Source organism: Pantherophis guttatus, chromosome 4 (genome assembly GCF_059756535.1).
Source record: "Pantherophis guttatus breed Tessera chromosome 4, ASM5975653v1, whole genome shotgun sequence".
Taxonomy (NCBI): Eukaryota; Metazoa; Chordata; class Lepidosauria; order Squamata; family Colubridae; genus Pantherophis; species Pantherophis guttatus.
In genome coordinates this window covers 131438989-131511077 of record NC_142066.1, presented here as the reverse complement: position 1 = coordinate 131511077, position 72089 = coordinate 131438989, and the positions used below count along the sequence as shown (strand labels likewise).

Here is a 72089-nt window from a genome sequence, read left to right as displayed (position 1 = left end):
TGTACATCTTTTAGAGTCTCCCCGGATTGAACCAAAATGCATCGCACCACCCGCATCAAAATTACGGAGCTCAACCCCCATCTCATGTGTGTGATTTGCGGAGGGTATTTCATTGATGCTACCACGATCATCGAGTGCCTGCACTCCTGTAAGTCCCGCTTGGTTGCTTCTCATCGGGGAAAGGGACCTGCTGCCAGCCAGCCCTCCCGTCCCTTGGTCCTGGTGAAGCAAGGTTTGCTCCGCAAGACCAAATTCCTTCATTGACCATATGGTCCTTTGTTGCCGAGAAACAGCTAACTTTGTTTAGGGTCTGGGTTAGAAATAACAGCTGAAAACCATGCCTTGATTCTGCTTTGTAACCTTATTTCTGCACAATTCTATATATTTTTTCCCTCTTGCAGTCTGTAAGACTTGTATTGTACATTACTTGGAGACCAGCAAGTATTGTCCCATTTGTGATGTCCAAGTTCACAAAACTAGGCCTCTTTTGAACATAAGGTAGGAAAAACAACAACTAAATACTTTATGTCATAGTTATGTCTTTTCATATATTATATTTCTTTGGGTGCAACTTCCTTGCCGATGTAAATCTAAAAAAAAAAATTAGTTCAGGAAACATAACTGTACTATTTCCATAAGTATCTGTCTTGCATTTCAATTAGTCATTTTTCTTCTTTTTCTACATTAGAAGCCCATCTTTATTCCCTTTATCTTTCTTTTCCTACTTACAATTGCATTTTGTTCTCATTGTCAGTGTGCATATTAATTTCCTATATTTTTTCGCATTGATCTTTATCAAAGTATTGATAAAGAAATGCAAAAGTTAAATTATTTCCAGAAATCTTTATTTAGTTGCATATCATTGGCGCTCTCTATGTTTACATCTTTTTATTAAATGCCTACATTTTTATAATAGTGACCGTCTAATCTGATATCTTTCTACCAAAGCAAAAAATATAGGTAGATTAATAGCATAGATCTAAAAACTTATATAAAACAATTCAAATCTGGTTAAAAGTTTAAAAATTATCAGCCAAGCTGTTTTTGGTTCTGGAAAATTGTAAATATTAACATTAGATTTTATATTCCAGATCTGATAAAACTCTCCAGGACATTGTATATAAGTTAGTACCAGGTCTTTTTAAAAGTAAGTAAGCAATTAGATTGAACAGCCAATTCAGTAATAGAATGTGTAGAGATGAATAATAAAAATATGTTTTTTTCTCAGATGAAATGAAAAGAAGAAGAGATTTTTATGCTGCTCATCCATCTGCTGATGGTAAAAGAAAATAGATTCTGAGTTTATGATTTTATAAAGAATTACCTTTTAAGCAGAAGCTGAGTTTGTAAAATTTATGTACCATTTCAGTGCTCTTGCACAGCAAATAAATGTTTTTATACATTCAAAATTTTAAAATTTATTTACAGAAATAATTTTAGTAGTAACACATACATCTTATGACTGATGTTTTCTTTACTCTTTCTGATTTGGATTTTAAAATGTAACTTACTGTGAACATTTCTGTGCAGTTGCCAATGGCTCCAATGAAGACAGAGGGGAAGTTGCAGATGAAGACAAAAGGATTATAACAGATGATGAAATAATAAGCTTATCCATTGAGTTCTTTGACCAAAATAGGTAAGTTATAAAAGCAGTATCTTATCTTTGTTAGTACATTCATAGATTTTTTTTCTTTACTACTATAGTATATGTCCTTTTTCTAGAGCTGAACGGAAAGGAAGCAAAGAGAAGGAGAAAGCCAAAGAGGAGGTAAGTAGATACTTGGTTCCTTGACACTTTTATTTCTTTTTCAGAAAATAAAACCATATTAGTTTTTATTTCCTTAAGTACTAGAGTCAGTTATTCTGCAGAGTATGAGCATATCTTCTTAATAATTACAATTCAAGGGCATTTAAAAGACTGATAAAAATAAGTTTTATATTAGAAAACATCCTCTTATTTTCCTCCCTTAGTTAGTGTATGCATTTTAAAGAATAAAATTTGTATGAATTAAACTCTAAAAGAAAAATCTGATGAGCATGTATTCTGCTTTTTACTTCATTGATTTTGGATCACCAGTAAACATTTAGTTTTCATGCTGCTAGTTTTAACCATGTTTCCATCTCTTTCTATCTATTATATTGGAATGAACATTAGTATCAGATTTTGAATGTTGTCTCAACCAAATGCCCCTCCCAGGCCAACAGCAAAAGATATTTACGCTGTCCTGCAGCAATGACTGTAATGCATTTAAGGAAGTTTCTCCGGAGCAAAATGGACATACCCAATGCTTTTCAGGTACTTTTGACTAAGGGACAGTGAGGGGAAAGACCTGTCATAAAACAGTTTTAGCTAAAGGCATTATTTAAACTTTAATTCTGTTGGAAAGAATTGCTTTTGGAATTAAACAGCAGCAGATAAAAGACCTACAGGAATGGATTTCAGAGGGCCTCTCTGAATCATTCTATTCTAAGTCTTTGATATAAAGGCAGATATCTTCTCAACTGAGTCAATGTATTTCTGAATTTCAGATAAAATGTGTGATGTTTGATAAAGGTAGTACAGTAGATGCCACGTTGCAGTTGTATAGTCTTTCACACCTCCATGCTATGTTAAATGAAGTGTATTTTCATTTCTTTTCTTAGATTGATGTCATGTATGAAGAAGAGCCTTTGAAGGACTACTACACACTAATGGATATAGCCTACATTTACACTTGGAGAAGGGTAAATATATTGAGAGTCCTTCCAAGTCTTGGTCACCTTGAGCCAGAGGGGCGGGAAACAAAAATAAACTCTCTAACAAGGGTTTCCTTTCTGACTTCCTTCGGCAGAACGGCCCCCTCCCTTTAAAGTACCGTGTGCGACAAACCTGCAAGAGAATGAAAATAGGGGGCCAGCAGCGAGACGGCTTACACAACAGTGGGGACCTGGAAAGTGACTCTGGCAGTGAAAAAGCTGGCAGCCCCATGGGAGGTGCTCCTTCCACATCATCCTGCGTGCTCAGCCCCAGCACTCCAGTGCAATCTCCCCACCCCCAGTTCCCCCACATCTCTAGCACTATGAATGGAACCAGCAGCAGCCCAAGTGGTAACCACCATGCCTCCTTTACCAACAGAACCCGGAAAGCATCCATCAATGGTTGTTCTACGACTTCTTCTGGCTGACTGGCATAAACTCTCCTTTCTGACTCTGAAGACTGGGTGCAGAGGTTATGGCTTATTTTCTGCTCCAGTCTCTGTGTCTCTATCATATCACACCATTAAGCTTTATAGTTGCAAATTCCACGTGTGTCTATGCCTGGTGGTTAATAAGAGAGGAATAAAGATCGGGAATTAAATGGGAGGACAAGAGATGGACCTTTTTTTATATTAAACAACCACCACAGCAAACTGTTTCTTAAGGACTAGCAACATGGAAAAACAAAGGATAACAATCCAAATATCTGAGGAGGGTTTTTTCCGGACTTCCCATTATTGTTCTGTTTCTTAATTTGGAATCTGATAATTGATACCTACCACAAATGAAAGTTTTGTAAATCCAGATTAATTTCCTATATATCTTTTAGATTATGAACTATGGTTCTGCTGTTTTGGGGAAATCTCATTGAAAGCAAGTTTTTTTTTTTTCCTTCTCCACCTCAAAATGCATAAATGCCAGACTGAATATGCATAAAAAGATGCGCATATGTAGCCACACCACTGTGAATAACAATGTATTTGCTTTATTAGCCATTTTGATTTATAGTTTGTATCCACAACTTCTGTGCAGCACCGAAGCCATTGAAAGATCAGAAAACAACAGAAGAAAAAAGTGGTATAGAAGAGAAGGAGGACATTCTATGTTCAGATTTACACCTGTATACCTAAAAGCGGGTATTGCCTTTTATTTTACTGGCTGGCTTAAGAAAAAAGAAATCAAGAAAGAAAACAGGATAAGCTCTTTTTGTAAGGTTTTGATGGCATTATGAATTTGTGGAAGAACGCCATATTAGTGTATGACAAAATAGGAAGCAGTATTGTATGATATATTTATAAAGAAAATATTGTGTTTCTTGCAGTATCAATGAAGGTGGCTAAGTCCCCATTGGCTCAGCCCTGACAGATGCTTTGTGGGACAGGTGTAGGGGGAGCCCTGCTAAAGTAGCCACCAGCTCTTTGCCTTGAAAGCAGGAGAGCAAGTTTCCTTCCCCACTAACTTGGAAGCAATTGACAATATCAAAAGGACTTCTTGGGCCTTGTCTGCTTCCCAGGATTTTTACATTTATCCAATGTAATTAATTGTCTCCAATGCCAAGGAAGTGAGGCATTGAACAAAATGGAGGAACATGGAAACAACTTGATTTTATTCTTGATTTTATTCCTTTTATAGGGGAAAGTATTGGAATATGTGGTTATTTTTTCCCCCCAGAAACAAAAAGCACAGGAATGCATATAAAAAGCCATAAAATATGCAGGAACCTTTTTCATTCATTCTTTCTAAAGAAATCAGTTAATTCAGATGAAGGCTTTTTAACTAAATTTGTTTTAATATATATGTGTATGTGTATGGTACAGTACTAACTTGGTTAAGGATTAACAGGTACAAATGAGTTGCCTGGAAGCCTTTCTGCAAAATAGTTTTCTGAAGGTATCAGGTTTTTTGAGGGGGGTGGGAAAGGAAGGCTTGAAATTGTAAGTCTCTTGAATCTCCAATATCTTCCAGTTTGTGCTTTGCTTTGGTTAAAATGTATGTGTGGTATGTGCGTTCATGTGCCCATTCTTCACTCATCAGTTACATATTTGTGACGGTGTTTATCCTATATGCCTATTGTCTCATGTTTGTACAGGGATATTGTAGCTAAGTATTTTGTTGTCTCCAATCTGCAAAAAGAAAAAGGGAAAAAAAGCACAATTCTATGCTTTGTCTTGCTTACACTCATTAAACCATTACTTTTACATATACCTGCTGATTTCTTGTAATGTAAACATTCAGTTTCCTCTCTCTTCATCTGCCAAAAGAAGTCAAGAACTATGTAGATACAGTACATATGACTTAGAATTTCATAGGATGGTTCTGCTTTATTAAACTCAGTTTATTAAAGACCATATTTATTTTCACAGAAGACCAAATGAAAGTAGCCCATGAGAAGAGGGTGATGCATGTACTGTATTCTCTTCCATGCAAAGAAATAAACCTTGATGATTGAAGTGTGTGTGTACACATATACATACATACAGAAATGGATTGAACAAGGAAAATAGTGCTTTTAAGTCTTTCCCATATAACCCAAATGATATCTACATACAGTCTTATATAGTAAATTACTGAAACAATCCATTTAAATATGTATCTTTGTAGTTTTGACCATATTCCTTTCTGTACCCTTATTAATGAAAAGAATTTTGGTTTGTCACTGCAAGTAAGTCTTTTCCCCTCAGTTATGTATTACTGCTGGAAAATTCTCAGTTATTTTAAAGGGAAAATAATATAAAGATTATATAAATACATAATTGAGACTAAACTATTGGTCTTTACAGTCTTCTTGCTTTTAAGATTAGCACACACAACCAAATGCTGAATCTCAAAATATTAGGACAAAAAATAGATCCAGCTAAAAGTCAAACCTTGCCATAAAAAACCCAGTGGTGGTAATATTTAAAATTTCTCTGTAAAATATAACTACTGCAAACTGCATCCATATTACAAATATTTCTGAAAGTGAATCCCATCTATTTAAGCTAAATGTGTTTCTGTCACATGCATTTAATATTACAGCTTGAATGTGTACTCTTTGCAACAAGTTAAAGCTGCTAATCACGATGTAATTTACACTAATTCAAATGTAAATTACAAGACATCACAGATTAATCATGAGCTGTGGAATAACTTACAACTGGCAGGATTTGATCAAAAAGTCAAGCCATAAACCTTGATTTAAAAAACCACAATGCTCTGGCTGACAGATCACTTTAAAGTCTTCCAAAGAAGAAAATAGGTGCTTTTGTACACATGTAAAATGAGTTTCCCTTATAGCCAAAACCACTGCCAAACTTTGAGATAAAATAAAAATCTTTAGTAGAAAGTTAAGGGCCTAAAAATCAGCAAGGGATCTTGTCAACAGGAAGTTAGTCTTGTCAATTTCCCCAAGTATTCTTTCATCTTAGTTCCCAGTCTGTAAAATGGAAACATCTTAAGAAAGCTGTAAAGATGACATATTTACAGTGGAACTGCCAAGAGAGGGGGGGGGGGACAGAGGGACACATACAGAGAGACAGACAGAGACATGGAGAGAAGAAATTGATATATTTCAAATGTCAGTGGTAAATGAAGCATATTTTGAAATTCTTAGGACTAGGACTCCTTGGCTAGGGAATCCATCACTTTTTAATTAAATCCCATCTGCGTGGGTTGGAATCCTCTTGCATTTCTATGATCAAATAGATTGGAGGAGGGGAAGAGATGGTGATGGCGATGTGGTTCCCCTTTGTCCTCCAGGTTTTGAAACAGACTGATGGGAATAGGTCCCCAAGACATTCCTACTGCCTATGGTTTAATACCCTAAATCAGCAGTCCTTCTCATAGACCTGGATACTTATTTAAATAAACGCTCCATTCCTGGTGGACTTCACTCTCTTCTCCCTAAACGAAAACAATGGTCTGTTTGGAGAGGCACATGAGGCTGATTCTCCCCAGCCTCTACCTTAATCTGTTCAGCCGTCCATTACTCTGGGAAAGTTATGTTATAATCAAACATGCTGAAGGTTGGAGCCGTTTTCTTCCGGCAAAGGCTTTTACCTAGTAAATCGAAATAATTTTCCCCTGAAGTCTGCTTTTATTCCATGGTTTAATTCTTTCCGCCCCTTTCTGTCGCTTGATTTTTTTTTTTTAATCTGGTTTTTCAGTTGGAAGGGGATTTTGGTTCAGTTAAAACATAATTCACCCAGGTACTCTCAAACACCGAGGGAGACCTCTTCTCTCTGATTCCGCTGCCCAGCGCTATTCAGCAAGGATTTATGCGGTCATGTTCGGTTGAAAAAATGCGAGAGAGTGAGAGAGAAAATTGTGAAGGGAAAAAAGGAGTGGAGACAAGAATAGATAAGACGGGAAAGGTAAGGCAAGGCAAGACAAGGAAAGGAAAGGAAAGGAAAGACAAGGAACTAGAAACAATGAAGCAAGAGGACACGTAAAGGAAAACGTTAAAAAAAACCAAGGGAGAACAATGGAAGTGGAAAGAAAGAAAATGACTGCATAGAACATCCTTTACAAACACATAATAAAACTCAAGTTAAATATGTCTATTTTATGTTCTGAGTGCCCTGCCAAACCGAAACTGGGTTAATTGGCTAAAGAATGTTTCAGTTAAAAGACAACCTCTGAATTGGATGGGAATTGTTCTCCTATGAACGTACAGCAAGCATCCTGGGGGCCTGCAGAGAAGACAATCTCTGCCCCGTGAGCTGCAGAAGTCTGGGGTCCTCCTTCTCCGCTCTTTTTTGGAGCCAGAAACCATCGGGGGCATAAACGCCCTCCTGAACAGGGAGAGCAACATGCTTTTAGTTTTGCAGCGACCTACGACATTCTCTTAGCCTGCATCCTCAGGAAACGGCGAGCCCAGACCTTCGTGTTTATCCGAACTCAGCCCACACAGTAAAAGTATAGATCTTTATTCGAATTTGCACAATTAGCTAAGCTGTGGAAACTCATCGTTTAACATGTTCTGGGAATTGGCTTGGCGGGATCGTTGAACAAGCCATCTCCCTCCTCAACCACCGCGCGGTTGATTTGTTCCCTCCTGAATCCTTATGCAAAAGCAGCAATCGTGCTTCAATTAGCTGGGATAGGAACTCAATTCGCTCGCCAAACTTTCCTATCCTGGAAAGCCGCCCCTCTGTGTTAGGTCTGGATTCAGTTCATGCCGGAGAGGCAAGTCCTGCAACCTTCAGCCTCTCTGATGGGTGGGAAGGAAGGAGCAAAAACCAGGGGGAATTGGACAAGCAACTCCTGGGGCTGCGGAGGCGTTTCAAGCTGGCGCTGATCGCTGGCGCCCGGCCGGCCTTTCCTTCTTTTGGCAGAAAAGGCAGCGCTTCCTCGTCGGCGGGACTCCCAGCAGCCGCCCCCTCGACTCGCTTCGCCTGGTCCGCCACAGAAAGTCTGAGGAGCCATCTTGCGCCTGCGCAATGCACCGCCGCCTGCCTGCCTGCCTGCTCTGCCCCTATCCTCCAGCCGTCAAATTAGAAAGTGGTAGGAAGTATTGGGAGCTGTGGGAAGGGCTGGGGTCGGTGAAACAGAAAAGTGGCCGATGCAGGGGGCGGGGGGGGAGGTGACCAGATAGCAGTAGCTGTCACGTTATTTCTAGTTTCTCGGTCGTTGTTTGACTGAATTTTTTGCCTTCCCGAAATTGTGCCTTCTTCTTTCTCTTTAATCCAGATGGAGGAATTTTAAACCACAAGTGAACCCGGATTCTATGGCTCCGACAAAAAGCACCGCAAAAGATATCAAAATCCACAAAGAGAAATAAAACTTCCATTAGTTACAGGTTGATAATTCCTAGGAAGGAACCGCAAAAGATAAAAGTTAACCGTCGTCGAAATTAGTCCCTTCGATCTGATTGCATCTAAACACGGGATAGCAGAATGCCCCAAATCTCCCTTGGAAATTATTTCGGCGGGCGCTGCTGCTTCCCCTTCCGGCCATAAGTCCAGCCAATTTGCAGTGCAACGGGGCTCATCTCACCGCACTTCATTCAGAAAGCTGCGGGCCCTTGTGTTCCTGGGAGCTGAGCCTTCGGGAAGCTGGGTCTCTCCCTCCCTCGCTGAAGCTCCTCAGATTGGGGGGAGGCCATTTATTTTGGGGACCAAAGGAGGCGCCATTCGAATCTAAGAGAAATGTGATTTTACTTGCCCTGAAAATTGACTTTTGTCCTTTATGTCTTTAATCCAGCAATTAGAAGTGCCCTTTTGCACTGCTTTTATTATTGTTTCTCGGTGTCCCCTTTCCAAAGGATGATGATTTCAGGGTCATGTAACTTTAATGCTTTTTAAATCCGTCATTGGTAAATTTGAAAATGAGAAACCTTCTCTTGCCTCGCTAAATTTTAGAGCTGGTCAAAATTTGGATGCGCAATCCTCCAATTACACTTCGGTTGCAACAAATTTAAAGGAAACACAGGTTTTTGTTCTGCGTGTGTTCGATGGATCACTACTTTCAATTATAATTCCCACCCATTGTCTCTTGAGTTAATGGCGTTTAAATGCAGTGGGATTAAAATAATAAATTCTACTACACCGTAGGACATAACCTTCAGAAGTGAGGCACTTTTCATTTGCACTCTTAATCTAGAGAATAAAACTCAACGATGTAATTCTGCAGCTCCAAAACTAAACATGAGGTTTATATATTCTCAAAGGAAAGAGAAGATAAATGGGGGATCCTTGGTTGTCTTTGACCTCTCATTTCAACAAGCTACAAATATTCTTTTCTATAGGGAAGAGAAAGGATACCCCTCTTTCTCCAGCAACTAACCATATTCTAAATCCTTTAGAGACTTATTTTCAAGATGGAATTCTGGAATCCTGATTAGTATGTGAAACGTGGTTTCTTTTTCCAACTATTGATGTTTAGAAGTCTGGGAGAGGAAACTCGCAATATTGCTCCCTCCTTGGAAGGAAAGGATAGGAGCGTGAATGAACATTTCTGTGGCTTTATGGACCGACTCCTTAGAAGTTTACAATCCAGCCAATTGCTAGAAAAATCTCTTCCCCGCATATTTGTATATAAGCCATCCTTATTTCCTTCACACCAAGCCTTCAAAGTGATGGTGTTGGCTGCCGGTTCTGGGACTCAAGACCAGTAGAAAACATCCCCTTAAGCTTGGATAGAATGGCAGGCAGAGATTTATATGGATAATTCTTCGGGCAGATGGGAAACCCTATTGCATTTCCTCTGCATTTCTGCAGTACTTGAGAGCACAGGAATCCAAGGCAAGAGCAAGAAGAATTACACAGCAAGCCTTGAATAAACCTGCAAGGGATTAAAAAAAAAAAAGAGTTGAGGACTGTGTCACAGTCTTCCCAAGTCGCATGAATGCACAGCTAAATACGTCTAAATACGTGGATCCAGGACAATCTAGTGAATAGAAGACAGAGATGTTGACTCAAGTCCTACTCAGGAGGACATTTAAAGGATTGATGTGGAGCCAAGCAGACCCAGAAGCTTAAACTACCTCATAAACAGTTGTGAGAATGATCCAGACAGCAATGATGAATAAACAAATTCAGTTCAAGTTATTCACAGATAGAGTATGATGAGAAGATCTATTCACGGGGTGTTGGTTCAAACATGATTAAAATATAATCTGGACTTGCTGAGTTTGGCTTTGCCAGTCTGGGGAACTCAAGATATTGCCATCTATAAACCAGTTTTATTATTCTGTGCATTGTGAACTTAGGTACCATGAATTGTTCATAATGATTTATAATTTATCTATTGCAGGAACCCAATTATGGTTTATTAAAAATTGGGATTCAAGTAATGCCTTAGTGTGGTCTTTCTTCCATTACCCCATAGAACTGCTTTGAGGATAAGATGTGGTGTGTGGGAGTGAAAAATCATGCACATATCCTGGGGAAAAGTCAGGTTGGGATATAAAGAACTGCAACGAGCTTTAGATATAATTCCTAATGTCGGATTGGAGGGAGGACTTTTTTTTCCTTTTCTTTCCTGTCAAATTCAATAAAAGACCCTTTTAATTCTGCTGGGATGATTCTGCTTTGAAGCTGCAACCAGGCCCAGGTACTAGAGAATTTCCCAGGATAAATTCCTTGGTCAAGCTGAAAAGGAGGAATGGGGTATTCAAATCATTTGATTTTTTTTGAAGAGTAATTCCATTGGATCCAGCAGGTCTTACTTCTGAGCTTAGAAATGGTCAAAACCAGCATCTCTTTCTTTTTCTATAATTTTTATCAAATCATCTTCATGCGTTGGTTATTCTTAACATCTAGAATAAATCCATCTTCTTTATAGATCCCTTTGTTACATTTTTAGCAGTGTTCCTCTAGCACTAGAATAACTCTTTCAAGAAACTTCGTAAAAATGAAACCACGTTTGGTGGCATAAAGCTACATATCACCTTAAGTACACCTAAAGAAAAGTGGTGTACAAGATTTGAAATAAGTCACTCAGCACAGTTATAGGCCACTTATGATTAATATACTGTGGGACGGTGGATAAAGGCTATGTATAGGAGGCTGACTTCAAACATGTAAAATAAAATATAAATGAAACTGAACGTTTCGGGGTTATATTTCCGGATTCTGAATATTGACTAGAGTGTTGTTCAGCTGATTCTTATATCCCCTTAAAGCCCATTTGGATTGACCAGGGCCCTTAAGGAGCTGTAAATCCTTCACTTTACATTCCACAAGTCTTGAGGCACCAGGTAAATAGAGTTCGAGAGGGGGGGAAAGTAAGTGCAAAAGTCGCCTGTTAAAAACGTAATTCTTAAAATGACCAATTGCTTACGATCCATAAATTATTATAAGCACCGACAAAATTATCACAAAGCGTTAATACAGTCGGATTCCTCGTCTCTCTTCACCATCTGCTGATGCAAGAGAGAAAGAAGATGGATATTAAAAAAAAAGATATTGTAAATAAGATTTAAACATCAGTAACAACAAATGGCTGCATATGTCTAGGGAAGTGCCCAAAGGATGGATCGCCTTAAAGACTGCCTTCTCGCAACTTCTGCCTGCCGCTGTTGGTAAACAGAAAACAGAAGGGAGTCCAGATCCACGATGCGATCCTAGCCAAGCATCCCCCCCTCCCCCGGATTCAGATACTAATCCAAATTCTCCATTGCCGCCAGCCAGTGGGAGCTCTTTAGCGGCGGCGGCCAATTTGCTCCCAGAACGAGGCTGCAAAGGGTACAGAAGCAACGGCGGCCGGCGCTTCCTCCCTCGACTTTCTGCCATCTTGGTTGCCATTGTCTCTCCGCCTCTGATGCAGGAGAGCCACCGCTGGGCGCCCCGCCGGGCCCGAGAGGGATACCAGACCGACTGCTCCGCCCTTTCGGGTTCTCGCCGGCTTGGGTGCTGCTATTCGGTTGCCAGGAGCAACAGCAGCTGAGCGGCGGAATGCGGGTCCCGGACTCCTTACCTCCAGTACCAAGGCTTCCCTCTCTCTCTCTCCCTCTCCCTCTCTCTCCCCCCTCTCTCTCCCTCCCTCCCCTCCTCTCTCTCTTACCCCTCACCCATCTCCCGCAAGCCAGAGAGCGAAATCTTGGAGGAGGGGGGGGACCGGTGCGGCCCTAGATATGTGTGAGGTAGAGCAATGGACATACACCCCTTCCTCTTTTCCCCCTCCCCCGACTGCTAAGGCAGGGCGACAGAGCCTGATATTGGTTAATCGACAAACCACAAAGGGGGGGGGGATGCTTGACCAAGTGCGGGCTGGCTTCTGACAGGATTTGTGGGTCGAGATCTACCGCTCGCTCTCCAAGTATCAGGTGCTGGATAACTCCAGCCGTTGCTCTCTACGGTGAGGATCGTCCACCTACTCGGTGGACAATTTGCCATTTCTCCGGTCAGCGGATGACAACCCCCACCCTCGGGATTCCCCCTTCCCTGCCATGCCAAGAGGCCAGCCAGCAGCTTCTATTGGCAACTTCTCTTTCAGCGCCCATGGAAGAAGTAGATCTCCAGGGCTAAGGGCACTTCTGGATGCCAACTTTAAATCTCTTGCTAGTTTTTTTTTTTTTTTTAAGAAAATGAGAAAGAAGGCACTTCATATTCATTTCAAGAAGAGCAGGGCGTCTGAGGGGGAGGGAAACGCTTGTGTGTGTCAAGGAGAGGAGGGTTTTCCTACTTCCACGCCACATGGAGCCTTTCACGGAAGGATAGGATTTGCAGAAAATCCCGTTTTGGGGGATGTCTTCCAACTGCGCTGCAAGATGCAAAGTTAAGTCCGACTGATGAAGAAAGCCTGCGGGACAAAGTCCGCAGGTCAGGAGAGCCCTTCTTAGAGGGAGCGCAGAGCCGAGGCTGGCCAACAAGAGCGCTGCAAGAAAGCGGGCTTCGAAGGGGGACTGAGGGGCTTGCCTTACCGAAGGGGTGTTTACAGTATTAAAAAACTCGCAGCTTTTTGGCATCAATTTCCGCTCAGGAATAAATTCAAGAAGGGCTATCTATATGGTCGGAAGAGTCCACACCGACTTGAAGGCATATAATCAATCAATCAATGGCCTCACTGAAAAGGAAATTAAAGATGGTATCTATGTAACATTTATAAAGACTCGTCTCCACCCCACCCGTGCGTCTCCAGGTTTTAAAAAATATCATCACATTATTTAATATTTATGTTTCTGTTGCCATTGATAACCTGAATATTGCACCATTCCCTGCCTTGCAACGTTAGACTGAAATTCTAAGAGTCAGCTCTAAGAAGTAATGCACAGAGATAGTGGTGGTATTTAGTTTTGAATAAAGATGCTGAGATTTCATTTAAAGTATATTCAGGTTGATGTTCACATCTCCACTGAATGCAGAGGAGACTCCCAATCTATTTTGGAGGACATGTGAATAAGAGGTGCAGCCAAGAAATTTATACCCCGTTGGAGAAGGAGAGCATGCGTATTACTCAGTTAAAAAATAATTAGAATAATCCAGCACAATTCATAATTGAGAACTCATTCAACCCAGTTACATCCCACCATGTTTTTTTCCTATTTCCAGAAAAAAATGAAAAGGAGGCTGGTTGAAGCACTGATGAGGTTCCATTAGTCCTATTATGCCCATACAGCCCAACAATTGAGGCCGTCTGTAATTGCTGCTGCAATACCTCACTTACTACTCTTAGGATAGACCCGAGGGACCCTTTGGCCCCAAAGTTTTACCCAAATGCAGTAATTAGTTTATGTGGAATTTTATTGCTAGAATCCTTGATTCTCTGCTTCTTGAATTAATCAAACTTTGGAAGTGTTGCTGAAAGGAAGGTTGAAAGTCCGGGTGTGCCAACGTCTGGCTACCCAAACGAGTTGATAGCAGGTGGACAAGCAGGTGTGTGTGTGGGTGTGGGTGTGTGAATTCAAGAGGCATCAAGCAGTAGAATTCATGGCCTGGCCCTATCCACTTTTGCAGCTTTGATTCCCTTGGATTTATTTGGCAGAGTTGATTGGGGTGTGTGTATTAATCTGGGCTGGATTCTAATACAAGATTTTAGCATCCAGCAATTCTTCTCAAACTATCCTCCTCTGATCAGGTAAATTATATGCCTGGAAAAAAATTTCAGCCCAGGGGAAATGGACACCTTTGTTTTGTCTTGAACAGGCTTTGAATCCAATATGGTCATATCACTTAAAAATCCACACTGCAGTTTAACTAGTTCAACTAGATTTGCATCTAGGAGCCTGGGAATTCTGAAGCTGAAGTCCATATGAAACAAATACTTAATTATTTTCAGGAGTCCCATCTTGGGTCATTAGTTTAGTCACCTAACTCTGGGACTGGATGACTATAACAGGGTTGAGGATACCTGCTAAACTTTGCTTGCCTGGCAACCTGTAATGCATGGTTTTAGAGGTTGCACAAAGATACAAGCCATAGTTTATCCATACAATGCTGTTTTCACCAACCCATATTCTGAGAACACCCCTATTCTTGTTTGTAAAAAACTTGATGAGCCTTTTCTCCAGGTAGACTGTTGGCCATCCAACAAGCAAAGTTCTTAGGAGTCAGTTCCAGGCTACATTAGCAGGAAACTGGTGCTCTCTTCCAAGAACCCTTTCCCTGTCCCTCTTCCTAGCCATTGCATTGACAGTCTTATCTCCAATAGTAGCTAAATTTAACAGATTTAATATCCTGTCTTTGGATTGTGTTGGAATAAGGAGGGGGGGAACTGCTTTTGTACTAGAATGGCTAAGCATCTTAAGGCTACCTCCCTTATAGGTTGGGGAAGAGATGAAGGGAACATTATGGGGATAGTGACATTAAATTAAAGGCTGTCAGGAGATGCTTGTGCAGTCACAAACTCAATTAGCTGGGTTCACACAATAAGGTGCAAATGGGAAAAACATTGGTGAGAGGTCATTCTCAAATTAAATTGAAACCAGTGTGTTGTAGTAATTAAGGTATTGTACTATGCCAGGGACATGAAAATTTAGTTCACTCTTAGCCATAGGATCAGCTTTGGTGACGTTGAGGCAATTGCTCTCTCTTCTCAACCCTATCTAGTCCACAAAATTGTGGTGGTGACAGGAAAAATAGGGGAGGGGAGTGCAATAGGTTGCCTCATTCTCTTGGGGGAAAAACATTAATGACATTATTTGTTTGATGGATTTAAAGAAATATAAAATGGATGAATAAATTCTGCAGACAAAATAATCTCCAAGGGTATATGCTTAAAAACAAGTGGTATATCAAAGACATGATGATGCAGAAATGTCCAGCAAGATCAGCTCTACCATTTTCAGGTCATGCCAATACTTTTTTAGATTTCAAACACAAAGAAATGGAAATACTTCAGCCATTGGTCAAAGTAAGGAAGATATAAATATAACTTTTTTTAAGCCCGGAGGAACAAATGACATTTGGAAGCATCTCAAGCAGACATCACCCTGATTTGCTGGAGTATAAGATGGAGGAGAAATGTAATAAATTATAGTTTCAGTTTACTGATATATATCTAAATATTTGTCTTGCATGATTTAGTTCTTCTCTTTTTCACCTTTAATAATTTTGTGTATTTTTATGTATTAATTTAGATAATTTAAAAAGCTATAAAAAGGGAGAAACAGCCAAATCATGCATGATTATTACCCATTACCAATACTTTTAGCATTCTGGCGAGGTCAGGTCTCCCTAGTGGGGCAGCAGCCAGATACTTCTTAAACTTAATTGGTTTGGGGGTAATGCTGGATGCTCATATAGGTTCACCCTTACCCTACTTCCTTCCTTCCAAGGCTTCTAAGCCTCATGTGGAAGAGGGTAAGGCTGAAAATAAAATGGGACCCCATTCTTTTAAGTGCTAAAATTAAATTAAAATAGGCTTGAAGCCAATATTCATTTCCTCCGCCTAAGTGATTTTTGTCTCCTTGACTTCTATTGCCAGGATCGGGGTTATGGCTACGTCCCTAAACATCCCATCCCTGCCTAACATTTAAATTTTATTTGGCAAGCAGGTGTTTGCTTTGAATCGGACTTGATATTAGATAGACAGACAGGAGCATTTTTCCTAGTGTTGGAAATGAGATTTGGGTGTCAATGTACTGAAACTTAAAGATATCGGTTCACTCAGTTGAGAGATCTGCGTTTTTCAAACATTTCAGGCCAGACGAGTCTGCTTCAAATGGTCTACTCTAGATTCTAGCTAATTCACTTTCCCTCCCACTTCATTTTAGGACATAGGGCAGCTCTGGGAGTGCAGCACTTCAGCGGTTTATGTAAGGAAGGAAGGAAGGATTGGCAGCAGAGAAACAAGTTCAAGTTCCAGTGAAAAAGAGAAGGGGCGGGGAGGAGAAAAGGTATTTCTGCCTCATCTCACCAGACAGCTGCTCCTGACTGAATTTGCTTGCGGAAAAGTTATGCGAACTTCCAAACTTGAAGGTTCTTTGGCTCCCTCAAAACTGCAGCTGAAGCAAAGAGTAAACAAAGCCCTTCCTGTTTCTAAATTTTTCGGAAAGGTCTCGGGCCAACCCTTGGCAATTGACTGGGGGCTCTTCTCCCTGTGCTGCCAAGCAAAACGCCCCGAAGTCAGTGGGACTTTTTTTCGGAGGAAAACTGGCTTAAGACTGGCCCAGCAAGGCGCCAAGTAAAAGTTGAACTCTCCGGACCCGATTCTACCCACTGCCTTTCGGTACGATGTAGGGACATCATACTCAACCGTATCTCACTAGCGTGTGACCTTGGCAGACGCTGAGATGCTTTGGTTCATCAAAAGAATTTCTGCGTTTCGCAAAGGCTTGTGCGGAGTCTTGGCTAGAATTCAGATACCATATACCAAGACGGACCATGAATCTCTCTGGATCTCTAAATTTAACATGTATGGCTAAATATAGGAAGCCTGACACCCACATATAAGTTTAGTGTAAGTAATCAGCTCGGGGCATCCTAATCTTGTTTTATTAATTAGCTGTCATGAGTTCAGTCCGCTCAAGAGAATAACAAACCTCTGATTACAAATCGAAATAACTGGGTTCACACAAGGTAAACTATAAAACTGCTGCGCAGACTCTGTAAACGGAGTGGGAGAGAAGGAAACTCACAAAATCATTCACTCTAAACCGGCTTCTCCCGCTCATCATCTGCGCCAGGAAACAGAATTTCATATTTAAATGTGGTTTTGATTCAGTATTTTGATCTTCAATTAGCGGTAGCGATTGAATTCGTGTATCTGGCAATGATCGGACTGCTTTCGTCAAAACCGAGGAGAAGCGGTTGATCACGCCAGAAACCGAAAGTAAGCAGGGCGGAAGGCTGCTCGCGGGCCAAGCTTGTGATACTTAGTCCTTCCCTTGCATCTCAAGAACTGCCGAACCGAAGCAGCATCCCAGATTAAAACCAGATTCAGCCACTGACCTAAACGGAGCTCTTGGGGGGAGGGGGGGCTCTGAGACTGCTCAATAGTCCTTCCGAAACTGATGGCTCACCGCCAGGTCCGGAAACGATTTGCCAGTCGGCGTATGTCTTAAACAGCGAACCGAAAACCCAATTAAGACGATGGATTTGGATGTAAATCAGTCCGTCCGGAGTACAGGAGGATTGAATAAGCTCAAAACCTAAGAAAGAAGTCCCTCATTCAGCTCTTTATGCCTTTATTCTGGGAGTGCTAATCCTGGAAGTAGTGGCTTTAATCACTTGCCATTAGGCTAAAATACGACATCAATATATGTTCAATAAGAATCATAGTTTTTTCCTTGTCTCCCCTTCTGACTCCCAGATTTTACTTTTTTGCCTCATGAAGAATTATTAAGAACTGGAAAACTTGCACTAACTTTATAAACTTTTGTAGGCCCAATAAATTTTGCCTTAATATAGATCCTGGAATCCACCCACTACATGACTCCTCTTGGATGATTTTTTTTTTTTTTTACATTTGAAAAGCAATCCCTCTTAAACTCCTGATTTCCTTCTGACATTTTAACGTATGGATTCCAGATAGAACTATTAGTCATGGTTGTGCTGGCCACACTTTTTAATTCTGATGTTTTCCACAAAGAGAATATCTGGAATTGATGTCCTTCAGTTGGAAAATTATTATTCAGTTTTACTCTTATCTTGGTCATTAGCAAACAGTCCAACTTCTGTTTCAAAATGGATAGCATCAGATTCTATGCTCCTCTCCTAGAATTAATCTCTCAAAACTGAAGAGACAGGCTTCAGAATCAAAATACAAACCAGGTCAAGTCAAACCATATTATGGCCTCATTATAGTTAATGACTGTTCCTCATTACATTACATTTTCATTCACCGAATAAAACCTTAGTTAATAGGAAGCTCCATGCTTTGTCTCCCTAGATGTAAATAGCACACTGATGTTAAAAGTTGTACCCCCTAGTCAACATTGATATCCAGTGGTTATCTAGACAAATTCCTGCAGGGTTTTTTTGACAAGATTTCAGAAGTGGTTTGTTATTGACACCTTCTGAGAGAAAGTTACTGGTCCAGCTGGCTTTGTGCCTAGGTGGGATTAGAACTCATGGTCTCTTGGTTTCCAGCCTAATACCTTAGCCAAATTTCTGAGTAAATGAATAAAAATGAAGATACCATCATTACTATAAATATTAAGAAAATACGGAGTGAACATTGAGAAATTCTCTATATGTCTAACAACCATGAATTTGCAAACACTGTTCATTTTATTTATTTAACAGGTATCCAAATCTTGAAAGATTTCATTCTATAAATTAAATATGTCTTCTTTTTATGTAATTAGGCAAGCAAACTACTTCTAAGGAACCCAGTTATGATTAACTCTGAAAAGTAAACTTTAACTGAAAAAAGTAAGCCACCTCCCCAGGCACAGTTTTAGCACTACAGTTTTTAGAACAAAGAATGCAATTAGGCTAGCAAGTGGCATAGCCAATTCGCCTGTGTGAGGATGAGGCTTAAATGTGTTGTGTGTGCGTGTAAAAATGTCCTTGTAAATAGAAACACAATATGTCCAGGAGAAAGCTACGATTCAGCCTTATCTCTGACAGTCTAGTTTTATATATGCAATAATTTTCTGTATGTAATAATACTTTTTGCTGTTACATCAATGAGTATATTTCAGAATTCAGAAAAAGAATAACAGGTTAACTTACTGTCATTGCTTTCTTGTCCACTTACATCAAATTCCATTCATTTCCAAGACAGTTGCCAAAGAGAAAGCACAATGAATTTTTTTTCTGCAGCAGTGGCCATTTTCCCCCCTTGTGAGGCTCATTTTGACCATTTCCTTTGGAGGTGGGGAGTGCCTCACTGCTTGAAAGAGGAACATTTGCCAGGGATCACTGCCCTCTTTGGCTGCCCAAGAATCAGAGTGACCAAGCATCCTAATGCACAACTCTCTTCCTAAGCACTCTTTACAAGTTTAGAACATTTTATTTGCAACTAACAGATCATGGCCTGTATGCAGAAATCACATCCCTTTTAAACTGTTGTTAGAAATGTTTAAAAAGTAAAAATAAGCAGATTTCTTCCATAATTTATACTCAAGCAGGTATAAACTTTTTATTTTTAAAAATCAGAGCTTATAGTTTTAATGTTAGGAGATGTGTGTGTGCATGCAAATGCTTTATAACTTGTTTCTGTAATACTTGTTTCTGTAATACTCAGAGGTCTATCAATACTCAGGTCTATCGAGCATTAAGTCTAATTGACAATAACAAATGTAAATATAACTGAAGAAATTTGTGCCAAAAATTATGTTAGACTAAAATGTGACTGATTAGCCAATGGCTCAGTGTTCCCAAAAAGAACACACCCAAACATTTTACTAAATACCAATTTTTTTTAATTTAATAGATAATGAGTGCCATTATCTTCAAAGAGGCAAACTGAGTTTAGTGTTGCAACTTAACAAATCCTTTCATTTCACTGTATTGAAATTAATGGTTGACTTTTGAGCCTGGGGAGATCTATTATGCATTTTATTAAAACTTCAAAATTTCTCACCAGGAGCCAGATAAACAAAAAACATGCACTGTACATGGAAGAATTCTGGAGTCACAAGATATATCCTGAGAATAAAAACAGACATGTGTTCAGATATCCATGAAGAATCTTCTGCTCCAATAATACCTTATTTTCAGCATTTATTTGGGGAAGTGGGAGAAGAGTTATTTTGCTGATTTTCAAAATAATCATAGAACCTAATCTATTGTGAATCTACCAGAATTCTACTGGTATTCCATTACAAATAAGGACAAAGCTGTATCTGTTTCAGATAAAACTGAGAAGTGAATTATTAAATTAAGTCAAATTTGAATTCATCATTGAAACAATTTTCATTGCTTGATGGATCTCCAATTGATTACAATTATTTTACTTCCATTTGTGATAAGTATAATTGTAATGTGCGTAAAGATGATTATCTGTGTGTATGCAGTTGTGAATTTAGTGTGGGCATGAACTGAAAATCTGCAACTTATTTTAGGGAGAATATTTTGAAAGCCTCTCAAGACAGTTGCATAGATACCTTACTTTCAGCAGATCCATGTTAGGAAAATGTTTCATTCTATCAATAAATAGTATTTATTTCCAAATACATCAGAATTAACAGCCCTTTGATGCCAGTGGTTCATGCAATTTTTCTATATATGTAAAGGAGCTTACCTTCAATTTATGGAGATAATGAAGATAAGAATTATTTGCATCTAACACAGTACTTTGCTACCCCTCTTTAAGAATGCCACCCCAAGGCCTGGAAATATTTTCATTCCTCTCAGGAGGGCAAAACTGTCTAGGGACCCATGGGCTTGCCATACTTCCACCCACCCCTTGCATCTAATGATACACTTGGAAACAAGTAGCTTAAGCAGGAAAAAAAGAGCTGTTTTCCAAACCAGAGAGGATCTGCATTAGATTATTCAAATTCTGGCTTCAGGACAAGAGAAGACCAATTCTATGATTGCAGGGGAACACTAGAGTTTTGAGGGAGTCTGGGTGGTAATGCAAAGTGAATGTGAGGAAGAGGCCTCATGGTAATTACAAAGACCTTGGGTTCTACACATACAGGTAGTTGTCCCCAATGAGCAATCTTAGCATAGAATGAAGTGTAGTTTTAACTGGTCCTCCAGGAGAAATAGAGCATGGCCAACAAATTAGATTGGACCTGCTAGAGCAGTTGAGAAATTCTTGGATTTAAGATTAATTAACTTCTTACAGCTCAGAACACATTAATTTGGAGACTAACTTGGCTGGATCCATTGGAGCCATGCGTACAAGAAACCTCCATTTTAATTGTACAGCAGTTCTCAAATAATGGCATGTGACCTTATTGAAATAATTGATCATTGGGGAGTATGCTGTAGGTATATCTTAATGGGATCTTTGTATTTGTACCTGATGCTCAGTTGTGCGTAGACTGTTCTCAGCTGGAGTTATTACTTAGAATCAGAGATATTACCCAGAAGTAAGAATATTTCCAACTAGATTAACTGAAAAGCAGTTTGCTACTAATACTATGGTGCCTGTTATGAAATGCCCTTCTGTGCAAAAAGAAAAGTTTTTCTATAATATTGGATTACGAGTCCAAACATTCCCCTAAACTGCTTATTCTGTTTTGGTTAAGCCTATTGTATGAATATTTGTTCCACAAATTTTATTTTACAATTTATTGCAATAGTGAGATATTCAATTTTCTTTTCATGCCTTTCATTTCTTCATCTTATGATTTTTTTATTGTTTCTGTGTTCTGCATAACGCTGCTCTCCTGAAAGAAAACACAATAACGTGCAAAATAGCCTGATGGAGATGTGGGTGGGTGCATGCATGCGAAAAGTGAAATTACTCACTAGTACTTTAGTAAGCAAACTACACAGTTCAATATATTAATCCAGTCTGTGCGGGTGTGGGCGCAAATGGACACGCCTTTTGAACTGCAACCGGGGAAAAAAAAGCAATACGCATAAAAAAGAAATCAGAGAGGCTTCGTCCTTTGGCTTAGCGTAAAAATAAATAACTAAAAACACTCTAAGCTCGCGGGCGCTCGGGACTTTAGCAGTGCAGCGCCGTACACAGAGGGAAGCGAAGTTAACCACAAAGCTGCGCATGCGCACTCCCCGTCACAGATAATGCGGCGTGACGTTATACACTAGTCTTGCGGCTGAGGGCCTTTAAATTTGTTACTACCGTGCGTCATTGCTGATTCGCTTAGCCGCAGAAAGGAAAAGGCTTTGGAGGAGACAGCTGCAAAGGTTATTTTGTTCTGCTTGCTTCAAGTTCTCCTGTCTGTGGCTATTTCGAGTCGAGGGCGGCGGGTAGCGGCGCTTTTCTCCGGCCACTGTGCATCGTGCCCAAATTGCGCACTTTTATTGCTACCTCCGAAATCCTAGGCAGGCTTTCCCAGGGAACCCCGCACTGGAATTTCTGCCACGTAGATGCGCACACGAACTGCACGGTGATCTGGGTGATGCTTTGATCTTTCGTGGGGGGGGGGCGGGGGGGTGTTCTTTCCTTCTTTCTCAGACCCTGAGCCTCAGCGATCGCCTGGAGGCCGATCTTCCACGCGACACCACGCCGCCCACCGCCTCTTTCGCTGCCTCCCCAGAAAGTCCCAGCCTCTGGAAAACTTCGCTCGCAGTGCTATAGGCCGCCCCATGTTGTTAAGTGGGCGGTTTTGACTTCTGTCGGCCCACTTGGCAGAAAATTACAGGTTGCTCTGAGACTGTGGCTTGGAAAGTCTGGCCGAGAGCGTATCATTCAGTTGGAATAGGCAGTTCGTCGGCCGCAGGTTCAACGCCGGGAAAAGTCAAGTGCGTTGATTTAGAGCTGTAGTTGAGCTATTGCGCAAACTTGAGTTTTACTCACATGCAAAGCCTTGCCTGACCCTCTGAGTGCTGTTGGGTTGCAGGCCTTATATCTGGTTAACTCTGTATAAGATTGGTACTTTAAAGCAGCATCCTTAATGAGAAAAGAACTTCCCACTTTGTCGTCCTCCTTTTCCTGGGAATATTTCCCCCTTAATCTGGCCCTGGTATATTACAATTCTCCTGTGCCAAAGACGCAACACAATGTTTCTTTTTAAGGAGCAAAAGAAATCAGTACCATTATCAGGAGATCGAGGAGAAAAGTGTTGGTGTTCCAACACTTGGTGTTCCATAAAGAAGGATGGAAAATACGTAGGATATGCACTAATTCATCTGGGCTGGGTTTGCACACTGTACTGAGCCATAAGGTAGTTGATTTGACTTAGTTTATGCATTCAGCCAGCGTGGTTTATGTAACATTAAGAAAACCAAGATGCTCTAGGTATAGGCCATGTGAGCCCAATGAGTATCCCTTTCATTTTTGTACATTCACTGGGGTTAGAAATAAGGGTTGACCCATTATTTTAATTTAAATATATTTAAGAAGGCTTAAATGTACATGTGAAATGCTAACTAGATTTTCACGTGCCTGTCAAAAGGAAAAAGAGGAGACCAGTTTTTTTCCTTTCCTGATGGGCAAAATGGGTCTTACTTCCAACCACAGGATCTCCCAATGTTGGATTTTAATTTAGTGGAAACCTATTAGCCCAGGGACTACTTAAGAGTGAAATATACTGATGATCTACTTGACAAGAGACAGCTCTAAATTTAATTGTTTTAGTTGGGAATGATAAAAGTCCTCAGCTCTGAAGTCCTATAGTGTCTGATGTCAGATTAGAATACCTTGAAGACTTTCAGATATATTGGATTATAAATCCACAATCCAGATGAACTAGATAACAAGAGTCTTATTCAATTCATCCTTATACTGTTTTTATAATTAGAAGGAAGAACTGGCATAGTGAAGTGGTTAAAATGTTTGACTTTTTCCAGAGACACCGAGGATCAAGTCTGCCTTGTCCCAATGGTTCTCACCAATGCATTCAGAGAGTGGTAAAGGGATTTAAACGGGTGGAATCCTTATGTGCATTACATCCAAGATGCAAGTATAACACATAATAATGAACAATCTGAATAAGCAAATGACAAAGTGGAGGAAGTGCATATCTCCATACTTAATCCATCTTCAACTGGAGTATGTCAGCATCATTTGAACATTCTGAGAGGCATCTATTAGTTTGACTGGAATGATGTCTATGAAGCTTGAAGATAACAAGCATTAATATTGGTTTCATGACTGATTCTTAGTTTAGACAGGCTTGTTCCAGCCATGAATTGCTTTCTGCCATGCCTGTTTAAGATGCCTGTGAGACCTTTTCTTTCAGCTGCTTGGCCAAACCCAGTTGTTGCCACAAAGAACCTGTGAAGGTCCTTCTGGAAGTGGCATCATGGACATGTGACCTTTGCTTGTGATAAAAATGCATGGCAAGACATATAGTAACCTTATGTTACAGGAATTAAGTCCCAAACATGGAAAATCACCCTCAATGGGACTTTTTCTGTGGGTTGTTGTTGGCCAATTAAATTCAGCCACAATTTTAGATCTTTCCCTAAAAAAAATACCCTTACTAGTACTACTAGTAATTGGGAGATAATAGAAGGATAGGGGAAATAATGAAAAGCAATTTTTGAACACGTGTTTTAAAAATGTTAATTTGTCCAAGTATTCTGACCTGGTGTCTTGCTTTCCTATACCAGTATAACTGGCATTTGCTAGGAATGGGAATTAAAAAGCACAGACCTGTAGATGAACTCTGAAGATTTTTGGTAGCTTCAGTAAGAGGAATTTAGGATGAGGGGAATTTAGATTACCCTCTTCTATTCTTTCTTGAAAAGTCGGATCCTAACCCTGCTCAACAATTTCCCCAGTCCTCTGAGTCTTGAGTTAAGAACCCACAGATTCTGTTCTGTTAGAGAACAGCTCACTTGATTGGCAGAAATTCTAACCTGGGAAATAAGTTCACATTACAGTGGGACAGTTATGGTCATTGAGCATTTCCTCTCAACACCAGGAATTTTGAAAACTCTGATGAGGTTCTTGGCTGATTCCTGGTTTGTGTATGATAAGGAGCCATGGGAATTTGCAAGATATACACACTGTTGTTAGTGCACAATATAAAAGGAAACTTGTTTTTTTTTTTAGACTAAACCAGAAGAAAAACTAACCTGTGGGATTTCAGCTGTTGACTAAAGCAAAAGGAAAAATTCTTCATTTATTATTATGGTTTATTGGCTTCAAAGGCAATGTGGTGAGAAAGTGTGAGTTTGAGAAATCTCTCTCCCCTTCTAGAGTCTACTGGTAATATTGGAAAAAGAGTCCAAGTGCCTATTTATCTCTATTCAAAATATATTTGTAATTATCTCCATATATACTACAAATATGGGGTGATGTTTGACCTTCCTTCACTAGGAAGAGTGTGTCTCTCTAGGAAGAGAGATGTGTTAGCTTCTGGTAACCAAAATCTGACCAAAAGATGCTATTCAACTTGGTTACAGTATTATTCACTAAACACTAGAAGGGATGCTGAGAATTAAGGATTGGGAGGAGGGAGAAGGGGCATAGAGAATAATTTTTTTTAAAAATCCTGCTACTTTGTAGAATAATAGCTTATCAAAGCTAAGTGCAAGGAGGGTGGGTCATGCTAAACTAGCATGGTATACTGGCAGAAGTGTTGAATAGGACTGGGTGATTTGTGGCCAGTCACTCTCAGCCCGAGTGACTTTTTGGGCAGTTGTGAGAACTTCATTTGAGAAAAAGAGTAATGTTAGCCCTTCCAGCTGTTGGAAGAAAGGGAAGGTATAAACCTAACGAACAAAAGCACATTTGTACTGTATGTAACTTGACAATTAAAAATGTAAGGGTAGTTAAATCTCAGCTGAGCTAAACGCGATTATAGAGTGCAAGCCTAGTGTATTAGCACTCTTGGTGTTGGGAACCGTGGCCGTCTTAGGGAACACAATATAAGCAAAGACCAAATGATGCAAACGGCTGTTTTTGCATCAAATTCTCGCGTGGAAGAATTATTTGCCCAAACGCTCCGCAAGATATTGCTCCTTTAAAACGTCTGCTTTGCGAGAAGTGGAGTCAGTTGGAAGAGAAGAACTACTTAATTGTCGAGACCACAACCAGAGGAATTCTTGGCGCACTTTTGAGTGGAATGGAGCCTTTTAACAGCACAAAGCTTGCCTTCTCCGGGACTTACCCAGAAAAAAGATGGGTTCAAGGATGCCCTCACCCTGTCTTGTCCATGTGGTCGCGATGGGTCGGACACGACTTCGCAACTAACAACAACAACCACCCTGTCTTGAGCCTCGTCTTAAGAAGGGAGCGCGGCTAGCAAGGTGTGCGCGCGGCGCCTCCAACCAGCCTCGGAGGATTCGGGGCGGCCGCTGCCGTTGCATCAAATCTCCATCGCCCCGCGTGCATCTCTCGGACGGGGCCCGGCCCTAAGCGCAGCCGACGGGCAGAACCGGTGCGCGGTGTCGCGATGTCACAATGAGGCGCAGGCCGCAGCCTCTCTCCCGCCCCTTTGATGGCGCCTGCTTCCGTTTGGTTACCAAGGAGAAGGATACACACCGCAGCCCAAACTGAAAAGGCTCCGAGGACGAGGAGAGCGCTGCTAACTGCAGGAGCCTTGTAGAAGTTTGGCCCGGGGGCGCTGCCCACATCTCAGGGGAGAAGAGGTGTAGGGAAAGAGCGCGGCGAAAAGATCCTGAAAACACCGCGAAAGCCGGCACCCCAAACCGTACTTGAGGGAACTCTCAGCAAGAAAGATGAGTCAGAGGCAGGTCCTGCAAGGTATTTAAATACGGAGCATTTGTGGGCTGGAGTCCCTGATTTCACAGCTTGTTGTTTTTTTTTAAGCCGAGTTGAGTTATAGTGCTCTGAAAAGTTTGTGTGTGTGTGTGTGTGCGCCTGTGAGTGTAAGATACTTCAGAGGTGTGCCATTTGTTTCCATGCCAGGTTGTGTCCTGGATGGTTGTCCTGGAAGAGATCAGGGAGACAAAAGCTAAAGTTGATTTTATTCAATTATACTCAGTATTATAACTCTCCAATCATCTTTCATTTCTGAGGAATTGATTCTTTGGGGCCACTCTTCCACTCCTAGCACATTAAAAATTATAATTTGGGAGCAAATTATAGAGGCCTCTAAGAGGCATTTTTCTAGATTTTATGGTACTCACCCAAAGGTTTTAAATAGAATATGTTATATGACATGATATATGATGCGATAATATTCATTTATATATGTGTGAATACATGTTTACATATATTTATTATGTGCCATCATTGACTCCTAGCCACTGTATAGTTAGGCCTTCTCCAGGATTATCTATGTCCATTGATAGCAGTGTTCCAATATTTGAGGGTCTGCCACAAAAGAAAACCTATTTTCCAAAGCACCAGAAGGCAAGACAAGAAACAATGGATGGAAACTAACCTAGGAGAGAAGCAACTTAGTAAGGAGAAACTTCCTATCAGTGAGAACAATTAACCAGTGGAAAAGCTTGCCTTCAGAAGTTGTAGGCTCTTCATCACTGGAGGCTTTTAAGAAGAGACTGGACAGTCTCTTGTCTGAAATGGTAAAGGATTAGATTCCTTCCAACTCTATTATTCAAACCTGGTGCTATAGATCTTCCAACAGTGCATACACATTGCTGCTGTAATTGACCTTTCTACTGGTTATTCTCTTTCCTTCCATCTTTCTTAGTATTATGGACTTCTCAGGAAAAGTAAGTACTGCATAATGGGTCAAGGATATGATTGGAACATGATCATATGGGTCTAAATGAAAACTGATAGAACAAATTGAACCAGAATTTTCATTGATTGATTTGTTTTGCCTTTTGGTTGTCAGTGATGATTTGTTTCTCCAAAACAAGTTTTACGCTGATTCTTTGAAGTACAATATTTCTTCAGTTGATTGTCACAGGGAAAACTATTACCTGCATGGTTTTGTTCTTTGTAGGTTTTGACATATTCTGACATCTGAATATCTTTTCCAAACGCTCCAATGCAATCTTACCAAGTGTACAGTGTTATTTTTTGTTTGCTGATTTCTTTACTGTTTACAAATCCTAAAAGGTAGAAGCTATTAAATAATTAATTGTCAGTTCTAAGTGGCTGTTGTTCTGGTTGCCTCTAATTTGATCTTCATTATATTTAATGTCAGTTTTTACTGTGCTCCTTGACTTCCATTACTGGAGCTTATTATTCAAGCACCTTTTTTACTGTGTTCCTTGACTTCCATTATTGGAGCTTATTATTTTAGAGAACAAATACTTAATTATATAAGGGAAATACTACATCTTGTTTCTTCTTGCCCACCCCCATGCTATCATTTATTTTTCAGTTTTAAGATGTCACTTCCCTTTTTATGCAACATTTAATCTTCTGAAATTTGTCATTCTTTTTCATGCATAGATACATAGGAAGATACATAACATGTCTTTTTTTGTGGGTGTGCTTCCAAAGTTGTTTGTATGGAATAGTGTTGCTGAAATGTACTTACTCTACTTTCTTTCTCATTTGCAGTCTTTGAGCAATATCAAAGAGCCCGAACACAATTTGTCCAGACAGTTGCAGAACTTGCTACTAGGCCCCAAAACATAGAGACACTCCAAAATGCAGGTAAACGAATAGAAACAAGACTATCAAAATGTTTCCCCCCTTTATTTTCATTACAAGTGACTTAGTACTTTTGAATCCTGTATCTTTATATATACATATGATAGCAAAAAGGCTAAAAATAAGAAATATATTTATATATTAAAATTCTCTTGTATATTTGCTTTCTAAAACTACACAAATAAATTGTTAAAGATAATATGGATCAATTTTAGACAATGAAAAAGAGAATAGAAGTGAGCAGCAATTCACTGCCTAGTGCTCAGACTTTCTGACAGAAGTAACTGACAAAGCGCAGAAATATAATCTGGTTAGATTTAATAGTATGTTAAAGGTTGAGCTAATTCTATATTAGCATTTTGATATATCTCTACTGGTAGTTTCTTTAAATGTCAATTACTCAATTGCTATTTTGTATATTTTTAAAATTAGATTAGCAATGTTATATTTTTGGTTGTACTTTACATAATTTCTAGGTATATTTTATCAATGATATATTTAAATGTAAAAAAATTTCAAACTGTGGCAAAATTATTAGCCCCAGAAATGATGCATCAACTTAAAACACCTAACACCATATTTGTTTAGGGATTCTATCAAGTGCACAATATAATTATTAAAAATGGAACTTTCTTTAAAGTTGTAAATTTTTTTTAAAAAGATTAAGTTATTATTTTTAATTATATATGTTAGATGTAAGTCCTATACTTTGTTTTTAAAATTTATGGAAAATCTATGGATTTATTTTAATATTGCTATTCTCAATTTTAATGATGAAGATAAAAAGAATAAGTTCTGGTGAGGATATGCAGGATTAGGTGGTAATCCTGTAAGTATTTACACATGAAAAAAATAATTTTCATTGAATTCAGGAACAATACATTTTATAATAATTTTATAGATAGATAGATAGATAGATAGATAGATAGATAGATAGATAGATAGATAGAATATTTTCAAAAGTACATTTTGTGATATTGGGAAAATGACCTTGGACTTTAATTTCTTTTTCTTATTATTATTTTTGTATCCCTTCTGGTAAATAAGACTTAACAAGTGAAGTTGTGTTGTACCACATATCAGCTCTGCTAAAGAACTATTGAAGAATAATTTCATTTTATCAAGCCTTGTTCCTTAAGAGAATAAACTTAACAAGAGTCTGAATATGGAAATGCTAGGGAGAAGGAAAAAAATATAGCAGGGTGTTCTTTGAAAAAAAAACCTGAGTTAATTTTATCAAGATTGCATACAAGATTGGCCTAATGATTAGTTCTTCAGTATTTTTAGTAATGTTGTATACTGTCACTTTTTTATTTATTTCTAGAAAGAAATCACCCTAATTACAAAGGTACTTTTAATATGGAATTTCATTTCAAGCTTATCCTGAAGCAGCTTGTATGCATTTAATTTTTTAGCCAGAAAAATATAGGCCTAGCAGCAAAAATCTTAGTTATAGAAACAAGACATGGATAACTTAATTTTTTTAACAATATAAGGATGTAAAATATCTAAAGCAGCAACAGTTCTCTTTTATCAGAAAGTGCTCTGGAGTGGGAGAAAATATTTGTTCGTATTAACAGAATTCACTTTAAAATTGCAAGTTTAGAACCAGACTAAATTGCATATGAGTTGCGTTAGAAGCAATTGGATCTTTATAGATAAATTTTCATGTTGACTTCTGTTTGATCTAGTTCTAAGCCTGTTCATGTCTACTCAGATGCAAAACCTTCTGATTTCAATGTGGTAAACTCTTAGGTAAGTGGCAAAGGATTTCAATCATTCTGGATACAACCCAGAGCACTATAAACCTTATTTATAAAATTTAGTACTGTGTATCGGTAAAGACATTGAATTAAGAATATTAATCCTTTTACTGCTTCTATTAAAAAGTATCAATTTTCATTGCCTTATCATATATCTGAGTTGAATCACTACATAGTGATATGTGACATAAATCATATTACTGATTAGTGACATAAATCATAGTACTGATCAGTAATTTTATACATTTTTTTAAAAGAAATTTATATAGAACTGGAATAAAGAATTACAATGGTCCAATTGGTTATTCGGGTCTTCTCCCACGTAAAATTGGAAGTGTCTTGGCGACGTTTCGACGAAGTCTCATTCGTCATCTTCAGGCTGATGTTCTCGGCTTCATGCTTCCAGGAGCAATGTTGCTACATACAAACACCCGCGAAAACCTGAGAAAACATATATATATATATATATATATATATATATATATATATATATATATATATATATATATATATATACACACATACACACACACACACACACACACACACACACACACACACACATGCACACACACATTCTTCATTGTATTGGATTAAGTCACATAGATCCTGTATGTTGAAAGTATGTGAAGAATTCAATAAATCCTTTCAATACTATATGTAGGATTTTTTTTTGTCATGAAACAAACTTCAATAAATTGCAAAAGTTATCATTGTTGATCTCGGGGGATGATGGCCCTCCTTCATTATGTGTAAGTGATAACTTTCATTGTGGCAATTATTTTCTTCTGGGGCCGGAAATCGCATATTTTTTTTAACTTCTCATCCTTATGGCTGGAAGGTTTAAAAACCATTGTAATAATGATTTTCAGCCCCTGATTCAAGATTGAAGAATTGCAGTTTTGGATACTTGAGTACCTGTAGGAGAAGAAGACATAGATCCTGGGGTAGGAGTCTGAAGAGCTTCTGACCAAAATCGTTAGGTGTCTGAAAATGCTCCAAGTCCAACCCTCTTTGAATTCTGTTGACTCTTATCTAGCACCAATATAGTGCTGACTGTTAATTGACTAGATTCCTAGTTTAGGCTTGTGCAATAAATTTTCTTAATTGGAACTGAGTCTTTCTGCCTGACAGTGCTAGCACCACACAAAATAACTTGTTATAAAGGGTTCTAGATTGGCTCAGAGCAAAGCACCAAGACTGATTAGATCAGAACAGAACATAAACTTGAGGTAATGGAAATAATTGATCATGAGCAGCCCTCTGTTGCGGTGCCGTTAAGACGAGACTAGATGGTGGAAAAAGCTGGGGTAGATTGGCATCACTTTATGGAGGGTCTCCTCTAAGTGACCATCGGACTCATGGTGCAGGAATTTAGAGACAGCAGGGTGGCTGGCTAAAGTATAGGTAGTTCTTGTATAATTACCACAATTGGGGCTAGCAACATGGTCATTAAGGGAAATGGTCACTTACTGAAATCGTGACTATGTTTATGATCTTATTTCAGCTTTCCTTTGCTTTACAGGCCTGTGAAGATCATAAATATACAGATTAGTTTCAACATTTTCCACCACCAATGGTCATTAAATAAGGCAGTTGTTAAATGAGTACTATCTTTATAGGGATGAGCTAGGCAAGCCAACCATAAAGCTGTTAAAATAATTCAGCACCAAAGCAAAGAAAAGAAAGAACTGAAGCCAACTTTGTATGGGATTTCAGGGTAGCAGCTTTTTCAAATAGAGGCTATTTATGTGAAGGGAATATTAACTTATCAGTCTTTCAGGAGGCTGATTGATTGAGATCTTTGTGGCAGTAAATAAATATTGCTCCTGAACTGTCATAAAACAAACACAGAAATGTTTTAGCTGACTAGCTAGAGCGTATGCAGTCTTGTGGATACAGAGGTAGAAAATGCATGAAATTCCCCAGTCCCACTCACATGCTCATGACAGAAACTAGTGTTTGATTTTCCATCTAGGAGAGAGATACATTATGCCACCAATTCCCACCTTGACATTACCACAGGTTACATTCTATGTGGGAGCAGCACTGCCAGTCTCCTTGCTGAGGTGAATTTAAGATTGCGGCTTTGCTTTTTCAATAAGTATGCTTACCCGCCATCTCAAAAGTAGGCAGAAAGCTGTTCCTCACAGCCAAATTTATTTAAGAAAATTTATCTGGCCCCTCTGTCACTGTCAGTGACTTTGGGCAGCTTACAAAAATAAAAAACCCAATATACTAACAATAAAAAAAAATATGCCCCCCCCCAATCCCACCTTAATATTCTTTCCTTCCATTTTAAGAATGCAGCTGCAGGATTCTGAATTCATATTTAAGCTCTCTATATAGGTGGTGGAAAGGTGGGGGCAAGGGAAGCTTTTTCATAGATGAAAGCATTTCTGAAATTTTAACAGGGAATTTGTCCATCACATTTTTTATTTCTGCCTGGCTATGATTTATGTACTAAGTCTGTTGTTGCATTTATTGTTTTTTAACCTTTGACTCATAAGAATGTCTGTATTTTGTGTGATAGTTCAACTCTGGTGGCTTACTCTCAGTATGTATGATTATGGACAGCTGGTGGCCAGACTTTGGATAAAATGCTTTTGGAACAGGTTAAGAATTCCTTGTGAACTGCTCAACATTGTTTTGCTAGTATGAGTCAGAGATTTCAGAAGTTTCCAACTGTAGAAACCCCAGTATCGGAGGGATACTGTACATTAAATCGTGATAGCATAAGATCACTGAAGATTGATCCTGATGGCTATAGTTGGGATGGAGAGGCTTACTCTCTTTTTAATTCACCTCACTCCAGATATTTATTATTTTTGCTCTTTCCTGCTTCTTCATTTCAACTCAAACTAATTGTGATCTTTAGGCCCAATATTAGTTTTTTTCTCAAACTTGGAGCAGAGCTGTGACAAAACTCCCCCAAAAAGATATATATTGGGTTTTCACATTAGGCTATTAGTCATTTTATTTATTTTTGATAGTTTGTTGTTGACTCACATGGCTTTTCCTGAGTGTGAGCCCAGGCAGTTGTAGCATATTCTTATACTATGGTTATGTAAGTTATACTGAGTGTACTCTGTGATCAAGGTTGGTTTTTTTTAACTCTAGATGACCCTAAACCTAGATTTTGAACTATCAAATAGTAGAGTAATTTGGTAAGTTTTGCTCTTGCTATAACATTGTTTTCAAATGCAGTATTGTACTGTCTGCCATAGGAAGAAATAGCAGAGTTACTTACCTGGTAGAAAATAAAATTAGACCACCAAGGGCAAAATTGGGATGGGAGAAGTTCAGGATCAGAAGGAAGAAGTAATTTTTCATCTTTTTTTTTATTCTGTAAAATTCAGAGAATAACTTAAGGATCAAAATCACTAACTTCAGAGTTTTTATAATTGCAATTTAAAAGGATTGCTAAAGCACTACTAGTAGCAGCTCTAATCTTTAGGAATAAAATAATAATAATAATAAAAGCCCCAATATGTCCTTTGTATGTAGACTTTTATACTTTGCACTACTCCTTGAAAATAATGAAAATGGGACTTCCGGTGGCTCCGCAAACGCCGATGGACGCTCCTTTAGGAGCTCCAGCCCCGTGATTCCGTTAGCTGCTAGAACAGCGAAAATCAGCTGTCTAGCGGCTTGAAACTCTCCCCCTGGGGAAAAGGGGGAGAGAAGAGCAGAGGGGTTTGGGTAGAGCTCCCCTAGACCCCCAGGTTTTTTCTTTTTAAGCTTGGGGTTTGCAGGGTGAGAGCTCCCTGAAAGCTCTTCAGTGCTCCGGATCCGGGACGAGTCTGCTTTATGCAGAATGAGGCATCGCGTTCACGCCAGCACCAGCAACTCAATTTTAAGAAAAAAAAAATTGGACTTGAAAGCTGGCAGAGCAAATACAGGAGAAATGAAAATTGCAAGTACTAAACTTTAACTCCAAAATCTATCACTTCCCTCTGAATTTCTATGGTAGAAAGGGAAAGTAAGATGGCGTGTGACTCTAACGGGGTGTGGAGAAGTGAAACTTAGATACAAAGTATTATGTGGTATTAAAAGCCCCTGTTTAAAAGAAGAGGATTTTATTTTAAAAGGAGAAGGATTTAAAAATTATATCTAAGAAAAAGGAAAAAAAATGGCTGGCTTTTTTGAAAGTAATGAAGGCTCACAAATGCTGACTCTGGATCTTTTGGAAGAAGTTTTGGAATCATTTGCCTCTGCATTCATGGAAAGAATTGAAGGGATTCTTAAGAAGGATTTTACTCAAATCCCAAACAAAGATATAAGTGAAGAGGAGGCGGAAGAAAAAACCCAGTTTATTGTGCCTTTGGAGAACCTCTTCAAATTGGGAAGGAGTGTAACCAGGAAATATTGAGAGATATTCCTCCAAAGGTTTTGATACAGATAAATGGAAAATTGTCAGGAGGTGTTGGGATTTTTTTATACAAAAAGGAAGATTCGAAGTGGAACTTTACAACTTTGTTACAAAAATGGATTCTCAATCGTAGTTGAAGAGGTGTTTTTGCCGGGGGGAATTACTTTGCGAAGAGAATGGGATTGTGGCGGAGGAATGAGACTGAAGAAGAAAGAAAGAAAGAAAGAAGAGGGTTTGCAAAGAAGCCAGAGAAAAATGGAGAAGGGAAAAATTTCTCGAAAATAAAAGCAGGGGGAGGAGCAATGCTGAAGAAGAAAATATTATTGAAGAAGAAGGACTGGAAAAAATATAGAAAGAAAGGAAGAATGGAAGATTAATTTCTTTTAATGCTTTATTGAAATAAAAAGACTTATTAAAACTGGATAGCTTTTTAAAATTTATTGAAGTATTAAAATGGTTAACTTAAAATTTAATGGATAGCTTTTTTGTTTTGAAACTTATATTTTGAAGAATGTCATATTGATGTATTAAAAGATTTTAAAATGTTTAATCTAAGATTACGGTATTTTTAAAAGGTATATGTGACGAAATGTTTAGAAATTGGCAAGTGGTTTATGAATGACTAAAGAGGATAAATGTTTAATTTAGAATTTTACTAGGGAGTAATGCTGAAAAAGAAGGTATGGAAAGGATTTTAGTAACAAATGTGAAATGTGATAAAATAATTTATAAAAGGAAGGTTGATGAATAACTTTTAAAAGGGGAGTTAAAGAACTTGAGGGAGTTTTGAATCTTGTAGTAAGTTAGCATATTTTAGCTTAGGTTTGTTAAATGTTATACCCTGTTTTTGCTCTGGGAAGTCGGGGTGTGTGTGGGGTTGAAGGTTGTGTGGGGATAAAATTGTTGTAAAATTTTTAATGAAATAAAAAGATAGAGAAGTGATTTAACAGAGAAGTAAGAAATGTGGGGGAAGTGTCATAATAAATGAAATGATAATATTAAGATATGATAAATATTGGAGGAGTAAGAAGAAGACACAAAAGATGTACTTAGATGACACATTGAATGATTGATTATGTATTGTTTGTTTGTTTATAAAATAAAAACTTTTTTAATAAAAAAATAATGAAAATGAATACGATATGATTAGTTTATATACTATTTCTGTTACTAAATAACTCTATATTGAAGTTTTATGATTTGACGTTTTAATTTTTAATGTATAGAATATCTACAACTAGAAGTCTAAGAATGTGTTTGCATAATGTGTTAAACTTTTAGCAATGCTTGTTTTGTATGTGACTTATTGTACTTTATTGTATAATTCAGACTATCATGGAATGACAGAAAATAGGATTGATTCATTCATTCATTCATTCAATTTGTAAAGCTACCCATCTCAAACCAGTGATTCTCAGTGGCAAACAATCATAAAAACAATTAAAACAAATATAAAAAAAGAAAATTAATAGTTAATTGAATAAAACACATTTTAGATTAGGGGTGGGTATATCATGTAAACATATCCTTCTTTAGCTATCATATTAAAAATATTTTATTTTTATTTTTGGTTAAATTGTAAGTACCAAAAAATGAACTGGGACAAGTCCTAGGATTATTTTCAAAAATAAGCTCTGCTAACATGAAATAATTGAGGAAAGCTACATATTTTTTAATTCGATTTTTAATTGACTTTATTATTTTATAGGTAACTCAGATTGACAAATGTAATACTCCTTCCTCTTATTTTTCCCACAACAACCCTGTGAGATGGGTTGGGTTATGAGAGAGTGACTGACCCAAAATTACCCAGCTGGCTTTTATACCTAAGGTGGGACTTGAACTCACAATTTCCTGGTTTCTAAACCAGCACTTTAACCATTACACCAAACTAACACTTATTCTTAATAAAAGGAACTAAAAAAATATTCGAATTGTATATGCATAGCCCATCTCCAATGCTTGTACATCATGTGGCCCACTATGTGTACGTCATGAAATGACATGAGTCAAAGTTGTGGCTGCAATTTATAATATGATCGTCAAATCTAACATATGTGCAATCATTTCAAAAGATGTGGAGTTGAACAAGCCGAAATGACAGATATGTCCCTCCTGTGGAAATCTGACAACTTTCACAATACATCTGAGACACAGTAGTGGAATATTATAAGAGGTTTTTCAGAAGCCATCAGTGAGAGGGATGTGAAATGGCTAATCAGAGGATTATAATCATTGTTTTAAAATGCATTTATGACCACAAAATATGTAGTGTTAATTAGACAATGGGGATTTCAGTGATCTAGGGCTTTTGCAATACAAAAGTCCCATGTTATTTGGTGCGTAGGATGCAAAATTGAAGCTTATCACTGTTTTGTTATCACTGATATCACTGTTATCACTTATCACTGATACCGGTAGTAAGACACCAGATATTTACAAACTGTGGATAAAGGAGTCATGGTTTTCAGCGTCTAGTATTAAAAAAAGAATCTGCTTTGGTAAATAAAACAGTCTTATTTAGTTTTTATGGCGATTGAGTTTCATAGATCTCACCTCCAAATGTTTGATACTTTAAGAAATAGCAAAATAGTGAATTTTACATATGTTGTGAAAGTATATTCTTTTTCCTGAATCTCCTGCAAATCAATAATAATAATAACAAAATAACAACAAAATAAGCTGACTTCGTATAAAAAAGAATACCGCTTAGGGGGGCCCGAAAGCCTACTAAGCAGGTATATACAAAAGTATGAAGGCTATTGCTTAACGCATTTTAAGCCGCCCTGAGTCTCTGGAGAAGGGCGGCATATAAATCGAACCAATAAATAAATAAACATAGTTGTTTTCCTCTGAACCCAAAAGAAGGTTTTTTTCTTTCTGAAAGACATTTCCAAATAAAACATATGTCTGACTTTTACAGTAGAGCTGCATATTGGAAAAAATTTTTCTTCTTGATAGTTAGTGATGTATGATGCATTTTAATTATAGTGATTGAATAGGTTGCATGGATGCATCTATCAAGTTTATTTTTATTGTATTATTATATATTGCTAAAGTGTGTGTATATGACAGGCGGTAGAGTAATATTACTCTAATAACGTATAATAAGTAATATCATTAGAGTGCCAGTTTGAATTAGTGGCTAAAAGTCAGGAAACTGTGAATTCTAGTCCCACCTTAGGGATAAAGCTGGCTGGGTAACTTTGGGCCAGTCACAACACTCTCAGCCTAACTCAACTCATAGGGTTGTTATGGAAAAAATAGGAGGAGGAAGGAATATTTGGTATGATTGCTGCCTTAAGTTATTTATAAAAATAATAAAAGTGAGATAAAAATATCTTTAAAAAATTAAAGCATTATATTGTGCCTTCCCAAGTTTTCATATTATGGCAGGAGGAAAAAAATTGACTAAAAGCCAAGTAACAGCAAAGGGAAAGGAGGAAGAATATAAAGTAAATAAAAATAAAGATAACATTTAGGGGAGTGCTGCTTTTGCGGGCAGTTGGCAGTGCCAGGGGTTTTGCATGCTGTCTGGAATAAGGCAAGGCCGGAAGTGGGAACTAACTCTCCTTGAGTGAATGGAAGGAAGATCCATCCTATAGAATGCCCTGGCTTTGCTGTGGAAAAATAATTTTTACAGCCAATATTTTATTATTCATAAATGTTACAATGCTTCATTATACATCTAGTATTCAGCCTGTACACTTGTTCTTTTCTACATATAAATCATTTTCTCAGTTTGACAGGATTTTTTTTATAAACATGAGCAAAAGTAGCTGAAAGCTGCACTGAGTAATTTAGTGTCTGTGAGTTTCGCTTAGCTCCCGGATCATGCTGCCTAAACATTTCTGATTCTTACGCAGAATGTCTATCATTGTCTAGTTTTGACTCAGCATAAATAGAGTGAAAGATACTATCCTTAGAGAGCTATCACTTCACTTCATGAATATAAACAATTTTTTTTGTATAGTTGCTACCCCAAACTTAATAGATTGCAAAAGCTATTTCCTGATACTTCATTACATATCATATATGTAAGATTTTAAATCCAACTGAAATTTCTTTTGCATTTCCTTATTACCATTTTTGCATATATTTCTATATCATTAAATTTCCTTTGCCTTTAAAGAATTTTTGTTTTTAAAATGCTGTTTATATCATAGTGATATGTAGTGAGTGCTAATCCCTATATTACTATAAATCTGCCCACTTAATGATGTACTTTTTAGTGGTTAAACTCTCATTAAACTAACTAATATAATTATACTTGATTGACCTCTATCATATATGTTTTTGGAATAATAAAAATGATTGTGATGTTTTTTATCAGTTACTTTTTTTAAAAAGCCTTTTATCTTTTTGCAGATTTCAGTTATTTTTGTTTTCAAAATACAAAATTGAACTAATTCTAAGGTTTAATCATTTTTTGATTTTACTAAATTTCTTGGTTGTGTTTTCCTATTGTTTTTTAATTTTATTACCTTTGCAACATTGGAAATGTTGACCTGTATGTTTTTATTTGTTGCTCATTGGCTTTTTAGTTCTATGGCATGTATAGAAAACTTTTTAAAGCTGAAAATCAAAAATTGTACTTAAAAGTGGGCAATCTCAAAAGACAACTTGGAAGAAGCTGGGTGTGAGTGAAATAAACATTCTGCTTCTGACTGTGCTGTGTTGGATATTTTAGCCACAAATCCAATTAAAGTGAGATTCTGCATGTAGCAGATTGTATATATTAGCAAGTCTAATTGTCCTCCTTTTTCATAAGTAATTCCAACCATGTTACAGGTTACTGGAGAATGACTAGTTAGTTATTGTTGCCGAGAATGTGATTCATAGGAAGTGATTAGATTTAGCTCATTTCTTTTTAGAAATGAATCATTGACCACTGAATGATTGCAAGCAGTATACCCTTTATGTTTCCATTGAAAAAGTATTTTATTGGCTTAAAAATGTCCAAAAGTTTAATCAAGTTGGAAGAACTTGGCATAGGCCATGTTTATTTTTAATTAATCGTTCAAGGCTGTTTGTATTCAGTGCTAAAAAAATAAATAACATATCAAAGTTCTTTACATTTGTGCAAGAGAATCTAGAAAATTATTTCATCCTTATGTAGATGAAATACAGTTGCATATACATTTTTGTATGTTTTCCTCATATTTCTTAGAGTGTTTAAACCAGGTTTAATGAAAAGAAGCAGCAATAATGGTATACAGTGGTGTAGTTTATAGATATAAATTATAATGAGGTATAATCTTTCTGGGATTAATAAATTGCTGTCTCCAAATAAAATTACTGTTTATAATTAACAGTAGCAAAATATTTAGAGTGAAAAGCATTAAGAAAAGCTATATTGGAATAGGATTGACTGTTTCTATTGGAGTAAAATTCTATAGAAGCAGCAGTTCCTTTCAGTCCTATGTTCTTTCTGTGAATGAACATAAAACTGTGTAGTTTTATTTATAGGGTAATACAAAAATGCAGTTTAATTGTAAGATCAGACAACAAGATTAACATAAAGTCAATGAAAGTGTGTTTAATATTTTTAAAAAGTATAAACATTGTGCCTGCCATTGTTATTAACGTTTTCTTTCCCACATCTTTAATAACCCTGAAGAGAGTAAAATGATTTTACAATGCAATAAACCCATCATCTCAGGAAGTTGGGCCACTTCTCTCTTTGTCTTCTAAGAAATAGCACTGATGCCCACAAAAGTCTTTCAGAATCATGAGTGTTAGAAATCCATGCTTGTCCATCACTGAAAGTCCCTGGTCCAAGGAGTATCTTCTGGGATTTGAAATAGGGCAGCTTTAAAAATTATGTGGAGACTTCTGTTTTTCTAACGCTTTGAATTCAAACCTGCTTTATCCCATTGGGCCATTTTGTTCTTTTTATTTGATTGCTGTTTTTATATTTATATTTGGCATCATATAGACTTAGGGATATTTTAGTGTCCAAGTACTATCCTGGAGATAAAAAAAAATCAGCTAACCATAAATTGTGTTATGGGTAATATACAACTTTCAGATTTTCTTAATTTTAAGATTATGTTTTGTATTTCAAAAATAACATTTCTTCTTCCTCCGCTAATTATGTGGGTTTTCTCTTATTATTCAGGTGTAATGGCTCTGTTGAGACCACTCCTATTGGATGTGGTTCCAAATATTCAACAGACAGCTGCTTTGGCCCTTGGGAGACTTGCCAATTACAACGATGATCTAGCAGAAGCTGTAGTTAAAGGTGATATTCTTCCCCAGCTTGTGTATTCACTGGCTGAACAAAATGTAAGACATAAACACAGTCTTAAGTATTTTTTTTCTCTGTCAGAGTTAAACCTTCTGTCCTGATTAGCTTTTAAATCATTCTTTAGATGTATGTATTCTCATTGCTCACCACAGATAGTTTTTTGGTAGAAAGTATTTATTATTATGATTTAGTTAAATCATTTTAGAAGTCAATTTAATTACTAAAAGCATGTTATTTGTAATTTTATTATTGGACTATTATACAGGTAATGATATGAAAATGTTTGCTCTATTAATGAGATGATTAGAAATATTGTGTAATTAGTTGGCTACAATAAGTTGTAAACCATGTATAAAGTTTGCATTGTAACATATATAAGTAACATAAATAATGAGTCTACAAGGCATGAAAACCTAACCAAGGCATTGAAATAATGAATATAATGAGTCTATGTGTTATATACATATTTTTATTTATTTTTTTTAGTTTGTCAAACATGTATGAGAAAACAGGTATACTGTAAGTAGAAACATGGACATGAACACAGGAAATGAGTATGAATAAATGCGGACAGTAGGATAGAGACGGTAGGCAGGCTGGTGCGCTTATGCATGCCCTCTTACAGACCTCTTAGGAATGGGGTGAAGTCCACGGTATACAGTTTAAGGTTAAAGTTTTGGGGGTTCTTATTATGTACAGTAATATCTTATTCTTATATAATAATATTTATTATATAATTATAATAATTATATTCTTATTATGTACAGTAATATAATAAATAATAATCTCTGCTCCTCTATACCATAAAACCCTGAATGGTACTCAACTACCTAGGGCTAGCTTTGCCTTCTATAGCCATATTTGGGAAGTCATCTGGCCACTTCTTTGTAAAAGGTAAGTTGACAGAAAAATGGCATTAGGGGCCTCTGGTGAACAATTGTTTCTCCATGGGCTTTACCTCAAAGAAGGATATGAAAAGCCATGGATTTTTCTACTATGTGGTTCATGATCAATTCATCTACTCTCTTCCCATATCAACTATCTTGCCTTTCTTGGCATACAACAAAGGTGAAAAACTGCTCTTTCTTTCTTTCTTTCTTTCTTTCTTTCTTTCTTTCCTTCCTTCCTTCCTTCCTTCCTTCCTTCCTTCCTTCCTTCCTTCCTTCCTTCCTTCCTTCCTTTCTTTCTTTCTTTCTTTCTTTCTTTCTTTCTTTCTTTCTTTCTTTCTTTCTGGAATACGTGCAGTCTATCATGCCGGGGGACAAAAGTTATGGTATTGTTTTTTTTCCTAAGATAACTTCCATCTAGCCACCAGTTCATTCATCAAATCTTCAGAAACCTTTTTGTACCACATTTGCAACACTCAGTATTCCCCCTCAGCCAGTCAGCCTATATTACTTCCAACTGACAAATGGAGAAATGCAAACATTGGCATCCAGATAACACCCATCTTTTGGGCCTTGTTATTACTTTGTTGATCTTATTTTTATGTTCAGGAAAAAAAGGATAATTTAAAAAAATAAAATGGTGGTATGGTGACTTCAGCAGAAAGAATTAAGCAGATGGAATGAAGTACGAGTACCTAACAATGGGAAACTGCCTGCCTTCCAGCTTCAGGATTAATTCTGCAAAATCTAGTTCCATATAGCAGAACTGCTAAAAAGTTCCATGATAAGACCATGGGAGCAGCTCCAAATCTTGATTGCATTTGCTTTCAGTAGAGAAGCATTGCTCCAAATGGAAGAATAACTTCTTTTTGGAATTAAGAATACAAAGAATTATGCCTTACTTGAATGCTATGAATCCTGTTCCTGCTACTATTTTTAGTACTCTTTGGTTTTGGTTTTATAATAATCTAGGTGTTTGATTTTGAGTTTTCCATCTCTGCATTTTCCTTTGTTTAAGAATTTTCATCCTTGTCCTGGGTTATTATAAAATTCTTAATTGCTGCCTTCAGTTTGCTATTTAGATTAGTGATTCTGTAGAATGATAATAACTAAGACTGAAAACACAAATTTAAGAATTCATGTTAAGCCAACTGCTCTTGTTCGGGTGGAAACAGTATTTGTATGAAAAAGATAGAATCTAGCAAAGGGATTTGTATGGGATTTGTCTTACTAAAGATAAATTTGTCTTACTAAAGATTAGAAATTAGAAACTGGGAAAATGTTGTTATGCATACTGTCATATGATATAAGTTACTATAATTACTATGTATATGTAAAGGTTAGAAGTTGAAAGACTACGACTATGTATGCTTGAATAGTAAAGGGTAAGAGATGATGGATAGATACATAACACTTCTCAATATGAGAATTGTTGTATTAGGGGTTAGAAAAAAAAGGTAGAAAGTAGAAACTGGGAAAACATTACTACTTTGTTTTCCCCAGAATAAGACATCCCCTGATAATAAGCCCAATCGGGCTTTTGAGCGCATGGTAATAAGGCCAAGCGCTTATTTCAGGGCTCAAAAAAATATAAGACAGCATCTTATTTTCGGGGAAACACGGTATACAATGTATATGTAAATCTTAGAAGTTGAACTATTATTATCATGTTTACCTAACCAGTATTATTATTGTTGTTGTTATTAGTATTTTGTATAAAGTAAAATGACCCAGACAATGTACTGTTCACTAAGCACTCATATATGTTAAAGAAAAAACTATAAATATATCATTAAAGAAAGAAAGAGCAGAAGACAAACAAAAATATATATGAAAGAATCAGGACTGGTTTGTATTCATCCCATTTGTTCTGAAGCATCTTAAGTATAAGTCACTATTTGTGTATTATATTTTAGACTTTAAATATTTTGAATAATAACAAATATGATATATTAGGAATTTAGCTTCTCATGCACCAGTGAAATGAATGGAGACCACATAGGCTAATATTTCAGATTTCACCCATTGATATTTCAAAAAAATATGACCACCTGCTTAAAACATAATTATCTGGAAGTAAGAATTTGCATGCTTTTTGCACACATATAAGCATATGTTATTATTGCTCTTTCAGCAGAAATTTATTATTTATTATTGTTCTTTCAGCAGAAATCAAATATAACTAAAATACAAATATTGTATTTTTTTGCTTCTAAGCCCCAGTTCTTTAAACCATTCCTTGAAGATTTTTCTATTATTGTTTGAAATTTAGATGCTTGTTTAGGTCAAATTTATGTCATGAACAAATGCTATTTCCTAGTTTCATTTTAACTGTTAACTGGATTATATTTTTTCCAAGACTGATACCTCTCAGTTGTGCAGTATTGAATTTCACCTGCATAATTCTCAGTCAGAATAATTTTTGGATTTGCTGACTGCAAGTTAGAAGACTTGGAGATTATTAAATTTGAGAGCAACTAGATCTGGAAAGACTAGTCAAGTGAATTCATTGTTATCTTTACCTTTTTAGTATAGATGCATTTTGGTGATTCAACATTTTTAATCTACCATGTACATTTCCAATCTAATGCAGAGATAGCTAAGCATATTTTTTGATTCACTTTTTTGTCCACTGGCCTATCCTTTTGCATGGTGAAGCTGATGCCTCCCCCCCTCCACATATACAGTTGCTTGCAAAAGTTAAGCAGCCCTAGTCAAATTATATATTTTAGTGGAACTTCAAATGAACAGAAGTTGGTACAAAGTTAAACACATCATCTCTCTGAAAATTCGAATGCATATTAACTATATGAGCTTCAGAATAAGAAAAAATGCATATACTATGGTAGATGGAGAAGTTTGAATACGCTTTTACTTACTCCACTGCAACTACTATGTTGGCAAAAACAAAACATCTAATTTTTTCCTTATAATCAGCTGGGAATTTTTCTATTCTTGCTTTGTAATATTTCCTTGCAGCATTCTTCTAGCCAGAAACCCTTCATCACATGAAAGGCAGACCTGTGATAATCTATGCTTTACTTCACATACTATAAATCCATTAGAAATTACTAAGGAAAATGTGATATGATCAAAGAAGATTCTCCTTGGATAAATTAATTGCAATGCTTAAACTATTGGCACATAAAAGCAAGAATGAAGGATGGGAAAAGTTTTACTTAGCTATTATGGGAAGCTAGATGATGTCCATCCATCACTTTTGAACACAAAAGTTGAAAAGATTCATTAAGACCATTGAACCAGCCCCTGCTCTATGCAGAATTCCAAATTAAAACAAGCACAACAAATTACTTTTTATTGATGCAGTGAATGAGACCCCTCTCTGGGTGATTGATTCTACTTTTCAACTCTTCTTACTATTAGGAAGTTTTTCCTAACATTTAACAGGATACTTTGTTTCTTCTGACAGAAGTGCATTATTTAAAATCATGCATTATTGGACGTTAGATAACAGGGATTGGTCTTTTGGCTGTTACCCCTCCAGATTTATTTTCCTACAATTCCTACAATTTTTCTTTGGAATACAGTCTCCTTTACCTTGATTATGATTGTTCCATTCTCTGAACTCAGATATAAATGCTGCAGGAGTAAGATTTCATTCCTAGTCTTGATAATTTCTCCTATATTATTACAAAGTATAGCTGCTCTTTTAAGAACATACATTGAGGAAAAAAGCTCCTATAATCTTAATATCTAATGTAAATGAGACAAAATACTTCTCTTTATTATTTTAGTATTTGTATACCAGGAAACGAAGACACTGATTCATGTATTAGTAACTTCATGTGTTTAATATTGAATTGCTGGGTTATATCATTCAATGTGGATCTGTCCTTTTGTACAGAAGCTACAGTTTATGCAAAATGTAGTGGCAAAATTATTCTGTAGTACATATCTATAATACCAGTTTTGAAATACTTGCTCTGGCAATTTACTGCCAAAGATTTAAGGCTTTGTTATTATACTATAAAAAATAACTTTGGATTCGGATTCCTGAGAGAGTGACATTATTTCATGGACATCTGCTTGATCATTACAAATATCAGAGGCCTTCCTGATTACATCTGTTCTGTAGACTTTTTTTTATATAGAAAGCCTTTTCTTATTGTTGTTGTGATTCATTCACTGGAACACTCTCCCCTTCAATAAAAAACCCTCTGCTGACTTTGCTGCTGTTTAGGCACATTATACAAAACATTTTTACTTAGTGAAAAATCAAAGGGTGATTTTTATGTTTGAATTGGATTTTTATATTTTGAGCTTACATTGTTTTCATGTCAAACGTATTTTTAATTTTATACACCATGGGGAAGCATTGCATAACAGGTGGCATATAGGTAGGTTAAATGAATTTATTTATTTTTCAAATTTGGATACTGCCCTTCTTATATAGAGATTTAGTTGATTTATTTCTTTCAGTCATAAGACTCCCTGGTTAAATAATTGCAATTTATTTTAATCTTTTTTCTACTTCTGTAGCGTTTTTATAAGAAAGCGGCCGCATTTGTATTACGTGCAGTTGGAAAGCATTCTCCTCAGCTTGCCCAGGCAATAGTGGATTGTGGAGCTCTGGATACACTGGTAATTTGCTTAGAAGATTTTGATCCTGGGGTGAAGGAAGCTGCATCCTGGGCCCTTGGTTATATAGCAAGACATAATTCAGGTAAGAGACTTCTTAACATTTTAGGATGCATCAAGTATTTACATTATGAAACTGAACACAGAAAAGATAATGGGTCTTGCCGCCTATATGAGCAAATAGACATGGATAGCATGTATCAGATTTTAAAAAAGCAAATGGAATATAATGACTGTGTAGGAAGATGTGATTGGTTCAAATTTAGCCTCTTTCTAAAAAGGAGAATAATGCTGCTAGCTTTACAATATTGTTGTAAAAACTGCTAGAAAAATATATTGTAAAAGTGGCATGAAATAATGTTGGATTACTGGCAAAATTAAAAAATATGCAGTTGAAATTTCACCTTTTCTTCTGTTCCTCTTGTATGTAATGTTCATACATTTTACTTTCTGTAAACAAAGATTTAAGAATGAGAATGGAACTGCCTCTCCTTTTTGTAATTCTAGCATCAATATAAATGCTAATTAGGATTATAATTTCTTGACCAGTACTGCTGTAATGTAGACATTAAAATAACTGGTTGATTTTTAAGGGAGGAGTAACTATGTATTTTTATTCTGCATTTCAATTTACAGCACAATTCCTAACTGTTACCAAATATTCTTAAGGAAAACATTGCCAGGAGACTTAGATTAGTCTATTTAATACTTCTAATTTTCTTGTTAAGTGTATTTATGCACTTAGAAACCAGGAAGGGTAATATAATTTGGGAAAAAGGGGTACATTTTAAATAATACTTTTCAACTCTTCTATATTATTAATGACAAGCTTTTATTTGAAAAAAATATTTAAACAAACTAGTGACAAATCAATGAGTTTCTTTTTGAAAAAAAAGAAGGGAATTTATTTAGGACAAATAAAATATTGATTTACAGAACCCCCCAAAGAGATATGGAATAGATTTCTATCTTGTACATCATTCTAGTTTATAAATGGCAAAGACTGGAAGACAGAGTAAAATACTTGTTACAATGAATTTGTAAATTACCAGAACATGCTTCTAGAGAGAAATGTTTCTTCTCCCATCATGAAGCAATTGTAGATTCAGACACGCAGAGAACCTGTGACCATGGAAACAGTAATACAAAGTGCACAAAATTGACCACACAGCAGATCAGAGGAATACTTCCTCTCCCTATCACAATAGTCCTTGATTTTGAATTATATCAAAAGGGGCATAGGAAATCACTAAACATTTCCTTGAAGTGTCCCAATTAACAATGGACAGTTAGTGTGCAGATGACACAGGTAACTAATAAAGAAGCTAACTGAAAGCTAATCAGCACAGCTACTAGCACTGTTAACTTCTTAGGGAATAAGGCACATCTTGAAGTTCAAAGGAAGACAGCCACCATGGGGGTTAAATAGTTTCCATATACATGGATTCTAGGCCAACTGAGTAATTCCTAACTCCTCGACCTATCTGATCTTGATTTAGCAGGCAATATGGAAACTGAATTGAAGAGGGCCATATAAATAAAACAAGGCAGGATACATTAACAATATGTTACCGTGTGTTCCCAGTCTTTAATCAAGGCTATAAATCATCCTGGAACAAAAGTCACAATAGGTGATTCAGAGATTGAAGATGGGCAAATTAATGTTAGGGAAGGAAAAAAAAACAGATTTCTTATTCTCACCACTTTGAAGCTTTTAATGTTCTTTTATATTTATTTATTTATTTATTTATTTATTTATTTATTTATTTATTTATTAGTTCGATTTATATGCCGCCCTTCTCCAGAGACTCAGGGTGGCTTACAATGCTTTTTAATGCTTTTTAATGTCTAATGACCTGTGATATATTAAAATTATAATGAATGGGTGAAACTAAGATTTTTGAGGAATAGGAGTTATAAAATATTTTAAGGTGTGTTAGATTTATTCTAGTATTTGTGCTTTTTTATTTGCTATTATTTGTGTTTTGGTGATTTGCTATTGCAAAATCTAGGGACTACAAAAACAGAATCAGTTTAAGAAACCAGAGATAGACTTTACTATGCAGTCTCGTCCAATCATATGTTCTAATATCAGAAGACTTAATTTGCAGGTGGAGGAGGATGTCATTCCCTGATTTAAGCATTACAAAATAGAAAGTGGAATTCTAGGGAATGAAAAAGGAAAAGTTCTTTTCTTATTTTTCTTCCATATAGACATTTCTGTATAGGGAGGCTAATTTAACCACTTATGGCAAATATATCTTAAGTGTAACATCTTTCTAGGATTTTTTACTATAAAATGTTAGCTCTTTGGTATGCCAATTTTCCTTCTCCCCTCCTTAAAACTTCAGTTTATTTTATGTTCCTCCGCACACACTGCATTTTGTATCTCCCTAATGTTTACTGTTCTTGAAAGCTAGTTGATTTTTGTTTTTTGATATTTCATGGGGGGTTTGCTCTCTTACTGTAGCAATAAAAATAGTTTTCCATATCAAATTAGTTTAGTACATAAATTAACAATCATAATATTGAATGATTCTACATTTCAAAATCCATAGGCATTTGGCTACCCCAATTCATTGTTAGAGGAAATGGTAGAAACTAATTTTAATATATATGTTTCTAGCACTTCATTTTGCACAGGTTGTCCATCTGCTCCCTTTATTTAAAATTGTTCTTTATGTGGAAGCCTTCTGTGCCTTTCCTCCAATCAAGAATTAATTCCCACTGCTAGATTCTTTTCCCCTTTTTTAAAGGTAAAAAGCAAAATAATCTTTTGCTTGGGACAATTGGGGTAGAAAAAGAAGAACTCTTTCTGCAATGTGATAAGCAAATGTGAATAAACACTATAGTCTTTTTTTAAAATGAGAAATGAACATTTATATTTGTTATTTTGGCAATTTCATTGCTGTATAGATTTGAGAAAGTAAAAGTATCATTTAGTCCCACCATGTTTTTTAAACATTTTATTTCTCATTGTAATTAGACATCATGTTAATCATATTTTTATTCAAAAACCAACTTGAATACATGGAAAGAGGAGATCTAAAGAACTCTTAAAATGTTACTATAAGTTTTTTTTTTTTTTTTTAAAAACAGCAATTAATCTCTCTGAAGTTCTTAAAGCAGATTCTATGGCCAATTAGTTTATGATCTTTTAGATTTAAAAAAAAGATTTTTCAACCTTTTTATAGTAGTATAGTTACTTTACAGTTATAATTTTCTTTTCTGTTTAAAATATGAGATTAGTTGCTAAGAACTTGTGTGTGGGGGGGGAGCTTTTATTAAAATGGCTTTACTTTTTTGCTGAAATTTCTTTCAGCCCATTGGATAGTTTTTCAGTATTAACTTTTAAAATGGATTATAAAAGGAATTTTGGATACATTTCCTGTTAATGAGGCTTATACATTAAATAAATTATGTGCCTATTGCTATATCAGGTATATTTACCAAGGGGAAATACTTTATAAACACACATCTGCAGTACACAAATAGCTTTTATGACAAATAGCATAATATTTAGATATGTGATAGAGTTTCATATTGTAGGGTGAAGTTGTAAATGGAGCAGAAGTTTAGATCATGACAAAAATGTATTACAACATAACAATATTTATAAATATAATATCAACATTTGGATTTCAATTATATAAGTTAAGGAGCAAATTTTATCATAGGTAAAAAGTTTTTTTTACCTTAGCACGCTGTATGAAGATTAATAAATATATACAATATAGTACCTGAGTTAGTAGGTAAATGGAGAAACAGTTTGTGGGCATTACCCCCCCCCCCACTTAAGAAAATTCTGCAGAAAGCTTTGATTGATGAACTGTAAATGCAAAATCAAAGTTGGGCCCTTGAATTACGAGAGCTATTTGTTGCCATGGCAATGCAAGGCAGGTTAAATGTTAAAGATAAGAGACTATGTGCATAACAAGAGGAAGACCTAACAAAACCTTATTTAAGAACCTATAATAGCCCATTTGAAATTAATTTGTGCTCATTTTTCATCATCATCTGCAAAAATAGCCCATGCCCTAATCCTTGTGTTTGCTATCCAGTAATTTTTTTATTTTACTACTGAAGTTTAATGATAAATATGTTGGAAGAAGGATAATGAATATTTAGTATAATAGAGTCTATATCAATTATTGTGGATTTTTAAGACACAATTAACTGGCCATGGTGGCTTAATGTATCTGTATGTTGCAATGATTTAATGTAGGAAAAGACCTAGTTTACTGATAAAAAGGTACTATTAAAATGTATGTTGGTGTTCAGAATTAGCAAGTTATGTCTTTGAATTAATGGTGATAATGTCATTTTTAATGAAATTAAAAATCAGTGTAATTTAGGCCTGTTATTTTCTATTTCTTGTATGAATAGGGCAAAGAATCTGTAGTCTAAATCAGATTTGTGGGAGAAGGGGACACATTTAGGTATTTTGGCTTTTCTTTATTGTTAGCAGTGCAAAAGCTGCTTGCTTATTGATCAGTACATAACAGCTGGAGCTTAAACAGCTGACATCTGCTTACTTTTTTTAAATGCACACATGTGTGCACATACACAGGGTAGCAAGCCATTTCAGTCTAATATACCTCAAATGTATACACGTAAATGGAGGTCCATCTATTGACCTGTATTCTTTTCAGCTGAGGACTGGTCTACATGGTTTATAAAACTTGAAGAGCTGATTTGAAATGCAGATGTCCAGAGACTAGAGTCCACCCTCCCTTCTCTCTCTCTCTCTCTCTCTCCTGCTGTATCTGTCAAGGTGAAAAATGGCTTGTACAAGGGTCAGTCACCCATATTCGCTTAATTACTTTCATTGGACCAACAGAACTGTCACAGGCTGTGGTGGATGCTGGAGCTATTCCTCTCTTAGTCCTATGTATCCAAGAGCCAGAGATTGCTTTGAGAAGGATTGCTGCTTCAGCACTGAGTGATGTTTCAAAGCATTCTCCAGAGTTAGCACAGACTGTCGTTGATGCTGGGGCCATTGCTCACTTGGCACAGATGATCCTCAATCCTGATGCCAAATTAAAGGTATTTCTCAAACTAATTTTCCTCTTTTCCAACTGAGAATGTGATTCTATATTGGAAAAATTGTATTAATCCTCAATGAATCTTTTTTCAAAAATATGCAATGCTAAATTGGAATGGTAACAAAGGGGAGATCTGATTGCTTGATGTGATTGTTATAGTATTTATGGGATAATAGTAGCTGGTGGATAAGAAACAGGGCATTTAATATGGCGGTTATTTGGTTTCTCAGCAATGAGAGACAGTTTTGTAGCAGATCTTCAAGAGCTTTTCTGAATTCTACAAAATTTGTTTGTTCTAATGAATTCAGTATGTGTAATTTATAAAGTGTTGAACATTTTTTGCCATTTTGCTTTTAAAATGACAATGCTATACTCTACAACATTTTGTTTTGGACACTCAATTTATTTCAGTGACATGCACCTTTGAATAAGTCAGGTAAGTGTCATACAGTAGGTACAAGCCTCTAGATTTTTTTAATATGCTCTGGGGGCACCTTTAGTTTATAGAAAATTATACACAATAACAGTGGTTAGTATCTAAAATTATATAAATTCTGTTTGTCCTGTGTACACTGGTAGTTTTCTTTGGGCAGGGGTGTGTGTGCTGTTAACATTCAGTTATTTTTTTTCCACAAAAAGCAACAGGTTTATAAAATATTTATTTCAAACATTGTAAGCTAACTAGCAATAGCTGATGATGAGCTGTATGATCTGTCCTAATAAAAAGAAACAATGTTTTAATGTGTATGGATTTTAAAAGAAAGCAATAAATAGCATGTGTTGGCTTCTGTTTTGAATTGCTAGAAAACTAATTATAGTTTATTTCTTTAAAAGAATTATGTAGCTGTCCATGTATGTTCTATAAAAAATAAAAAAAAACCATAAAAATAGTTAAAAATAGGTTCACTTAATTAAGAAAAGTTTTCTGCCAGGTGAATATATATATTTCCTATTGGAAATTATGTTTTTATTTTTATCATTTTTTTTTGTTTTGAAATTATATATTTTGATGGGCTTATGCCTTCACAGTTTGAAAGGGAGTTTTCTGCCTCCTTTTGATTGCTTTGTCTGTATACCCAATAACCATTTATAAAACACTCATTCCTGTTTACCAGCGTCAAGTGCTGTCAGCTCTTAGCCAGATAGCAAAGCACTCTGTAGATCTGGCAGAAATGGTGGTTGAAGCAGAAATTTTTCCTGTTGTACTCACGTGCTTGAAGGATTCTGATGAATATGTCAAGAAAAATGCTGCAACTCTAATTAGAGAGATAGCAAGACATACTCCTGAGGTAAACCATGTGAATATAAACAAGGTCATGATGTATGTAAGTGAATGTTTAAATGTGTGGGCATGCCCATGAGTATATAAGCACATATCTACAAATGACAGATATAGATATGCACAAGACCTTCAGAATTGTTCTATAATTATGCAAAGCCTCTATTGTTTTTGGTATAAATAAAAAAGAAATGTTTGTTGCTGTTTTGGAGCATACATATACATAAAAAATACAAATACGTAAAAAAAAAATCAAAATTGGCAAGTTCAGCTTTTTATTGGTGAATATTAATTAATGTCAGATATATTTAATGGTTCAGCCATATGGGATGATCTATACAAAGTAATAATGAAGTATAAAGCATCCCTAGGCTGCAATTCAGTGAACAAAATGAAGAGATTCCTGTATATTTAACAGGATGGGTTGTTCTTCTAGGTGGATTTCTCTTGAACAGGGCAAAAACAATGGATTTTTAAAAGGAATTGCCTTAGTAAGATGGTGATTGTTGGGTTGTCTTGAAAATGCCTCCTGTGATTTGAATCAGAAATCTTTAAATAATGCCATACTGCTGAGCAGATCCAAATAGGGGATAACCTATGGACTGTGAGGATTGGCAAAATAGGAAGTAGTAGAAAGAAGATTGACAAAGGAGAAATTATTAGAAATTATTAGAAGAAATTATTATACATTTTCACAAAATGTATTTTAATAAATTATGCATCCCATAACTATTTCTTGCCAACTCTGAAATAACTGGTTTCCTGGTCTCAGTAAATCAGAAGATACTTTACCCTACAAACCTTTAATAGTTTGCGAGGCAGAGGTTCCTAGGAAATAACCACAGAAATAACCAACTGAGCCCAAGGGCTTATATTGGGTTAAAAGAATGAAGTGTATTGAGGAGTATAAATGCTCCCCTCCCCCTTTGGGGGATTCGGGGATACTTAACAGCTCACCGGGATCTCATTATAAGGAGCTTTTTATTAATTTAAGACACAAAGTCTCGCACCGAAATTCAATATCCTCATTAACTCAGGTACTTCAGGGCTTGAGGGAAAGGTCCCCTACCCCTTGCCGCCCCGTGCTCTGGAGGAGATATTGCGAGTCGAATGGGAATGAAAGGCGAAGGAGGTAGAAAGATTTGGGGAATCGCCGCTGCCGTCTAAACTTCCTTTGTGCCACAGAGCCCGGACTCCGCAGGAGTCCTCGCTGTGCGTCTAAAAGCCCTGGCATTTGAAACTGCGGTAGTGGGGGAAGGGGCTGGCTGAATTGCAGTCTTGCTCGTTCTGGCCGTGGGTTTCGATGCCAGACTTTTTCGCTCTCCCGGGCCCTCTGTTGGGAGGGGCTATTTTGATCTGGAGGAATCCTGTTGCTAACTTGCTTGTCAAATGATCGCCGCTCGCATTTGGCAGGCATCCTAAAGCCAGTTAGCTGGCGAAACCTCTGTCACGCGCAGCATAAGTTGCCCAGTTCTGCAGTGACTGACTTGTCAACTGTTTCTGGAAAGTGGAGAGATGTCACTACAAAGACAGCTAATTGATAAGAATTATGAAATATTCAGACCATAATATAGCCCTCAAGATGTAGCCAGAATATTTGTTTGGCTGGTTGATGTTTAGCCTAGAAAATAGCCATTATTTTTAAATGCCGAATAAATCATTCCAATAATATATATTCACTGGACTATAAAAAATAAGAACAGTCAAAGTGACACTGATCAAATTTGTACTAAAAGGCTTTTACTACAAGGCTTGAGGATTTTTTTAAAAACAAAGTTTAATGCCAAAACCATCTTGACAGACCACAGGTCTTGAGACCAGCATCTGGCACAGTCGGATGTATTCTAGAACATTCCTCATTGCTAATGATGCTCCATGTTGTTTAAACAAACAGCCACACTCTGAAGATAATTGCTTGATATTTGGATGCAGCTGCCTTTTTTATTTTTACCAAATGCCTTGAATCCCACTCCTTGACTGGTATTCCACTTAAGAATGTTGAGCTATGCATCATTGCCCACTTCTGCTTCTTCTTTTGTGGTGATCCTGCATATTCTATACTAATAAACTTGCCCCAGGGTGAGGGGATAAGGGAAGGGGCTACCCTAGAGAGAGAAGTCTAAATTACAGCCTTATCCTCAAGAAGGCCTTTTCCTCTGACATCTTGTAATCCAGAAACAGGCCTCTGATGAGGTCTTTAGTTTACAGATTGACATGCTTAGAGATGTATACTGGTACTAGCACTAGAAAATGGTGCCTATATAAATATATTCTCAGAGCATTAACATGCAATGTTGAACACTACATATATTTCCAAAAATAGAGCAGAGATGCTTTCCTCCATGCTATAATATATACACACAATGGGACTTATGTGCAATATCATATTAAGCATTTTATACAAAATTGTAGTATGAAAGCTATGTTTTAATGAGTTTTATTTCTTGGCTTTAGGGAATGATTGCTGGAAGCATGTTAGTTATCTAAAACCTTTGATTGTTTCCAGCTTTTTTCAGATATACCTCAATTAAGTCCTGATCTATCAATTCTTGGCCCAAATAGTTTCAGAAATGTAGAAAACTTTTCCATTCAACTACACTAGTTTGCTTAATCACTGTGGATCAAAATGCTGGATTTAATTGGGTTTTGGTATTATCCATTGTAACTTCCTTTACGGCATAAGACAACTTTCCTCTGTCTCTGCAATGTTATACTTTATCTGTAGTTGATGAAAGTGCAGGCCATAGTAAGTTTCTTAGACTTGAAAATGCCAGAAGACATTTAGTTGACTCTTAGTTGAAACCAGTCATTTGTTTACACAGAATTGATATGTTCCATTTCTTAGTAGTGCTTATTTATTTTCATTTATTTAAATTATATCTCTCATTCCAACTCATCAGAACAAACAAGATAGTTAGCAACATTCCAAATGATAAAAAAATAAAGACATAATTAAAATAAGTTAAATACTCTTGAAGGCATATTAAGTAGATAACTGTATGCATTACATTCTTTTTTCTAATTTGTGTGTCTCATTGAACATTTATTCAACATGTAATAGGGGAAAAAACATGTAATGATATAGTTTGGTATTCATGTGAAATGATAGCATCTCCTGACTGTATTTGTTTTCAGCTTTCACAACTTATCGTAAATGCTGGAGGAGTAGCTGCCATCATTGATTGCATTGGTAGCTGCAAAGGAAATGTTAGACTCCCAGGTATTATGATGTTGGGCTATGTAGCTGCTCACTCGGAAAACCTGGCCATGGCAGTGATTATCTCTAAGGTTAGTTTCTGGGTCTTCTAATGTTACAATCAGAATGCTGTTTATAGATGTTGGCTCGAGTGCATATGATTATTTTTACAGGTCTGGGACAAAACATTAGCCAAAGGCAGAGAATAAATATGTTTATAAGAAGGATTTTTGTGATGTTAACAGCTATACTTGGGCCAATTGCTCTGTCTATCCTGTCTTAAAGGGTTGCCTTGAGAATAAATAGGAAAGGCAAAGAAAGTTATTTTCTTTTGAAGGGAAGGTAGGCCATATTTTTGTATACCCACTTGCTTTTATGAGCTAATAAGTATGGCAATACACATAACCTGCTGTATAAATACTGACAAAAGTGTGTGCTGTTAAGTTTCGTGAACTCTGAAATGTTGGATTTTCCAAGTATTGTTTGCTTGTAAATTGTATCGTCTTTAAAATATTTCTGTATGAAAAAAGTTATCTATATAAAACACATACACAGAGACATGCACACAGAGTTTTGATCCCATTAAAATTTGCCATTGATCCCATTGTGTGTCCAATTACACTTGGCCAATAAAAAATTCTATTCTATTCTATTCTATTCTATTCTATTCTATTCTATTCTATTCTATTCTATTCTTAAATTTTTTATTGAAATTTATTATAATACAATATAATACAGTCAGTCAGTCAACAACAATATTCTATTCTATTCTATTCTTTTTAAAAAAAATTTATTGAAATTTATTATAATACAATATAATACAATCAGTCAGACAGTCAACAACAATATTCTATTCTATTCTATTCTATTCTATTCTATTCTATTCTATTCTATTCTATTCTATTCTATTCTAATTTGGGTCACTACGGTATTGACATAATAGTACAACCCAGGTATATTTAAACATATGTATCTATGTCCCATTGATTAACAGCACTACGAATCATACATGTATTTCTCATACTGACTGAAATCAAAAGGATATTAAAGCAACAATATATTATGTTTAGTTTATCAACAGTCTGTTATTTTTCTTTAAAACATTCCACATACATACCCAGAGATGTTCAGTGAACAGAGATTATGAAGAAAACAGTATGTAAATTGCTTGAATGTGTCTTATTCAAGATAGCTTTTTATATTACCAAAACAAAAATACCAATTGTTTTATAAAATTGTACAATCAGTTAGATGCCTTATTTCTTGTTCTTGAAATGCAGGGAAATAGCAGAATTTTGGGCCTGGTTCATTTTAAAAACAATTATGGATTATTTTGCTATCTGTCAAGAGTTTTTGCATTTTCATGAGATGCTAATTGACTTGTATTTTCCAAATAGCAAAAGGAGGCTACCAATGGTTTATTAAAATAAATATTTGATGTCTAGCTTTAATTGCCTTTAAAATGAGAATATATAAATTAGTTATCTTCTGTTGCATCGGAGTGTGAGTTTTGTTTCTATTGTGATATTTTTTAGATACAGAATTATATTCAGTACTAAAAAACCCCAAACCTAGTCCATCTGAAAAAAAGAACATGCTCTTCTGAAACCTCCTTGAATGTATAAGCCATAAAATAGGCTCTAAAAAATTGGAACATCATTTGATTTTTCTACACTTGTTTATTTGAGCTGGGCAGACATTTAAATGAGGTTTTGTATGTGAGGTTTTTTCAGCTTCCAAGAGGCTTTAGATAGTCCTAATATGAAATTTAAATACTTTGTGTGCATTACTGATATAGATATACAGTTTCTCTCTCTTAATTTATAAAATGATTATTAGTGGATATAAAATGCATTAATTTATGAGTATGTGTGTAGGCACAAAGTATCATAATTATAAAATTGGCAGGACTATAAGACAATCTGACGTGATGAAAGTTCCAATCTATTCCATAAGTTTCAGTGTGCACGTGAATAATAACTTATTAGTGATATTTAAATGTATTGTGTGCAATGAACAAAAGGGAAAATAGAGAACCAAATGTATAATTATTTCTACATGGTGGAGGAAAAAGCAAATGGGAGGAAATTTGCAGCTATCTCATATATTACCCTTACATGCCTTTCAGTGAGACTCAAGACAGCGCCATACTGAAATGAATGGAAGATGAACCTTGGTTGCCTTCCAGAAAACCTGGGAAGGAAACTGAAACTTTGGACTTTCAGCCCTGATAAAAAGGCTGGCATTATTTTTCCCTTGAGTGTCATTTTTGGCATCTGCTCCCTGAAACATTTTTGACAACAATAAAAGTGTCAGCTCTTAATGTTCATGTCTCAATAAGCTAGCAGATTTAGTATTTTAGTGAAGCTTACATTTGTAGTGTTCAGTAATGATAAGATTGCACTAACTGATCCTAAATAACAACCTAACACAGTCAAAAAATGATTTATTGGAGCATCTGTAAAAATTATCATACTAGTAATTAATGAAAAATTGATGGAACACAGAGTTGAAACAATCAAAAGGTTAAAATATTACGGGATTTCCAAAGACAGACTGATAGTCTCAGTTCATAACACTCCAGATACAACTGTGGCTATAAAGAAGAAAGCGTGGATAACTAATGTGGCAATATCAGGGGACAGTAAAAGATAAGACGGCTGTTGTGGCCAGGAGGGCCTTCATGCAGCTGCGGGTTGTCCGCCAATTATGCCCTTCCTGGACCAACAGTCCCTACTCACAGTCACTCATGCCCTGGTCACTTCCCATCTTGACTATTGCAACATGCTCTACAGGGGGCTGCCCTTGAAGAGCATCCAGAAGCTCCAGTTGGTGCAAAATGCAGCGGCCCGCATAGTTTTGTGCAGACCCCAGTGTGCATATGTATCACCTCTCCTGCGGGAGCTGCGTTGGTTGCCAATTTGCTTCCAAGTGCAATTCAAGGTGCTGGTTGTCACCTTTAAAGCCCTTTATGGCTTGTCTCTTGCTGGTTACATCTACCTGACCCATCAGAACGGGAAGGCAGGGAATGTTGCAGGTACCATCCTCGAGGGAGATATACCTGGCGAAGAAGGGCCTTCTCTGTGGTGGCTCCCTCTCTGTGGAACATCATTCCCCCAGAGATTAGAATGGCCCCCACTCTAATACTCTTCCAGAAGACCTGGTTCTGCTAGAGGTCCTGGGGAACCCAGAGCGATATGGAGCCCATTAAATGGCTCGTGTGATCTGCTGTCATCGGGGTGGGAGGTGGGAGGTTGGGGGGTGATTTTGTTATATTGTACTACATTAATTTATTTGATTCTTTTTGTTAATTTTTGTTGTTTTAAATGAGATTTTATATTCTGTAAGCTGCCTTAAGTTGCCATGGGTGAATAGGCGGCAATATAAATTCAATAAATAAATAAATAAGACAAAGAATTGGAGAAGTATAAAGATCTGAAAGCTGAAGTTGAAATATTATGGCATAAACTGGTCGTGGTGGTCCCTATGGTTATCAGCATATGGGACACTATATCAAAAAGACTTAACGCTTATAAAAAAAATCTGTGCATTGACAAAATTTTCATATGTCAATTGCAAAAGGCCATGCTGCTTGGATACACACATATACTACAGCAATACATTATGATATACTAGCTTCTTGGGAAGAATTTGATGTGTATGAAGAAGACCAAGATAAGCTAAAGAAGTGACAACTGTGACTTCACGTTGAATTAAGATGATAATAGTAATATAATTGCAAAAGGCAGCTCAACTAGGAACAGCTTACATCTTGTGATGATACCTTTAACATCTTAAATAACAACATCTGCCTCTCCATGATTTTGGAACTCAATTGGTGGATAAAAATGCCAAATTCAATTTAAACATCTGGGTGACTATGTGATAAACTATAATTTATTAAATTTGTATCTGCAGAGTATATGCATTGCAGACTATTCAAATATTTTGGGCTGAGAAATGCATATATAGAAGGAACAGTTATGAACAAACATGATGTATTTTGTATTAGCACTGCCATTCTTGCCTCATCCCAGCACCCTACAATTTGTACACAATACTCCAAATCTGGTTTAGTTTCATAGTGCTTTATGCTTTTGTTTAACATCACAGGGAGTTCCACAGTTAGCTATCTGCTTGTCAGAAGAGCCAGAAGATCATATTAAGGCTGCAGCTGCTTGGTCACTGGGACAGATTGGGAGACATACTCCAGAACATGCCCGTGCTGTTGCTGTAGCCAGCGTCCTACCTGTATTGCTTTCCCTGTATATGGCAACTGAAAGTTCAGAAGATCTTCAGGTCAAAGTAAATGAGCTTCATCATTTTTACTGTTGTTAAATTTAATCAAGCCTCTGGGACCTAATGCATCCAAAATTTTGTGCTCTAATGCTAAATCATAGTCCTTATCCAGTTCCTTTTCCTGCCTCCTGACGTGGCTTTCAAACCCTGGGAAGAGAAGAGGTACTTCTGAAAGGCCTCAGAGCTTTATGGGGATTTCTGTGCAGGAAATGTAAGAATTACATTGTTGCTGTTGTTTATTTCAGCTTTTAAATGTAATGTTCAATTTTAGTGAGTTTTAACTCTGCTATTTTTGTTACATTTTGTATACAGTAGGTTTTATGAAAGTTTAATATTTTTAATTATTAAGGCATTCTGCTAGTCTGATTACACTTTTAAAAAATCAGTACAGTTTTATAAACCTGAAATGCTGTTGCTTCTCTTTAAGCTTTGAGGAAAGGTAGGTTGAATAATAATGTAAGTGAGTAACCCATAGCTGTTTTCAAGCTCCCCCAGCAACTCTTTTGTAGTACCAGTCTTTGGAAATGTCACTAAAAATATGACAGTTAAATGGTTGAATGTCACAATTTGGGGTCATTTCTTCATGATTATGTAGGAGGAATTAATAATGGAATAGTAATGGCTCACTGCACAGGGTTTTCCTGTTCCTGTTTTCTTAGATTTCTTAAAAATACCAGCTAGGGGGTGAAATATTTTAATCATGATTGTTCTGGTGATCTCATTGCATTCCGGTCCCATGACCTTCCTGAAGATTAGGAGAATGAGTTGTATCCCTGAAGTGTTGGAAATGTCCCTCCTATATTTTCCTGCAAATAACTCATTTAATATTGGTATTAAGATAATTAATACCAATGTATGGGAGAAGAGATGTCAGTTAGAAACTACAATGAATGGTACTGTTAAGTTGCATAGGTTAAATAATTAGTACAAGTTATTTGCCATTTTTGGAAATAAAATAGATACCAAACTGCACTTTATAAGTACATTTCACATAGTGCTTAATTTAAAAAAAAATTTTGTATGATAATACTCTATTTTAGAGTTACAGGGAAGCAAGACCGATTGGACTTGGAATTCTTTTTATATGTTATCTAACCCAGCATTATCTTTTCTGACTGGCAGCTTCTTCCCAAAATCTTTATAATTTACGTCCTTATGGAATACCAAGCAACAGTATCTCCTACTGAAAATCTGTGGTCCAATTTCTATGTTACTATAAGTTATTTCCAGATTTAGACTTGAGGATATATATTTGTAGAGCACAAAATGTAGGTTTAAAACCACATGTGGTTTTTAGACATGAACTATCTTCCTCCAATTTATGAGGTTTTTAGTCTAGTTGTTATGTAATTTAGAATGAGATGAACCTTGAGTAGTGTAGAGATAACTTCTACTACTGAAGTAGTAGAAATCAAGTGCTTCTGTGTGTAAGAATGAATTCCTTTCAGTGAAAACTAGAACTAACAAAGTTGAGTTGTGGTAATTTTCTGCTTGCAAATATTTCTTTTTAAATTTAAAAACTTCAACAAATGTAATCACCCCATCTTCATTTGAAATGAAAGATCCTGTCATCTCATTCTGATTTTTGTGTAGACCAGCCATAATCAAAACAGCCAGGGAAGAAGATACATGGAAATAGCTCCCCCCAGTGCTCAGTGACCTGTCAATTGGGCCTTCTGTTGGTATTTACTATTTCTGTTGCAAGGGATATGACATCATGCTGAGTGAGTCATGGAAAGTTTTGAGGCCTCTCCAGACTTTTGCTTCCTTTTGTTCAGAGTAGCTAGTATATAATATTCAAATCAATGTATATAGAAGTGTGCAAGTCAGAGACTGACACATGAAAAATAATAAAAAATGTAAATTACATTTCTCACCTTAGAAACATTCAAAGATGCATAAACTTTAAGAATCCATATGTTTGCTTTCCTCTCCCTCTGTGTATGAAGATTTTTCTGTATGAGAGTTGATTTTATTAATTTTCTAGACTTTTTCTTGGTTATCCCACTAAAGTCATAATTGAAACCAATCATAAAATATTTATTTCAATGTTTTATTCTCATGGTCTGTAACATGCTGAGAGGTGTGCCTTGAGATGTATCTGTGCAGAGGAGGCTCAAGCTGATGACATTTGGTGTAGACTGGGAGCAAACTTTGTTAGCCGAAGTATAGAGGAAGTTTCCCCAGTCCTCATGGTACAGGTAGCATAGTGCTATACGACTTGCTAAAGTTGCAGATATTCTACTTTTCTCCAGATGCTCTTCAGAACCCTCTTCATAATGTATATTTCAAGGCAGAGAGGGCTAGAGCCTTTGGGACCAGATCAGTTCAGAATTAAATACTTGCTTTGCAGAGTCATATGGAAATCTTATAGAAGTGCTCAAATCCTCTCCCAACCATCTCTTAGTACCACTGGCATAATTTGCTTTACAAACCATTGCCCTGCTTCTCTTCAATGTAGCACATGGAGTAGACAATGGAAAGAGAAACTGTTCAATGATGGGTTGAACCTTCTTTGCTTTGGTAAATTGTTGTCAACCCCTAGAACTAATGGATCATCACTGGGAGAATATATATCCGCCAAAATATCACAGCTGAAAATAGAAATCTTTGTAATATTCCATCCAAATCAGTGGTGGGATTCAATTTTTTTTTACTACCAATTCTGTGGGTATAGCTTGGTGGGCGTGGCTTGGTGGACGTGGCAGGGGAAGGATACTGCAAAATCTCCATTCCCACCCCACTCTAGGGGAAGGATATTGCAAAATCCCCATTCCCATTCTACTCCTGGGGAAAAGATATTGCAAAATCTCCATTCCCACCCCACTCTGGGGCCAGCCAGAGGTGGTAGTTGCCAGTTCTCTGAACTACTCAAAATTTCTGCTGCCGGTTCTCCAGAACCTGTCAGAACCTGCTGAATTTCATCCCTGATCCAAATCCTATTACCATATGTTGCTCATTGATAGTATCTTTATGAAGCTGCTCCCTTGGCCACTGTATGCTGGGTTCGTGTTTTTTTTTTTTTTTTTTTGGTAGCTTCACTATATATGGGAAAAGTATTTGATTGAGAAGTAACTGCAAATGTCCTGCAATATGTCAGTAATTCAAGATATTTGCAGAAGATGGAAATGGTTTTTCATATATTGCCTTAATCCTTTGGGCCCAATAACCATCATATAGTTTGGGGAGTTTGGTTTAGTTTGGTATGTGAGCCCAGCTATTATGTTTTATAATTCATTTGTGAATTATATGTGGCTTATTTAAACTAGCCAAATATGGTTTATTTGATGATTGCAGTTAAACAAATATGTAAGTTTAGTCATTAAATGAAATATGACAAAGTATTTCTGATCTCCAAGGAACAACAATCTTTATAGGGGGAGATTGTAGTAGTAGTCCTAAGACATTCTATGTGTGCACCTTTCAATGTTCCACCAGAAAGCAGTTTTCACATTCCATCTATCTAGTTTGCCTCTTTTAGTGTGTGTGCTAGTGTAAAAGTTACTTTGATTTAGAATTCCAACTTCTGGTGGCAAAAATGTTGGTTCTCTGGGCCAAGTACTAGGATCCTGGGTAGAATAGATTCCCTCCCCGCCTCTAATTTAGACATTTGAATTTTGGGAAGTGAACTAATGATCATCCCCACATTTCTCCCTTTTAAAGCCTCTCCTCTCCCGATATACAGCTCATAACCAATTTTCCAGGGATAAGCTAGAAGATGGGACTCTTTTTTTGAAATTAGACATGGAAGGAGCTGTAAAGAGCAGAAGCAGAGAGAGTAGCACTGGGGAAGAGACAGAGGAAAAAGAGAGAGAGGGAGAGGGAGGGAGGGAGGGAGGGAGGGAGGGAAAGAGAGAGAGAGAGAGAGAGAGAGAGACAGAGACAGAGACAGAGAGATCATGGCATGCTAAATCTTTGTAGCAGGCATATGGAATAGAATGATATGAACCTGTCCTATTTACATAATACCACACAGACTGCTGCTTATATTATGGCCTGGAGATTGTTTTGCACCAACTGCTAAAAGAAATCTGGGAACTTTTTTTTGTATAAGTGAATGCTGTACTCATAAATTTTAGCACTTGTCAAATCATTTCAAATGTTGGCCAGTCTATTTCCTTTATGTCCATGTGATCTAATAGTTCAGTAAGTATAATCTTCAAGTTTAAACAAGTGGTAAATATTTTTGAACTACATAAAAGAGTTAGAGTTAGGATTAGAACATGAGTAGGTCTCCCTTTGTCTTTCTTTGGTATTGGTATTTGGTATGCTAGGAACCAAAAAAATTGGTTCCTAGCTTAATGATAGAAAGAGTATTTGAACTTCTAAATTCACCAGAACTACAAAATGAAACCCACATAATCCAAAATAAAAGTAGGGTTATTATGATTGGCATTTAAAAAAAATCCATTAATGTACATATATGTTTATTATAATGCTACCTTCCAATATAACTTTTAAACATTTGCCAGAAGTATGTTTCAAGTATTGCGCTTTGAAAATACCGTAATTATCAGCTTTTTGCTTTGTAGAAATAATGCAAGTTTAATTTTATGAGAGGCTATTTAGTGATGTCTTACTGACGACTTTTTGTATTTTGATAGGCTAAGAAAGCCTTGAAGAATATTTTACAGAAGTGTACTCATCTGTCAGCCCTTGAGCCCTTGCTACATGATGCTCCCCCCAATATCCTGAAACATATAGTTGGCCAGTTCAGCAAGGTAAGAATCAGTCCAAGATTAATATTCCTTCTTAAGAAAGGTGGCAGCTGTCAGAAGAAAACTTCTTGGACTACTGGTATTTGATTTGTATGGTTCAATTTTTGCCATTTCCCTTTTTTAGTTGGGATTCTTCAGAGGCTGCTTTGGGGAGAGGAGAAGGTTTCAGTAACTGTTTAACTAGCTGTTCCTGAGTTCAGTACCTCTGTCTGCTCTAGTTCAGAGAGTGCAGAATTAAAGCATCCTGTTTTGTAGATTAAGCAAGAGTAGCCATACTATTTATATTGGCCTAACAATCTCAAAAACAACAGTTCAAGGGCTACAAAAGAACTACCGGTATTTGGCTTGAATGGACACAGCTAACAAGAACCAGGTTTTGGATTCAGTTTGTAATGGATAATAGGCCAGAATCCTTGCTAAAAAGCTCTCTGTTTTATCAGCAAGTTTGTTAATTAGACTCGATGCCTTTATACCTAAGAAGGAATAGAATGCCAGCAGACTCGCCCTTTCTGATAGATTGCAAATCTCATCACTCAGGACCACTCTGATTGCTCAGTGATTGTTTGCCTTGTAATCCATCCTACCTGGATAGTCTCAGAGTGTTTAATAGAGAATAATAATAATAAAAAAGCATGAAAACTAAGCTACTTTTTTGCTTTTTATCATAGAGAATTGACAATGCTTTTAAAAGAGAAGTATTTCCGTTTATTTACTTATTAGCCCTATTACACTATAGTATCTCAATTGTTTAGAATAAAACATATGAAAACTAACCTGACTATGAGTAATTCATATCTGTTTTTATAAGGAGAATCCATCCTATTGCATCTCCCAGCTGTGGTTGACTCTGACCACAGAATATCTTAAAGTGGGTGGATTTTATTGGTTTATTTGGGTTTGTGTGTTTCTAATTCAGCAGAAAGTTGAGTTGGAATGAACATTAGAATTCACTGAAGTCCTGCTTTTGTAGCTTTACATCAGGGGTGGACCATTTTTTGTGAGGGGGGGAAATTCATTCTATTCACCAGTCTGTGTTGATGGAAGGTTCTCAGCTGAATTGGTCCTATCTGCTAAATATTATAGGTCCACACCGCTGCTTAATGAATGTCAAATGTTAGAAATAATCATAGAGAGCAAAACGAATTAAAAAAATATCCCGTGTTTTTTAAAGATTTTATCAAGAAAATTATAGTATGATTAGATCTACTGAATAAACTAATGTATAATATATGTTAAGCAGACAGAAATAATTATGAATAGGGAATCATAATTCCTGGTATTTTAAAGCTGTTAGATTCAGTTTAAATGATACCAGGTTCAAAAATAAAATCTTTTGAATTAGGTAAAGTGTATTTCCATGCATAAGACTGAAATAGCCCTGTTTCTTTATTGCTTTATTGCTTTATTGCTTTAATGTGAAAACAGCACAATATTTGTCAGATAAATTGGCCATCTCATTATTATAGTATTCACTTTAAGTTTTATATTCATATTGCAAACTGAACTAAAGTACTGTAAGTTCCTCCACAGTGCTGTTTGAGTACAGAACAGCCCCTAAACTGTTATGAATTACTATATGAAGGATAATCTGTTTCAGAGCATTCAGATATGTATCACCCAGTAAATAAATCTGTTCTGTCTGGCATTTCTGGTAAATTTATATAGCTGCCCATTTTACATAATGACTGAGTAACACACAAAATTAAAAACATAAAATAGCAATAGCAATAGCCATAGCATTAAGGCTTATATACACCCCAAGGTGTATATTACAGCATCCTTTGGACGGTGAACAATGAAGAAGCATTATTTGCATGTTGACTCCAATACTGTGTGTCCTCGTTTCCTGATCTCAGAAGGAGAGAAGGTTGAATCAACCTTAAGCCCCATCAGGATCGAATTCCAGGCTATGGGCAGAGTTTTGCCTACAATATTGTACTTTAACCACTACGTCATAATACATGATAATGAACACATAATGAAAATAAATAAATAAAACCTATTAAAAATGTCAGTAGGAGCACACTCAACTTCCCTAGCAATACCCACATTACAGGATCTTCAGGCAAGATAGCAAAGATATTTTCAAACTCTTCTGAAAGGCCAGCAAGATAGGAGTCAGTCTGACCTCTAGGGGAATGATGATCCAAAGGGCAGATGCCCCAGCAGAAAAAAGGTGCTATCAAGGGACATTTCTTCATGGATGGGACCTGTAACAAAGTGCAACATGCTCGTATTGCCAGATGGGACAGACACAGTACTTTCACTCATCATTAACCAGTCAAGGATGCGTCATGTGGTTGCATCCTTGACTCTTCTTGAGATATTTCTTTTGTAGAGGTGGGTCAGTTGGCAATATAGTCTCAGCTTTTAATTTTGTGTATGAACTAAATATTCATATTCAAATAGATGTGTCCCTTAGCTATTACGACCTTACCTGTTGCTTTCCATGGGGGCCTGACCCACTTTTGATATTCTTAGGTTGCTTGTTTTGTGTGGAGCACAGAAAAGATGGACAAGTTGCTTTCCTGTAACTGTTCTGTGAATTGTCATATGTGCGCTTTTATTACCTGTCCTTAAACATGTCAAGATCTGATGAGTATTATTGGTGTTTGTGAATGACAACTGTGTGAGCTCAAGAAATTGAAAGATAGAGCACTACCTCTTGATATATGTCATTTTCAGGAATAGATGATTAGTCAAAAAACTCACAATATGTTGCAGATGAGCAACATATTTTTCTCCTTTGTATATTCTTTTTTGGCAGCAATTCTCATGTCCTCATTTGTTAATTGAGACTTGAATGAAGAACATTTGCTAAATTATGCTTGCTCTTTTGCATCTTAGCTTCATATTAATATTAAGCTTCAAAGGAAATAAGAACTTTTGAGTAGGAAAATTGAATTCTTGAATTTGTTTTCTTTAAATAGGTTCTGCCACATGATTCCAAAGCCCGACGTCTTTTTGTAACAAGTGGTGGTCTTAAAAAAGTTCAGGAGATAAAAGCAGAAGCTGGCTCACTACTTCAAGAGTATATCAACACAATTAATAATTGTTATCCAGAAGAAATAGTCAGGTGAGGCTGGAAAATAATTAATTTATTTGATATATTCTATATTTAAACAATTATAGTTTAGTTTCTTTAGATAACTTTCTAATAATGGCATTTTATTAAGCATCATCATAACAGTTGCATAGTTAATACTGTACAAGCATTCAGTGGTTCTGGGAATATGAATTATTATTTATTCTAGAATATACAACACTTGGAATATGTTAATTTCTATGGGCAGATTTCATTTCTGTCCCTGGGGATCTTTAGAAGTAGTTCTTCAGTAAGAAGTACAAAATGCCTTATCCAAAGAATAATTTTTCAAATAATTTTAATTCATTTGTATTCCTTTTTTTAACTTATTGATTGCTCATTTTACCACAGAATAACTCTGGGTGACTTACAATATTAAAAATATAAAATTATATAAATAAAATTCTTTAAAAATACAAAGTACAATAAACATGCTAAAACATGAGAGGGGGGGAATGAGACCTGTTATTAATATATATAAAATGATATTTGCATAACAATAAATTTGGGGACTGATCAAATTTATTACTCACCTATTTAATAAAACATATTTCTTTATTACCATCCACCTATTAAGTTCAATCTAGGTAATGTACTTTATGTATGTACTGTATATCACATGGCATCACTATAAGCATATGGTTATGTAATCTGAAGCAATCCTTAACAAGAAATGCTGAAATGATAAATGATTTTAGTTTGGTGTCCACTAAGATAGAAACATTCAAGAATTCAGTACTAGACTAGAGCATGGGATTGGCCCCAGTAAATATGCTAAAATGGTTGATATTTCTACTTGGAAAAGTACAAATAATATAAGAAATGGTTTATAACTTCTAGATGATAGCTGGCTAGCTAGTGATCTCAAGGTAACCGCTGACTATCAAAATGATTTTGGATAAAGTAAACCCATTAAGATGATAAATCCTTGTCTTTGTAGTTCCACATTGTCATTATAGCTTACCTTAGTTTGTCAAAATCTAAGCCCTATCCTTTCACCCTGCCCTCCGAGCCCTGCTTTCAGGTGTATAGAAATGAATTGGTTGTAAATGGGCTCTGTATAGTAGCTGAGTTAAAAATATAGTTGTGTGCCCGGCACTGCTAATTCCATGTCATACATATGTACTCCCTCTACTGGTCAGCTACATTTTCCATAAAGTGATGCTCCACTTGTAAAATTATTTTAATGCATGTCTCATAAAAGCTCCTTGGTTGCTACCCCTTGAAAACACATACCATTGTTAGAGATGTTGTTACCTAAACTTGAGAGCAAGAAGTGTAAGGTCAACTTTTTCTGACTGATACCAACTAGGTACACTAATATTACAACTCCTGGAATTTCCAATCAACAAAACCATAAGTGTGGTAATTTTAATGTATCTTGAAGGACTAAGATGTTAAAGACCATATTAGGCTGAGTATCACTATGCTTCATCAGGTGCTTTTCTTTTTTTTAAAAAAAATCTATGGTTTGAATTCATGGATTTTAATCTGAAGTAATCCTGATTATTTAAATAGCAAGTAATACAGTCAGGTTTCTAATATACTGCAATATAATTATTCAAGTCCTCTAATTTTCAGAGTACCAAAGAACATTATAGGACTTACTGTCATAGTAAAATGAACATATTCCATATCAGCAGATGTAGGTCTGATTATTTTATTAGTTTAATGTTTCCAATTGATTTTAGTTACATTTAGTAATGCAGATTTTATTCATCTACACATTAGTATTGGGTTTAACTACTCCCTTCTCCACCAAAAGGATTTACTGCCTGGTTTGCACATTTTATTTATTTAATTTAGGCACTATCTCTGATTTGAAATATAAAAGAAATTGTTTCTCCCCTAATTTTTACTGTCTGCCGACATTTTCTTTTTTTAAAAGCTGGAGGCTGCTTTTAAATCTGACCTTTGTATTGGGAAATGAGGGAAGATGGGACTTTTATTCTTTGATTGCCTATCCAAGAAGCTATAGACAGACAGCAATTAATCATTAAAATAAAATTTTGAAAGAGTTCCGGCAGTGCTAAAGAAATGTTGTGTGGAGAAATCTTTGCAAAATAAAGTAGTGTTTTATTTTGCAATCTTATAATCAAGTAAGGAAAATCTCCCCACTGAATATACAGAAACTGAGTTTTACAGCAAGGGTCCAAGATTTCTTCCCCGGATGTGTATTTCTAATTAAATGACAAAGTACCTCTTAAAAACGAGTGAGGTTGTTAAGAATCATATACTGTAGGTTATAAGATATTCCCATTTGGGTTTCCTAAATTAAACCCTAACTTTTCCTTGTTAAATTACAACAGGAAAAACAGAATTTGGATAGGTATAGGATTTAGGTACAGAGTTCAGTTTAAAATACAGTTAGATGCTAAGAGTGCAAAGCTCCTTTCCTGTGATTCCTCTTTCAAAGTACTGCTGTTAAATTGCAACCACCAAGCCTACTACACAAAATGGGCAGAGGTTGAACAAATATTTTGATATTTGCTTTACTTCTAATCTAATCTGATAACAAATATGCTCGGAGCATGCACATTTTTTTCCTGTGGGTTTGGAGGGAAATCACCCTTTATGAAACAAGCATTCTAGCCTTCTAACCTAATTTTTATTTCCTAAATGCAATCTGAATTATACACAATTCTACTGATTTTAAGTATGCTTAATTTTTCGCTGGCTTGTAGCTTCAGTATTTAACATGATAGTTTTTTAATAAAATAACCTTTATTTCTCTTTCAGATATTACTCCCCTGGATATTCTGAAGCACTTCTGGAAAGGGTAGAAAATTATCACCCAGTTCTATAAAATTTTCATCTTTATAAGAAAGAGAGGAAGAAAACCCTCTTTTTCTTATCTTTGTTTTCAGTGGCAAGCAAATATAGTTTGGCCAAGACTGGTGTGGGAAATATTTAACCTTCTGTTATGTTACCAATCAATTATGACAACAGGAAGACATACCCTTTCCACCTTTGATCCACAGTTGACTTCTGGAACTCACGCTAAGAACAAAGACTGTCATATGCCTATTTTAAGAGAACTGTGTTTCTCAGTACCTTTGCAAGTCCAAGTACAGGGAAGCCAGGACTCTTTCTGGATGCACCTGAGATTTGCTAAATAGCTTGCACCTCAAATTCTTCTTTGAGGGAGAATTACAACATTATCCAGTAAGCACCAGAGTTGTACAATTGTTGTTCTTTTTGTTAAGGCTTGTGGTGCAGTCTAAGCAGAAATTACCTATTATTCTTGTACTTCCACTTTCTTGATTATCTCCCCACTATTGTCTCTCTCCTGGTACTTGCAGTAAACCAATGAATGTTTGACCTTTTAAGAACCAAGCTTTTGTTGTACTGTTTCATTTATCATTTCTAGGAGTGGCTTTTAAGAGAACTGGTATTTAGGAAACAAACTATTTATAAGGGTTAGAAAGCTATTGTGAAGTAGAAGTGGAAAAAAGATAAGCATGGTACTGAATCTTCCTTAAAAAGGTATGAATACACATCTTTTCTCAGCATTTATAAGGCAGGGTAGTTCCCCTTTTTTAACACATTTCAACAATCTCTCCATTAAACAACATAGCACCATATAACAGAAAAATAGAACTCAGTATTCATTATCAAATGCAAATAATATTTGTTTTGTGAAGCCAACGTTGTTTTCCTTTAGTCTTTGTTTCAGGCCTAAATTTCCATGATATATAAAGGTTAAAAGGCTCAGTATTTGAGAAAGTTAAAAGGTTCAGTATTTAAGAAACAGAACTTAGCTCTTCAGGGACTGCATATAAATAATATTACAAAATGAATGCACCTTGGGTTTCCAGGCAATGAAGAGCATCCCAAATAGCAACATATTCTGTTACTTCTGAGAAAATACAGGGCTTAAGGGAGATTCTAATGACAGAAAGCCATGTGAATTGGATCA

The 72089-nt window shown here is 36.3% G+C and overlaps 2 protein-coding genes across 10 annotated transcripts in view; both read left to right on the top strand.

The window, feature by feature from the left end:
* BMI1 (BMI1 proto-oncogene, polycomb ring finger) overlaps positions 1–4943 on the top strand; it is an 11783-nt gene extending 6840 nt beyond the window's left edge. For 4 of the 8 annotated variants that reach the window (XM_087892815.1, XM_087892814.1, XM_087892816.1 and 1 more), the window contains exons 2-10: positions 15–148; positions 402–498; positions 1092–1147; positions 1229–1279; positions 1531–1639; positions 1726–1771; positions 2201–2299; positions 2647–2727; positions 2835–4943. In XM_087892815.1, the coding sequence (XP_087748941.1) occupies positions 37–148; positions 402–498; positions 1092–1147; positions 1229–1279; positions 1531–1639; positions 1726–1771; positions 2201–2299; positions 2647–2727; positions 2835–3167 (984 nt within the window). In that variant the 5' untranslated portion in view covers positions 15–36 and the 3' untranslated portion in view covers positions 3168–4943. Of the gene's footprint in view, positions 1–14; positions 149–401; positions 499–1091; positions 1148–1228; positions 1280–1530; positions 1640–1725; positions 1772–2158; positions 2300–2646; positions 2728–2834 lie in introns of all 8 variants that reach the window. The other 4 variants (XM_034402296.3, XM_034402297.3, XM_034402298.3 and 1 more) reach the window with 1 other exon arrangement.
* Positions 4944–22234: 17291 nt separating this feature from the next.
* SPAG6 (sperm associated antigen 6) lies at positions 22235–71506 on the top strand. Of its 2 annotated transcripts, none has more exons than XM_034402478.2 (11): positions 22235–22376; positions 28585–28680; positions 40934–41100; positions 46450–46633; positions 51389–51594; positions 52709–52882; positions 56008–56160; positions 60182–60373; positions 64972–65088; positions 68016–68161; positions 70910–71506. In XM_034402478.2, the coding sequence occupies exons 3-11, from the start codon at positions 40939–40941 to the stop codon at positions 70974–70976; spliced, it is 1401 nt and encodes a 466-aa protein (XP_034258369.1). In that variant the 5' UTR covers positions 22235–22376; positions 28585–28680; positions 40934–40938; the 3' UTR covers positions 70977–71506. The 2 variants fall into 2 exon arrangements, with proteins under 2 accessions (XP_034258369.1, XP_034258368.1); XM_034402477.3 differs by lacking the exon at positions 22235–22376 and adding an exon at positions 26418–26847.
* Positions 71507–72089: the final 583 nt, after the last annotated feature.

What these genes read in the sequence shown, in the direction of transcription:
- SPAG6 (XM_034402477.3), top strand. Translation starts at nt 26,823, where the DNA reads ATGAGTCAGAGGCAGGTCCTGCAAG. An exon ending in ATTCACTGGCTGAACAAAAT is followed by an intron (nt 41,101 to 46,449) that starts GTAAGACATAAA and finishes CTACTTCTGTAG; the next exon opens with CGTTTTTATAAGAAAGCGGC. An exon ending in CAGAAGATCTTCAGGTCAAA is followed by an intron (nt 60,374 to 64,971) that starts GTAAATGAGCTT and finishes GTATTTTGATAG; the next exon opens with GCTAAGAAAGCCTTGAAGAA.